This window comes from Macrobrachium rosenbergii, chromosome 48 (genome assembly GCF_040412425.1).
Source record: "Macrobrachium rosenbergii isolate ZJJX-2024 chromosome 48, ASM4041242v1, whole genome shotgun sequence".
In the NCBI taxonomy this organism is placed as follows: domain Eukaryota; kingdom Metazoa; phylum Arthropoda; class Malacostraca; order Decapoda; family Palaemonidae; genus Macrobrachium; species Macrobrachium rosenbergii.
In genome coordinates, this window is record NC_089788.1 from 7960853 (window position 1) to 8012923 (window position 52071).

Genomic DNA, 52071 nt, shown 5'->3' on the forward strand with positions numbered 1-52071 from the left:
ATTCAGCAGAGAGGCAATTATGTAGTACTTTATTGTCTGTGCTGAGTCACAGCCGGCGACAGGGTCGGGTTGGAGAAGGGCACCAGGCTAGCAACTTCATGCACAAAAAACTTTCCGTGAGCATTATCATTACACATATGTTTATCAAAGGCCATTAACTCGTTAAGCAACCTCCAGCATAAAAGCAAAATATTTACAAATAATATCAAAGAAGCTAAGAATAGGGTTCATGTATTCAAAACTTCAGGGCTTTATTCATTCAAGCTACATATAGCCTCCATGACTGATTTTATGATTTTATGAAGTTTAGGCTATCTAGCCAAGCACTGTGGCACATTCAGAACTCAAGACAGTGAAAGGATTAAGTTGGAGTAGTTGGACAACAAGATACAGAGATCCAGATAATAAATAAATAAGAAATTAAGGCTAGCGATTGTACGGCAAGGCTGCGGAAAAGTTGCGGGATTGGATGTATAATAAAATGTTAAAACGTGGGTGCAGCAAGGGGCCGAGGGGACACCATGGACACTCTTCGGTAAAGCCTACAGTGCACCACACGTGATGTGCGCTGACGGCACTATCCCATATGGAGTAAGGCCTCTACGAAACTCTACAGTACTAACGCCTGATAGGACAATCTGTGGTGGGAGAAAAAGCTTAGATATCAGTGAATATAAACTTTTTTTTTTATTTCTTAAGTAACTCGTGTGGAAGAAAGTTTAAGAAGCCGGTAAACTTTATACAGCCTTCGAATTTTTTTCATGTCAAAATCATTCATCTTTTGCCAACTATATAATTATCTGAGTGGGAGTAGTATGCCAAGGTGAAACTATTTCAAAGTTGTAGTTGACCGTTATGGATTATGTAAATGGAAGTGTCCTATTTATTCAAAGTACTTTTGTAAGTCATTCAGCTCGATTTTACCGTTGTCATTGTGACCTACTTTAGTGCCAGCTGCAGGCACTCAGACATGAATGACTGCATGAACTTTCATTAGCACATGAGGTCTGACAAACATCGGTCTAAAGAGTATGGCCTACAGCTTGCAAACATATTAGCCTATATTGGGAGTCTGGTGCGGACTGCAATGGCGCACACTCGGGGCAAATAAACTTTCAAAATGGTGGCAGACACTTTTCCACAGATCGGGTGTTCAAACTGGAAGCGAATTTGGATGGTATTAAGAGACGACACCAATGCTACCAGCGTTGACGACATTTCCCGCTCGACGGCACACAGCTTCACTCGCAAAATGGAATTAGCTCACAGGAATGCGAAGGTAATTTATTCAGATGCCCCCACCCCCAACGACCCCTCTAATGTATCTTACAATGCGTCCAATCTTTGGCGCCTGAAACCTCTTCTTAAAAGCTTTTGCAATCAGATTTTTTGTGCACATTTATCAATTATGATATTAAATCATACTCGACTAAAAAAATGTCATAGTAAAGCAACAGAGTGGGTCGAATGCATTCTCGTTTTTCTCGTAAGAAGTTGAGACTGGTCTATAATTTTTCCCCATATGGTTGGTGATAACAGAACACATCCCAATGGTGCATGGAGCGCCTGGTGTTTAGCATTTGATTTATGTAACTGAAAGGCAAGATTGCAGAAAAGTTCTAGAACTTTCTGATCTTTTTCTATGAAGTAAGACCTCTTGTCATTAAGAGGAACTTTACTCGCTTCAGCGAAAGGAGAGAAACAATATCCGTTCCCTTATATACAGCAGCATAGCAAATATATGCGTGGTGTCAGTCTTAGCCTTTCATGACTGGGATAAATGAAAAATGTCCATCTCTTTGCAAATAAATTTCCAAAGCAAAGTTGATACAGTTGAATTCTTCATTAAGATATCAATCATCCTCTTTGCAGATTGATGACGTGATGAAAAAGATGGAATCTTATACAAAGTTCATCGTAGTGAGAAATCCCATCGAGCGACTAGTTTCAGCTTACCTTGACAAAATCCACTACCTACACGGCACGGCGCCTTTTCAAAAGCAAGTCCTCCCTTTCGTCAAAAAGCAAAGAGAAAGTGCTCAGCTTGCAGACATCACGCTGCAAGAATTTCTGAGCTTTACTTTCACACGTGAAGGCAAGTATAACGAGCATTGGATTTCATACGAAAGTTTGTGCCGCCCTTGCCAAGTCAACTATGACGTCATCCTCAAGCTTGAGTCTATTGACGAAGACGCAGAGAAGCTTCTTAGACGCATCGGGGCCCCGGCAAACTTGCACTACCCTAATCGTGAGAAAACAGTTACGACGTCTCTTGCCGAAAAATACACGAAAAATCTTAGTAGTGAACTTATAGATGGACTCATCAAAGAATTTGGGAGTGATTTCTTGCGTTTTGGGTATGATATGCCAGAGCGCCGAAAATGATGGATTTTAGAACATTGCACACTTCAGAGCTACTCATATGTTTTAAAAGAGTGACAAATATTACGTTCATGTTGATATTACTTATTCTATTACCTCTTTTCACCATGACAATAACGTAACCTCTCTTAGGCACTGAACTACCTTCAAGATATCTCAAATCAACAATCCTATGTAACCACAAAATACTCAAGATTTTTTCTCATAGTCCACAATGAAAATATACGCAAAGGAGGGAGGTGTTTAGCTTAATGCTCCTTTCACTAAAATGCTAATAAATCCATTTTTCTCTACCGCTGAGTCACTTGCGTCTTTGGTCGTTAGTAAAGAGTAAGAAAAATCTATAAAATTCTAACAATGGTATTAAGGTGGAGTCACTGAACAGGCTAAATTCTTCCCAAGATAAAGAAAAACCTAATTCATGGTGTCACCATCTGCTGAAGTACTGTTCATCTCACAACTCATCGTCATGATGAAAGTCAAACTTGGACGAGTATAGGCCTACGTAAACATGTCCATCGATAAGTGATCCCTATCGGATAAATACATGGTCTATGCTAGTCAGATTCGTCAGTCACTGGAAAAGATACTTGAACAGCATAAAAAAAAGATAAATGTATATTTTATGCATCGTATATCTTATACACATGCTATTTTCCATGAAGAGATAATCCAGGTCAGATGTCTTGTGAAAACAACATTTTGACTTGCACACTCCTTCTTTTGTAAAAAAAAAAAATAAAATAAAATAAAAAAAAAGTTTCAGTTGCTCCTTATAGGTGTCAACGGCCTTTATTAACTATTTAAAAAACTATCTGGTTAGTTGGAACTGGTCATGACAATATCCTTTGTATAATTATTTTTTTATTATTTTACGTTTAAACGTCGCATTTCTGTGGATAGTACGCTATCGATGATAGTGGCAAAATAATGTAAATTTTTTAAAGATTACGTGGATGATATACAGTTGGTTCCAGACCATACAAATGTATGTCAAGTTGTGGTTGTTACAGGTTAAGTGGGCCTTGCCCCAGCATGGGCACTTGGTCAAATTAAGACGGTCCACAGAGTTCTTATAGGCGCTCTCTGGACTGAACCTTAATCCTAACAGCACGTTTCCAAGACCACGAGAGACAGGTGGCCTTGATGTTTCCCGCCGGAGTGACTGGCAATCACCATCTAGGTGTTAAAGATCCATGGTGAATGAAGCTATAATCAGATTAAAACGTAAATTTTAAATACATACTCAGATTCAGTGGGAAAGGTGGTCGTTCAGACAGTCATCTGTTTATGATTATTTATGACAGGACAGCAATATATATATATATATATATATATATATATATATATATATATATATATATATATATATATATATATATATATATATAACGAACTCGAGAAGCAGTTTCTAGAGTGAATGCTACTTTGCCACTTTCCCAGTAAGGGATCCACTTCAATCAAAATTCATTTGGCATTATCGAGTTCCGTACTCTCGCTCAACGGACCTGAAACTACTTTGTGAAGAAGTGCTAAAGATTCCATGTCGGATTTGCCTGTCATTTGGCTTTACAAGTTTCCGGCGGGTATAATGTGTATGAGGCCCTTGAGATTGGTAAAGTGTGGTGTCAAAGGGAACTTCGTTCGACCAACAGAGCCGTGAAACTATACATCATAATGTGTATATATATACAGTATATATATATATATATATATATATATATATATATATATATATATATATATATATATATATATATATATAAGTGTCTGTGTGTGTAAAGCTTGATATTGATGAATAAAACGGTAGTAGTGAAGGTCTTGAGTAATTTTAATATCATAATTATTAAGACCACCTTCAGCATGACGGAGCAAATACGGAGTACTGGTACGTTAAAGATGCATATAAATAATTGCGTATTCACGAACAAAATATTAATGTACTGTAACTGTCCCGAATAAAAACCAAATTACTAGCTTACCGTGGCTACAGGGCACAATTACTATACCGCATTCAAATCAACAAGAAATATAAGTCAGTGAGTGGAAAGATCGCGCTCATTACTGAACTTCATTGGCTCTCTATTAAATCAAGATCTGAATATCGGCTTATAAAATGCATTTTGATATACATATATCGCAATGAAGAACGTGAAACCGAAATATTCGAACGAATCAAAGGGAGGAGTTCAAGGAAAAAGTGAAGGAAAAGTCTCTTGAAAAATAGTCATGGGATAGTAGAGCTAGCTGTTCAAGTCAAAATATTCTATGAATGACCTATAAAAGCGGGCACACCATTATCGATAGTAAATTAGAAGCTTTTTATTGATGGAGGATGACTTTCATGCATCATATGTACGAGAAATAACCCCCTGCTGCAGCAACACCGAACTCCTACATGAATTTGGACGATGATGATGGTGATGAAAATAAAATAATAAAGGATTTATGTTTATATTTAATATAATTGCACTCGTATTTAATATAATTTTAATATTTATACTCTAGCTGCATGGATGTTGCGCTTTGATTATTTAAAAAAAATTAATAAACGCCACACGTGTAGGCCTATGGCACCCCGGAAATTATCCTGGCCATGTCCCAGCACTTACCCTTGCTTGCAAACATCCTAAAAGTGTATTCAAGTGTTTAAGACAGAAAGAGGCTTAGTGAAGACATATGAATTATGCATAACCAACAAAGACAAGCACCGCCGGCGGCTAGGCGTCGGTGGTACGTAATGGCCACCGGTGGTACGTATCAGCCGATGCGAGGAACGAAACCATTTAAACACCTAAGGTGGATGGAGTTCCGTGTCCTGATCAGAAAGAGACGTCAGTTTGAGTTCTGCCTTCAAAAATAAGCCATTTTCCGAACATTGAAGGTTAGGAGATGCATGTAATAACGTTTTCTTAGTGTTAATAGGCCTAGGCCCTTTAACGGGTAGCCCTAGGCCTATACTAAGTTAAGGCTAAAGGTCCACTTAGAGACGGTCAGTTCTGAACGTATATATATGGCGGGCTATTGTAATTAGGCCTATAAAATGGCCGAAGTAGCTTATACAAGAGTTTCAGCATAATTCATGAGCTTTGCTTAGGCCTAACTCCATAGATGTAGTTTGTCATAGCATAGGCCAGGCTAGGCTAATTAGGCTTAGGCCTCATGCATAGGCCTATATCAGCCATCCATGTCTCTGCAATAGGCCTAGTGTGCGGTAGTCTGTAATAAGGTAGAACTAAGCATTAGCTGCGCATTGGGTATTTCTTTTAAAATTGATTTTTCCTATAGTATTTTGGGTAGATCTAAGTAGTAGCTCTGCGGCGGCGATTTCCTTCTGACTAGACTTTTTCTACAGTTTTTGGTTGCTAATTATGGATTTACCTTCAATTTTTGTCGCACGAATGTAATTAACCTGTAGTTGGTAATTCCAAGCCGGCTGTCCGCGGTGAGCTAGACTATGTCAGTTGACGTTTCTCTATCTTATTTGACTTGCTTTACAAGAATTTAAAGTAATATTTTGTTGGCCAGCTGTAATTAAACTGTAATTGACCTCTGAAGACTACACGACTTGAATTACCTAACGCGGGGTAGGTCTAAGCCGGCATTCCGCGGCGAGCCCACCACCCCCCTCCGTAGCTAATACGGTAAAATTGAAACCAGTAAACACCCCTACGGTACGTTAGGTTGGTATTTCTAGAGGTGTTTACTGGTTACAATTTTGCTGTATTAGCTATGGAGAGGGGTGGGGGGCTCGCCGGCTTAGAATTACCCTGTAATTAACCCCTGAAGTCCATCCAACAAGGGGGTTTCCATACGCGATCTTCACGAGACAGAGCACGGGTATATACGTCTGTTTCGAACGGTTCATATCCCGTCCAGCAAGTGCAGTAACTTGTTAATGTATGGGTACCACCCCCCCCCCCAGCCAGTACTAAACACGGCGAAGGGACATTCCATTTGGCCGACAACAAACAAATGCACTGCCAGTATCAGAAGCCTTAAAAGTGTAGAAAAAACCAGTTTCCAAGGTAAAAACAGGCACGGAGCTAATACTTAGAATTATCGTACTTTGGTTGCTTATCAAGAATTTACTATTATTTTTTGTCGTTCGACTGTAATTAACCTGCAGTTAACCTCAGAACCTATTGTGTTTTTGTATGCGGGGCATCCGGGAATGCTATCGCACATGCAGTGTTATAGGGGAACTTTTGGTAAAAAGTGGTTTCCTTTTTATGGGGGGTTGGTCTGGGGTGTCCCCCCCCAGCCAAGTAACACTACCTACTAGGTTACGTTAGGTTAGTTGTACATTAGGTTAGTATGGTTCCTTTCATAGTAGATTTCCTTAGCCAATCCTTTCTTGAACATATGGCTCCCTTATGACTGTTTTTGAATGAATAAACAAAAGATAAAAGTACTAAATTTAGGGCTTACTGAAAATGTTGCAGTAATAATGTTTAGCATCTTACGAGACCGAAACACCTTAACCATACTTAAAAGCCTGTGACACAAGGATACACCGTAACTTAACCTAAGTTGAGACATAATGTTCAATGTAACTGGATCAGCAATCAGAGGAGGAAGGTTTGCTCTAGATTTGTAATGTTTAGTATGACATATTTGTTCCCACAGAAATACAAACCCGAGTTTTCTGGATAGAAGTATTTCATTAGGAATCGGGTAACAAGGTAGTTAACTGGTGGTTAAGGGGTGGGGGAACCCCATCATCCACCTGATGTCATCAACCACTTTTTCTTCGGCTGCTGTCTAGTGTGGATGTCTTCTCGTGTTCCCTGCTAGGCTAAGGTTGAACTTTCTTTTTCAATAAAGAATGAATGGAAATCTTTGTACAGTAACATTACAAGGGACGTAACCCCATGTGTGAGTGTCCTCTTGCAGAAGACCCACATCATTTTGGTTTAACCTATATAGGGGTAGGCTTTGCACGCCTGTATTCCTTGTAAGGAGTGTGCAAAGTGGTCACATTTGCAATGGTAAAGGTAGGTTTGTAAAAGAAAGAGGGATAAGAAGTATTTGCCAGCTTCCTTTGGAGGGAAAATACCCCTGGTGACACTGCTGAATTCTTGGTTCCTTTCTTCCCTCCCCTCCCCTCTTGCACTGCTCCCTCCTCTTTCTGCACATACTGCTCTCTCTCTCAGTCCAGGGAGGGTACTTGTGGGAAGGTGTGCAACCCCCACATGTTCTCTTCTAGTGACGATTATGTGCTTGGGCTGGGCTCTTCCTTGGTGAGACCCTGACCCATGTCGAAGTCTTGTAGTACTGTGCTTCTGCTGATACTCTTCTGTTCTAGGTATGTCATCATTAGTAGACTACCTGAGTAAGAAATTACCTTCCTCAATCGCTTAGCTGTGGCTGCTGCTACTGCTACTTCCACTAAGGAAATCAACTTAATTGATTATCCCATAGCAGCTCTACATCCCATGGGAGATGCCTGAGCAGTATCAACTGTGGCGCCTTCAGTGACGATGCCATACCTTGTCTTGACTAGCTCTGTAAGGCACAAGCCATGCCATCAAGCAGCCAGCAAGATACATTCCAGGAGTGAAGAATGTTTTGGCATACCAACTCAGCTGCTAACGGGAGGTAGTAGGGACAAGTAGTCCTTACTCCTTCATGGGGATATGGCTTTTTGAGCTCTCAGAACCACTAGTAATTGACCTGTTTGCCCTACAACCAAATAGGGAGTTCCCAGTGTTCTGTTCTCTGTAGCCTAACTCAGGCTCTGTTTAAGCCCTTGAGGCAGGCCTCACACTGAGATCTCATTCACAAGACAGTCTTCCTTGAAGAAGTGAGGAGGGTAGGAATCACTTTTGTGTTCATTGGTTAGTCAGTTCTGACAAGAGATAGGAGACCCTTTGTTTCCCTCTACCTGGGAACTTACTGGTGATCCAGACGAGGGGCTTCTATGTCTGATGTGAACAATGGTTGCTACCTAATTAGGACCCAGCCTCTTAGGCCAGAATGTGGGTATGTCTTTCTAGTACCAGCACAAGGAGGTGGTGTCTAGGAACACCCTTTTCTTTATAGTTATGTCATGTATGAGATGAGCTTACAACACTCCAACAAGGAGACAGTCTTACAGTTTGAGCTAAAACTCACAAAATCAGCAGCCATGGACTTTCCCTGGCATTCCAGAGGAACTTTTTAGTAATTGGGTGATGAGGGCAGGTGTTTGAAGCATCAGACCACCTTTACGTAATCCTACCTAAGGGCCTTCACCCGCAGGATCCCAGACTCCCTTTCTCTGGGACCTTTTGGTGGCTGCTCTGCAGGTTGTGTAAGCAAGCAGCTCTTTTAGGACAGGCAGTATCTCATGTAAGACTGGAGTTGAATGGTACTGTAGTTGGCATCTATCCACTCTTCCTTCTTCGTCACTCTGTGAGACAGCAGCTTGGCCCGAGTACATGCTGTTTCTGTGGATAAGGTGTGATTCCCTCTGCTCTTCCTCTTAACAATGTTGGGGGAATGGTAGAAGACCGTTATTCTGAACCCATCAGTCATTCTAGCCAGATGTAACTGCCTTCCAACTTATGCAGTTCTTATTGGGGTGGCACATTGTTCTCAAATTTGCCTTTCATTCCCTTTCTTGAGCAATGTTCTAGACACCCTCACTCTGTCTCAGGGCCCTACCACTCTGGCTTCCCTATGCCAAACCGAGTAGGAGATTACAGGAGTCATGGTTCCCCTTTGTAACTTGGATCATAACATCCAGGTTTTTAACTGCAGTCAGTTGACAGAGATTACATGTCACCCTGGGAGTTGGTATCTTAAATACATAGCAATGGTTTATATTTCCTTAGAAACAAGTAACAAATTTTAAAGAAATTTGTGTGGCATGACTGGACAGAGTGCCCATCCTAAAAGGAATGTTTTCCCTTGTATTTAATTTTTCTTAACATCTCAGAAAGGTAACTGAATATTTCAGTATCACATTATGTATCTACAGATGACTGCATATATTGCTTGAAAATGTTGTTTATAGAAAACCATTTTATCTACCATTGTTTACTTCAGGCCAAATTCCTCCCCAGTATGGCAATGCTTGACATGTTGCAAACCTTGTGATGAGTGTGATAAGTATGTGTAGGTAAAACAGTTGACTTTGAACAAAAAAGGTGACCATAACTATTCAATTAGAGCAGATCACAATAGTGCTATATGTCTTCACATACAACAGTATAACCACAGATTCAGTGTTCCTGATGCAACAAAAGTAACTCGTATAGAGAACACTAAACAAAAATTATAAAATATTAATGAATGTTGTTTTAAATACACATTGCACTTAGGTCAGTAAGTTGTTCATGCATGTAAATAAACCTCCTGATGATATTTAACCACTTTGAAGATGGGCATAATTAATTTTACTTTCGACACCCATGCTAATTTATATTTCTTTTGTAAGGAATTTTGTTCTTTGGTAATTAATTGTTGCATTTGTAAGTTTTATTTATCATTTCTTTTTTCACTTCAGCTGTGGCATTTTAGCCAATTGTACATTCTGATAGACCTCAATAAGTTTTGTCAGCAATTTTTGGGGTCTTTACATGCGTATTCTTCAGACATGGGAAATGTGTTAGGGTATTTGATAATCTTGTTTTATCAAGGAAATGTTAAGCCGAAGCCTCATAAAATGTGCTCAGCTAATAATTGTACCCTTTTTAGGTGTTTTCCAATGTGGTGATCACCAAGAAGAGAGTTGCACATATGGAGGAACCTTCCATGAAGTCAGGGTGTGCAACAGCACCTGTGGCAGAGCCTTTTGTAAAGTGTAATCCCATCCTGGCACCTGTGGAGGAGCCTTCCATGAGTTCATTGTGTGTAACAGCACCTGGGGAAAAGTCTTCCATGAAATCAGTGTGTTTAGCACCACCCGTAGAAGAAATATTTATAAAGTCTGAGTGCATACTAACACCTGAGGAGGAGCCCTCCATGACATCTGATTGTGAAACAACATCTGTGGCAGAGCCTATTATAAAGTCTGAGTGCATACCAACACCTCTGGAGGAGTCTCCCACAAAGTCTGAGGGTGTACCATCACCTGTGGCAGAGCCTTTCGTTAAGTCCGAGTGTGAAGAAGAGGCTGAGGAGAAGCCTTCTGTGGAATTTGAGTGTATATCATCATCACCTGTAACAGAGCCCTCCATGAAGTCCGATTGTGCACCAGCACCTGAGGCAGAGCCTTTGGATAATTTAGAAAGCTTACCAGTGGAGGTCCTCCTTGATATCCCAACAACGTATCAACTGATTGAGGGAGGTAATAAAAAAGGTGGTCAACTGCTAGTTGATTCGGTAGGGTATACCTACTCGAAGAAGCGTGTGAGCAGTGTTTCAATCATGTGGTCCTGCAGGACAGGCAAGAAGTGCCAAGCTACTGTCCGACAGCCCATAGGGACACAAGAATTTATTCGCGGGCCAAAGCCACACAACCACTCAAGTATTCCTGGTGCAGCTATCAAGAGTAAGATCCGGGCACAGGTAAGGGCAGCAGCAAGACAAGACTTGTTTTCATACAGCTCAACAATTGTCAGTAAGGTGCTGGAAACTGTGGATTTTACAGACGTTGATACATGTACTGAGCTGCCCAATAGAGGAGCCCTCCTGCGCCAGGCAAATCGCGCCCGGGAGAATCTTCGCCCCAAGCATCCTAGTGATTTAGACTTTACTCTAGATGTCCATGCAATTCCTTATGACTTCTTCCAAAAGGACATCTGGCACAAAGGACAGCGCCACATAATCCTGGCCACACAATTCCAGCTTGATTGCCTCTCTAAGGCAAAGATGTGGTTCCTGGACAGTTCATCTAGAGCTGCACAGGAACCATTCAAGCAGTTGTTTAGCATCCACACGTTTATGAAGAGCGAATCAGTTTTCAGTCAAGTCCCACTTTGCTTTGTATATATGTCAAGAAGAAAGGAAGCTGACTATGAAGTCGTGATAAGAGAAATAATTTCGCTTATTCCTTCCAACCTGGCTGTCAAGGAAGTTGTTCTTGACTTCAAGAAATCAATGTGGTTGGGTGTTCAGAGTACTCTACCAGCAGTCTCAGTCCAAGGTTGCTGGTTCCGCTGGACACAAGCTGTTTTTGAGAGAGTGAAGAAGTACGGGTTGCAAACAGCCTATATCCATCAACCACCCGTGCGAGATTTAATCCGACTACTTATGGCCCTGCCAAATCTTCCTGCCTCACATATTCCTATTGCTTTCAACCAGCTGAAGAAAAAATGCCGCACAGACAACTTGGAATTGAATAGACTTTTCAATTACTTTGAGAATACATGGCTAGTAGAAGAGTCCCGCCTGCCTCATCTTTGGTCAACGTTTTACAAAGCCGTACGCTCATACAACGATGCAGATGGTTGGCTTGACACTCTCTACCAGAATGTCAAGTCAAATACACTCAACATGTATAGGCTTTTCTCAATGCTGCATGATGAAGCAGAGAAATTGCCACGGCAGGTAAACCTTGTAGAACAGGAGGAATTGCAGTCCTACCAGTCAAAACAAACTATGCATAAACAGTTTGCTCTAGAGCAGTTGTGGACCCAGTTTGAAGATGAACATAGAACCATGAGTTTACACAAGTACCTACGTCAGTGTTCAGAGTTATGTGACCATCCTGAAGACACGTGAAGCACTGAATGACATTTCAGAAGAAACAGAAGCTGTGATGCCACCACTTGAAGGAACCTGTTCATGAAGAGCATAGTATGTTCTAGAGCAGTTTTGACCAAGGTGAAAACAGTGGCAAGAGTATTGTACACTGAGGTCCATTTGTTACTGTTGTACAGTAGTCTTTGCCACCACTCTGAAGAGACGTGAAAACTGTTTACAATAAGAATATTGTATCAACTGTACTATGAATATTTCTTAATCGGTATCTACTGTAATTAATATACAGGATGGCTGTATTTGTCAATTCATTCTCTGAACTTGGAAAGAATTTGGGAACAAGCTCTGGAGCTACTTCATATGTTTGGATTTAGAGTAGAGCATAATGAAATTAACTAAGATGTTTTGGACAATCAGATTTAAAATAATGCACAGCCATCATAGAAGCCACATGCTCCTGAGAAATCTTAAAATTTTTTTTATTGTTCTGTTAATATTCTCCCACTATGGTAGTTGTTGCTCTTAGGAAGTACATTTGGTAAGATGGCCAGGAAGTACATTGAGTAGTAAGTGCATTGCACAAAGAACGATAGGAAGTCAGTTTCCTTACTAAGTAAACTTCCCAGATTAGTACTATGTAATATACTTTTTCTTTTATTTTTAGGGCCTGTATTTTATATTATAATTATTGAGAGAAAGAATTAAACAACTACTGTATTCAAGTTGGTCAGAAGAGTCATAAAAGTTTGTTAACTTGAACTTGAAGTCCGTGCAAAAATTAAGCGAGGACCAACCTGAGTTCTCAGTAAAAGCATTGGACAAGCTTTTTTTCCACCCTAACTCTTATTTTTCTCTTTAGTGACTACTCTATTGTTGCTTTGTTTATGTTGTGAGTAATATGAACATAATTTATATCACTGTATTATTATTCATAACAACAACACATTATTGTATAATTGACCTCACAGGGGTATACCAATTACAGCGTGGTGTACATGACACGTGGTAGATAGTACTAAATGTTATTTGCAATTTTTCCCTTCATCTGTTCCCTATGGTTTCTTCTCACATAGCTGCCGAACTTTGTGAACTTGTCTTTGTTCCATTTTCATGTCTCATTCAAGAATAAATACTGCAAATCTCAAGCTTAGATTTAGCAGTGTCATTAGATAATTTCTGTACTATGTAGTAATGATGATAAGTCTGTAAATGTAACAATAATATGATTACATATATGGTAAACTTCAAAGAAGAGAAGAACATTAAAGCAGTCGACACCCCAAAAATTTGTTAAAGTTTGACCTGTGATGCTTTTTTCATTTCTTCTCTTAGATTCAAGGGTAACTCAAACTTGCCCTGCCAGATGAAAATGAAGCGGATGCCATGCTGTATTTTGACCAAAAAATGCAATTTCCTATGAGTATATCAGTGATAGACTATTATCATAAAAAATTTAAATCAGTCTTGTAGAGATAGAGATATCACTTCTGTGTTCTCTTCAGTTATTTATATACAGTAGTGTGTTATGATATTATTATTATTATTGTTATTATTATTATTATTATTATTATTATTATTATTATTATTATTATTATTATTATGGTATTTTTTGCTCAGTCATTGCTTTAGAATATCTAAAGTATCTCCAGTATGCTAAGTGCTCATGTGAAATAGCTGAGGTATGTATGTTGTATATCTAAATTTGGTACTAAAAAGAGCTTTATGTATGGTATTGTAGGTAAATGACCATCTAAATATCAAATCTACATGGAAAATTACTTGTCAGGAAATGGAGCCTTTTGAAAAGTATTTTTATAGAGATACTGTGCAGTATTATATTTTCAGTAAAAATTGTGCAGTTTGTACCATACCATTGTATGAGTATTCATTCATTGAATATATATATAGAGAGAAAGTATACAGTACAGTACAACTATTGATTACTTAAAATATGGGACTCATGCACTATTGCTCCCATGTGCATTCTACTTTGTTTTTTTGGCATTTTTGTGAGCATGGTATCAAGCAAGGTGTACCGACACTGTTGATACACGGTTAATAATACGTGTAGGTTATTGGCAGACACAGGATTACTAGACATGTATGTAAACTGCAATTTTATCAGTTTTGAAGAATGTTATTTTGTATATTTTGCATTACAGAAATACATCCGTTGCAGATGAAAGTAATGTAATTCTCCACAAAAACAAGTATCAAGGTATTTTTAAATCATTTGTAATTCTATTACCTGTTTCTTTTTTTATATTCGTAAAATTAGCCCAGTTGTATAAGATGTTTAATTTTTGAGGTACAGTACACATAACAAGAAGGATTGTATAAAATCATAGTGTGTGATGTTTATTAGTAGTTTAATAAGCATGTAAAAGATTTGTCTTCACAATAATTAATAACAACGTTACAAAAATACCATCCATCCACGCATTTGTAGACTATTTTGTTGGTGTTTGGAGAATAGTTGTATTAGCATTATTATGAGTTAGGTTTCTTTTTTAGCATTATGATGTATGAACTAATACAAAATTCATGTCAATATTTTAGGGTTTGTTAAATTTTACCAATATGTAATATCAGTTTTTGTTTTGGAAGAATCATTATATTGTGATGTGAGAATTGTTTCTCTTTGCTAATTGTGCTTATTTGAAATGTATGTGGTTACTCTGATGGTTGATTGAGAGGTAAGAGACCTTTCATATGGTGGCTTTTTTTTTTTTTTTTTTTTTCATATGATTTTTTCAAATGAGCATGCATTTTCTTGAATACAGTGGATGTGTACATTTATTGTTTATTTTTATATTGAAAAGACTTTTTTTAAGAAAAAAATAGTTGAGAAAAGGGAAAGTCATAAACAAAATGGATCATTAAAAGATTGAAAAGAAATGTACGTGAGAATAGTTCACTGAGAAGCATACACTTTAAACCTTAATTATTACAAGTAATTGTGACACTATCTTCTTTTTCAACATTTCACTTCTTTGATGGTATGGTAGTTTGAGTCTTTCACTGTTCTGTCTCTTATCACTTGCATCAGTTCTCTTGCTGTTGTGTCTGCGTACTCTGTCTATATACTTCTGTCTCCTTTCCATCCTTATTCCATAGTTTTTCCAGCCAAACGTAAACTCCAAAATTTTTTCAGCATATTTCAGATATGGAAGTTGTCTTCTCATAATTGAAAAGTTTTCCATCTTGTCCATTTTTTATGAGAATTCTCTCATTTGTTGTTTTTTTCATCCTTGATATACTTGGAGTAGGCTTGCTCTCATTCTCACTGCATCCAGTCTCTTGCCAATCATCTGTATTTCATGTTTAAAGCAAAATTTATCAGACTTGTATTTTTATCATTTTTTCAGTACGGTACATTACATTCTGATATATTGATAAATTTTCAGTGTCATTAAATATTGTTGTGGCTTTCCCATTCGTACATTTTGATTCCTTATCACCGAGCATATTGAAAGGTTTCTAGCGACAGTACTTAGGTATGGAAACCTTGTCCATGTGTGTAATTTTTGTGTCGTCTATGCTGCATTTAATTTACATCTAATTTGTTTTTAGCCCTATATCATCATACATTGTGTCCTAGCAACATTGAAGATTGTCCTTTATTCTCAGTGATCTTAATTATGTATTGCCTTTAATATCTTACGCAGCTTATCTAATGAATTAGCAATCAGTAAGTGTAAGTTGACGTTTCTAATTTTATGGCCAATCCTATGAGTTTTTACTTTTTGTGTCTAGGTACACTTTCTCTTTATAACTGACTGTTCTAATTTTATTAAAATTCTGATCACTCACACCACTCACATCATGTGCTTCCTTTTGTGGCACCAATTAATATAGACTACCAAAATAACTTGTTTGCTTTCTTCATTATGAATTAAACATACGATGAAAAAACTATGCAAATACACACTGACAATTTTGTTTTATGAATGTGAAATATAGATGATTGGCAAGAGACAGGAAGCATCAGAAACGTGAGCGAGAATAATCCTAGTATGATTCATGGATCTCATGCAGCCTGTCTTAACCACCTTTCACTCTTACCAATTCTCTCTATTCTTTAATTGCCTCTGCTGCCTTCAATTACAAGGTTTCTGTCTTTACCAACTACCCTTGTTCTTCCCAGCATTTTTATTACTTCCTTGATTTTCTGTATCAAAACCTATTTCTTAGCCAATGGAACATAAAAAGATCCTTTTACATTTCTGTTGTTCTGTAATAGCATTAGCATTCTTAGTACAAATAGCAGTTGTTGTACCCTTTTATTCCATGAACCGTAATTCCTTTTCCCCTGCTTAAGTTGTTCCCTTCAGCCGTTCCTTCATTACTTTTAAGATTTGAATATGTTTGTCGGTAGCCTGTGTTTACAGCATTTTTATTACCACAGTTATGAGGGTGTAGTTCTGTTAAAGATTTTGTATACTGTATACGTGTGAGGTGAAGAAGAACACAAAAGTGAGTGGGATGCAGTAGATATTACAGAAGAGAATTATTACAAGTACTATAGAATCATAGAAATTAGAGACATGCAAGAATGAAATGAGTAGCAGAAGGGAATCTATAAGAATACACAAGAGAAAGAATATTATTTTCAAGATTAAACAGGAAAGAAAACAAGAAAAGAATAGAAAGAAGTAAATTGAAGGGAAAAAAAAAAGGGGTATAGGCACTAATCAAGAAAGGCCTGATGAACTTTGAAAAAGAAATTAAAGTGATTTAAAGTTGGTAGGCTGAATTAGCTTTAGGAAAGTGTCATCAAGAAAACCAGTCAACATGGCTTTATGTCACGAAGGTCTTGCTTGAAATAGAGTGAATTTGACAGATAACATCTTGTATGAACTTCCAGAGATTAATCAGAGTAATACATTTAGTACTGCATTTTAATATTTGAGATATTTATCTCCAAGTGGATTTTCATGTTTCTACCAGGCACTATGGCAATGTAAAACAAGAAATTTCTACCATATCATGAATGTGAAGATTATTTTAGAATATGGCTATTTCCACAAATGAGTACTATACTGTATGTCTTTGCCCAGATGAACAAAGTATTCCATAGTGTCTTACTGTACATGGAGCAGTCGCCTTCCAGTCCTGCTGTTGAGCACTGCTGTTGCATCAGAAGTTGGAGTGGATGCCAGCTACTACTGTTCCTCACTTAACTAATGGTAACTAGTTTACTCTGCATTATGACTTAGACTTTTGAGACTTTTAACTTTGGCATTCCTCTTTTCATTTGCTCAGTAATTCAGTCTTATGGACATTTTGATTTGTATAAAGTGAAGGAAAGCAGAATTATGTCTGACATTGTAATGGAAATGTGTTTGGAATTTGTTTTTATCACCAGCAGATATGAATTTGTACTAAGAGATTTCAAGATTTTTTTTCTTTGCCAGGAAATAATCTCATTGAGGTTCAAGTTAATCATGGGACAGTCTCTTGTCAAAACTACAAAGGGAGAAGCTCGAATTAGTACAGGAACGGGAAATGAAGCCAAAGTTGAAATGGAAGAAGTCATCCACAGAGTTGTTACTGTATTTCAGGTGAGAAGTGAGAAGGTTTGATCAATGAAATGTATTGAAGATGTAGGTCTCCCAGTGAAGTTGGAAGGAGGCTTTGCATTCGCCTGTATGTGCATGTGTTAGCAGCGAATTTGGAGAACTAGTGAATAGAACTGAATTAAGCTTGTCAAACATATTCACAGAGTAACAATCAGATTTTTTGGTAAGGACAGTTGTGTTACCCTGGTAATCTTGACTGAGCAGATTTCTCCCAAAAATTAATCATCCCTTGAAGTATATAATGACTATACTGGGTCTGCCAAGTTTCATTAATTCTGTTCACGTGTTTTTGGTTACATTTTGGATTTAGATTAGTTTATTATCAGGTGTTTTTCCATTTTTGATCAAGGGATTTGAAATTGTGAATTTAACAATGCAACATTTTATCTACAATGGTATCTAACAGAGCTTTCTGTCTTAAGTCTAGCTGAAGGTCTAAGCTGGTACCTAGATCATTGTTGTAATAACATCCTTGATGCAAAAATAATTGTACTTTGGGAAAGACAGCAACAACAGCGATTGTATATAACAGGTTTTCCACTCTTTGACAAATCAAGAGTATTCATACCTTAATTCCATAGTAATATTATTCCTGGTGTTTATTTGATGTTGTAAGATTGTTCTGCCATACAAAATTTGTGTAATCTTTCATTTTCCGAGTTTTATCTACTACTGTAAAGTTCTGTTTCTCATATTCTTGATTCTCAAAGAGTTGATAAGCTGTTGTAGTAGAATTATACTGTGATGACTTTGCGCACCCAGATGTTGGTAGCAAGGAAAAGCTCCCTCAAATGAGGATTACGTTTTCAATCTGAGTTTAAATGAGATGAAAGAATCTCTTATGGTAGATTGTTCATTTACTTGAAAGTAATTTTCCATTGTTAACACTATTTCTTTTTCCCTCGTTGACAGGACCTGGAAGAGGCTCTTGAGCAACTCACAGTAGTGGTTCCCTTCAGTCTGTCCTGTTTGAGAGGAGTAAAAACAGGAATTGGTTGTCTAAAGATATTTTGAGTACACAACTACTGTTACACTTTAACCACAAGCATTCTCTAAGCCACTGATAAAAGCATGTAAATATAGTGGTATATATATGGTAAAATAGTTTACTGATATTTTAGTTGAATTTTGATTGGGTGGCTGCAGTTGAGTCCTGTCAAGGGGTGCTGGCCTGAGAAGTAGGGAGTACCCGGTACGGCTGGTATTTCTTGCATGCTGATTGGTTATAGCATCAGCCCAGGGTAGTGTTCCTTTTTGCCCGAATTAAATTACTCATTTTTTTTGTAGTGTTGGAATCTGTGGGTTTGTTGAGCTAATGGGGACCCTGTGGGGATTTTGTTGGAACCAGTGCCAAATCTTAGCTTAGGGGTATGAAGCAGAAAGAAATTGCTTTTGGTATTGAGTGTAGGTTACTCTCAGGCCCTCCAGTATTTTTACCCACGTTGCATCCAAGCACTAAATCCTTTAGTGATCTTTTGTTTATTGGTTCTGGAACTGTTTTGGCAGTCTTGGTGGAAGTAAATAATCTTTTCTAGACATCCTTGTAAAGGCTTACCCTCAAATTTGACAGCTATAATAGTAATCTACATGATGCCTCTTAAAATCACCATTCACACAGGTTCGTTATAATGAGGCCCTTTTATCTTATTACAGTTGTAGGTGATGAGCTTGATTTTATCAATAATTACTGTAGGGGCTGGCTTTTATTTAAATACTGTAATGTTATGGAAGGCCTTTTTGTCTTGTTAGTAGGAGGAGGACATGGTTATCTGAGCCATTGCTGACTAACACCTGCACTGCTCTGTCAATCTCTAAAGGCATAGACTGCCTTCTGGGAAAGTTTGTAGCACCTGAAATCATCGTCAGGCTAGGAAAGGGAAAGAACCATCAACACGTCTCATAAATGAAGTTTTGAAGATGGACAATATTGTGAAGGCTTCCAAGATGGATTGAAGTTCCTTCACATTGGGGAAGGTGTCATCGATGTACTTAACATAAATTTCAGGTGCCAGGAGACAATCGAAGACTCTTCCACAATGCCCACTGTAGCTGCATTCTTTCATTATTTGCTTAAAGAATGCCTGAGGTTAAAGCAAAATGTCACTTGGTTACTAAAACAACCAGTTCCTGTTTTTATCTTACCCGGAAGAAGACTTCTAGCCATCAATGCCTGCTGATCAAGTTATTGTAACTTTCCTGCAGCAAAAATAAAGAAGTCCAGGTATAACAAATTGAAAAATCTTTGTCAAAAGAAAATTATGTAAATTAGTTATTTTAGTGAATTAGCAATAACAGTAGTAGTAATAATACAGTAGTTACTTAGGGGATCTGTGTTTCTACACTTCTTTGTAGCTTCTTTCATAAGTATAATGAATGGTAAAAGGAGACTGTGCTGATTCATGATGGACATAAACATTTGTCAAACTATAAATGCTTGCCCTTTTTCTTCACTCTATTTCTTGTGTCTTGGTATAGTACCATCTCTGACCACTAATCTTTTTAGTACAGTACCCTTTTCGTTTGTATTGTCTGTTTAGTGACTAATCCTCATCGTCTGCAAAATTCCTTTGTATGAACCACAAATATGTTGTAAAACATTTTTGGTTGTTGTATATCTCCAATAGTTTCATCACTGTAACACTGATATATTTGTCACAAAATCAAACTGCCAATTGTAAAATTTACTAGTTCTTCTTCAACTTTTCTCTTTCACCTTCCAAACATTGATTCTGTCCCTCATCACCTACTCTTCTGTATTTTCACTGAATAGTGTGTCACATTTTCCATTTTATATTACTTATTGGTTCCTTTTTGTCATTTTGCATAATTTGTTTAACTCCCCACTGACCGATTTTTCAGCTGCTTACGTCAGATCACCTGTTATTCTTAATGGTTCTGGAAGCTTAGCATTTTTCATCATAAATGCCCTCAACTCTCAGAAAATTATTTTGAAGTTACTGAGTCTTGGTAGAGACAACAGAAGCTATTAAGTATTTTGTTGAGCAACATTGCTAACAGATCCAAGTGAAGGGAACCTTAATTGCCAAAGATTGCTGCAGAAAGTTGTTGTTTGTATTTACCAGGTATAAAACTTTTTAAAAGTATTTTTGTATACTGCTGTAGAAAGTATTTTATATATCATATCAAAATATATAATTTTCTTAAATTTAATTTGTCTAATTTCTCCATCAAAACAAAAACTAACATGCATAAGCAGACGTATATAAATAAAAATCATGTCTATTTAATATGAAATTTATCTGAATGATACAACAAAAAGATCTATATAGATTGACAAAAGGGAATTTTGGATATGTGCATATCTGTGTGACATTACCACTGAATACTATGCAAGTTATCTTTTTTCAACTTGAATGGTTGAAATGTAACATTGGGAAAAAATTTTGTCTGGTTAAAAAGTTCAAGGTTTCGTTTTGAAAATAAGTACATTACTCTCTGGCAACTTTGAAGTTATTAATGATGGTAAATAGCACCATGCTATTAGCTGTTGGAACGTAAGCTACAGCCTATGTGGCATGGAAGGTAAAGGAACCTACCATTTGGTCGAAATTTATCCAATAAGGTGCCCAAAGTTTATGCTAGTGATCGAAACACTCGAGATGCAATATTCTGTCTGTCATGATAATTATCCAGCATGACTGAACTTTAAACCGATTGTCAAGATGACTTCAGTATTTGCTATTTCTGTTAAAATATCAATTTCAAATTTATTGATGTCTTATTTTGCAAGGACAGATAGAATATCACACTCACTGTATTTGGTGTACAAAGAACTTCCAAAACTCATTTATCACTGCTGAATGGTTCATTTAAAGCTTCACTTTGGTGTCATTCTCAATCCAGCCCTACTGTTGACATTTAAGTGTGCTGAAACTACCGTGGTGTGAAACAAGCATATGACAGTGCTACCATCCCAGCAGCTGAAACAAAACAGCATGATTAAAGTGAAACGACTAGTTAACACATTACTTTTCTAAGAAAAAAAAGAATTAAAGTATTTGATAAAAGAGCACAATACTTTTCTAAGAAAAAAAAATTAAAGTACTGTATTTGATAAAAGAGCACAATTAGTGTTAGTGTTCCAAAATATTTAAAATTCCTGCTGATGACTGGATAAATTTCAGAGGACTTGCAATTAAAAAAATATTATTGGCACTCAACAAAGCAAAATCTGAGCTACAAGAAAAGGAAATTAACCTCATGAGAAGGAAATTATTAAAAAAAGCATTTTATTGTGATTATAATGAAGCAATAGAAAACAAAATTGCAGAACACAATGAGTAGGTCTAAGCATCTTGATAGACGAAACCGACATGTGCTGAAGTCACTCGCCTAAAACCATTAAATTTACACAGCAACCTGTTATCTGGTAATGCAAAAAACTGATTCACAAAACTTAACGCTTTAAAGATTTTTTTTTTTTTTTAGAGATATAAGGAAAAATAGTGAGCACCGGGAGAGGGGAAGGCTTCTTGGAATTGATGGAAATATGGACAAAACACTAGTGGCATCTATTTGGTGTCGAGGAACTCAAAAAGAAGATAACTATTTTCATTTCATAACGAGGTAACCAGTGTGTTGAACATGTAGCAACAGAAGTCATAAAGCACTTGAGTTGCAAACAGTTGTGTGTAATCACAAACACAATCACCGTAGACCTAAAATGTTGTATCTAATATCACAGGGAAGTTAAATAGTGGTATTTGGACGATGAATTTTTTTTTAAAAGGACACCTGCGGTGGTGCCCACCCCATAGGGAGGTAGGGCTGTCAGTGCACCTCACGGGTTGCACTATAGGCCTAGGCATTACTAAAGGTTCTTTGCAGCGTCCCTTCGGCCGCCTAGCTGCAACCCCGTTCATTCCTTTTACTGTATCTGCATTCATATTATCTTTCTTCCATCTTGCTATCCAATCTCTTCTAACAAATATTTCATACTGCAACTGCGAGGTTTTCCTCCTGTTACACCTTTCAAACTTTTCTGCTCTCAATTTCCCTTCCAGCGCTGAATGACCTCATAGGTCCCAGCGCTCGGCCTTTGGCCTAAACTCTTTGTTCCATTCCATTCCATTTGTTTGCCGAATACTAATGAGATTCATCACGTATATTCTGAAGTTCGCAATAGGAAAAAAACTTATCCCAGATATTTAGAGGACAAATGGAAACGCTCCTGATTAATCTCTACTCCTCACAAAGTCTGCATCAGCATTCAAAGAAGATTAAATCACCATACACAGTTTTTGGAAACCGCTCGATCAGCCAAGATGTCCGAATAATGTAATGCAAGATGGTTAACAAAATCCAGTCATACGGCATTACTCCATATGAAAAAAGGTTAATCTTTGACACCTCAACATTTGCAAGTTTCATGAACTTTTGTACACTATTATGTCTTCATATCAATTAAACCAAATGGGTGTTGTCAGGGTTGAACTAAAACTTTTTTTTTTCCGGGAGTCAACTTGTTCATGAGTTTAGATGAATAACATCGAGAAATAATTGGCCCAGTTAAAAAACCACACAATCATTACTTTGCTCGTGCAGAAAATTATTTTAGCTGATAAGGATGGAAATACTAAAAAAAAAAAAAGAGGCTGAAGAAATAGCAATTTGACATAACTGGAAACAACACAAGTTTAATAGAACTCGGCTCGCCATCACCCTAAAGTTCATCCAGTCCTTGTAACATTTTTCAAAGCTGATTATCTAAACGCACCAACATTTCAGTTGCATCCTTGTCATTCTCAAACACTTGAGAACGGTGTTAAGAAACTTGTATTGCACCCACAGAAACTCTTTTACTTTTGTGCAGGAAAATAAAAATTTCAGGCTGAATCTCATTTTCTATTCCGACATACATCGAAGTCGCGAAAAAGCATATAAATAGAATGCCATGAAAATTTCTCATAGATGGCAGTGCAAACTTCTAAACATTTCATCTTTCCAATCAGAAATTGACATATTTATTAAAGGTTATATTATGGAATCTTCTCCTTTTGTTCCTTTTCGTTTGAGTCAGTGGTAGAAAAGAACTTGCAACCAAACGAACTTATGTTGTTGTTAGGTAAGTGAATGGAAATAATGATTGCATGTGCTTGCATAAAAGTTTCATCACTGAGTTTACATCATGCTTCGGCAGTTACTTGTAACTACCCTATTGACTTACGTAACGAGACCATTCGAAACTAGAATTTATGCGTGCTTATAAACTACTTATATGGAATCATGTCAATAATAAAAAAAACCGTGTTAAGAGGTATACTTCGCCACCTACAATTATGGCAAGGTTTGTTTACCATTGAATCATGTTGTGCAACCGGTCTCGTCATAACAACCATCATAAACATTTATTTTGTTTTCCAGAGTTTTAGTATTTCTTCCCGCCAGCACAATTTTTATCAGTTTTAGCCATCATTAAAAAAAAGATGTTAATGACACGGACGCAAATTTACGGGGGGTGAAAAATCTTGGCACCTGAACAGGAAAGAACAATATGAACACTACCGAAGTATTCTGAACGATTATTGCCGGTACTCCGTCACCGATACTTTGGTCACTCAGTATATTATGAAAGTTACTGTGGCAAATGTGTGGTAATGTCTTTGACCCTACATATGGTGCAATAGTAATAGAAACCAACGGAATATTCCAGTTGAGCTGAGGAAATACCTGTATCTTATGCTGATGTGTCCTAGTCCTACTGCCCGGCAACACCTCAGTCAGTGTATATAAGGTTTGTGAATGAAGGAGACAGGTTAGTCGTCTTCTGGTGTCAAGAGGTGAACTGTTATCCTAAACGTAATCAACTTCCAGATAACTGATAACGTTCTTGGAGAAGTCTTATCACATGTAAGTGTGTATAAAAATGTTGCAATGTCTAAATTAATTTTGGTTTGTTTAATTTTATTTAGCTTATGTATACGGCAAGCCTGGGATTTCCCAAGGTTTAGGCTATATAACAGGTAGACTAGTTTTAAATCATGCTTTAAAAAAGTCATGTTTAATTAAGCTAGGATATTGCCTAACTACGGGAAAGGTGTTATTTTATTTATAACCATTATTGCAATTTGGACTTGAAAATATTGTTATCCTGCCCATTTAATGTGTAAAATAGTACATTAAACCATTAGGCCATTGAATTTTGGACTTGAAAATGTAGTTTTCATATTTGTTAAGATGTGCTTTGAACGTTTCTGACGTTTGTTTCGTTCGCAAATAACCTAGTCAACCGTGCCCAAGATACCCAAACCTAGGGTATCTGTTTATTGCCCGGGGCTAGTGCATGATATTGAGTGGTTGGTTAGGTCTTTTGCTAATGAAATGGATGTTAGAAATATTCAAAAGTACGCATTAAAAATAAGAAAGTATATTTTCAAGTCAAAATGTGGTTATGGTTTAAAGTAAAAATTTTACCCTTTAGTGTTAATGTTTTTGATGTTTTTAGAGATAGTGGCCCCCCCCCCCATACCCTAAAATTTGGGGGACCACAGTGGAAAAGCAGGGTAGGCTATATTTTGGTTGGGAAAAGCACAGTACAGTAAAATACAAGGACCTGAATGCCATTGATAGTTCTCAGTCAGATTAAGTTTATGGGATGTTTTCAAATATACGCACTAAGGTAAGGACCCTAAGTTGGATTAGGTTAGGTCATTTGCTAACTAAACCAATGTAAGAAACAGTCATAGGACACAGATTTACATTCACATGAAAATTATACTTTCAAGCCCAAAATGCATTTATGGTCTACTGTAAAATTTTACCACGAATGACCACACTTTGCTGGGAGAATTGCGATCTTAAGCCTTGCTAGGGGTTTCGCTTCCCTGGATGGCTAGGAACCCCTAAGGAGCTTAGGGACTTTTCTTTCCTTTATCAAATTAATAATCATGCGTAGAATAATCTACTGGGTAAGCCTTACCAGTTTTTGTTTCTATTTCACTTAAGCAAACAGTATCTCTCTCTCTCTCTCTCTCTCTCTCTCTCTCTCTCTCTCTCTCTCTCTCTCTCTCTCTCTCTCTCTCTCTCTCTCTCTCTCTCTCTCTCTCAATAATACTGTACTGAGGTTGCTATTTGCACAGAAAATCTGTTTAGAGAATGTCATTTAATTCATAGCCTCCCTGACTATTTATTTACAGCTGATGTTTCAATTTATGCATTTTTCAAAAACCCTTGTAGAGGTAAATTGTAATTTATGCTTAAAAATAAGCTAGTAAATGAAGAAAAACATTAATCAAAAGGAAGTTGGTAAAATATAAAGCATACGGTACTAAAATAGGTACCGAGTCTCAGGATTTGCTAGAATGATTTGCCTGTAAATGAGGACCACAAATTAGCTCAAGATAGAGTTGAATAAGTTGGACAGCTACATTGGAGGAGACCATAGGTGAAAGGAAGAAAATTGCAAGGCAGAAAGCAGTGCTGCTTGGTACAAGTGATCATTGCAAAGAACCATTAGTACTGTCAGCACTGTGTTGCATAGGGTGCACTTCGAGCCATAGGCCTACACCCATAGTGGGGAATATGACCTGTTGTGTAAGCCAATAGGATATTCTAAAGGGCTTATCATTCGACTGTAAGGAAATGTTTCAGCTCAGAGATACACATTTGTTATGATTTCATGCAGTATATATATATGGAAGCTAATAAATATAGGGAATAAATTTAGAATGAAGTTTATTTGGTACTTTAGTTGTCAGACCTTTAAGTAACAGAATCCAATAAGTAATGAAAACCATATCATATAGCCTACTTTCAGGATATCCTTCTGTGGATGATAATATCCATATAATTTCTAGGATAGGTTAAACTGCACTGTACATTGACTACTCACTTAGATTTATATGAAATTAATAAAGGAAGAAAAAATGTCTGAGCTGAATGGGTACGTTCAAAGACTGAAACGAGGTGGGATTTCATATGGAACAGAAGTGGATTTTTGATTTTGAAATAATAATGATGTGTGGTTTACCAAAGTTTTACAGTCTAGCATAAAGTGGGAATGGTTGGTTTATTTTATTAGTGGGGTTAGCGAGTCATTACTGTAAGTAAAAGGGACATACACTAATAACCTAGACTAGAGAATGATGGAATGACCTAGTTTTGATAGTTATTTAAAGTTAGATTCCTATAGTTGAAGAAGCCCTTGGCTTTATAACAGCATTAGTCATCTTCATTTTATATTAGACGTGGCATAAAGCTAAGTATTCTAAAAGTCCAGTAATTTACTAGTAGCCTGAATTCTGCAATTAGTAATTGGTACCATGGCATGACACATTCACATATGCAAAAACTGTTGAGTAAAAAATTATAATCCATTGCAACATATTGATCAAGTTCAAGTCAGGTAATTTGACTTTGCCTGTTACAGAAATAGTTAAGTGGATGGTAGGACGCGTTATGAGTTTGTGAATATTTTATGCTATGAATGAGAGTGTATTGACTGATCGATTACATTGTAGTGAGTAAAAGCAATCGTACACCAAACGTTTATAATAGTGGATTGAATGACAAAATTCAGAACTGTACCAGGATGTATGTTAGTCAGTTAATTTGTGTAAATGCTCTTAAATTTGGGCGTTTTATAAAGTTTTGCTGGTGCAGGTTTTAAAAAATGTTTGAAAAATCAATAATCAATTGTGAATGATCATGGATTCTTTCATATAAGTCAGATTTAGAATTATAGGACCTTTCACACACAGACTATGGATACAGTATTGACATTTGTCTAGCAATCTCCACTTAATATTAAGTTTTGTTTACAAATTATTTCAGGTGCAGCACATATCAGAAAAATGGTCGTAAGAAACTGGATGCAACATCACCCAGCCTTTGTAGCTGGCACTCTTCTAGGAGGAGCTTGTGCTGGGGCAGTATTTTATCATCGAAAAGCCATAGGAAAGATGGTTCGTTCTTGGAGGCTGTTGCGATCTGTTTTGACAACAAATAGGAGCATCTATGTCATCACCTCGAAGGAAGCTTGGAATGACGTTGAACCACTTCTGCTAAGGTACCAATTATGCAAATGATTTTTTATGATGAAGATGAAAGGCAGTTCAGCAGAAGTTCACAGTGTAGTTTTTTTTTTAGTGGTCTTAATAATTCTGTATTTTCTTGTTTATACAGTACTGTATTAAGATGGACTGGATAGTTTTAGATTTTTATTTGGTCTTTCATCATAACCTGACAAAATTACTTTACGTTTTATGTTAGCTATTCATTGTCAGTACTAAAAGGAATTTATATCTACAACTGAGACCTCATACATGCAAAACCATCTTCCTAAGGAATAATGTATTTTGCTGCCTTCCTGTTTAGGTTGAATGAAATTCTGTGATTTTCAGTGTGTTGTTTTGAAAGGACTTTAGTACAACGAAGTAATAACAGTGATGATAATACTGTACAGTACTGTACTGTACTTGAATACATGTATGTAGTTTATTTTTTTTTATTGGTTTGAGACCTTAGTCAGGATTCTTTATCTTTTTAAATTATTTACTGTTCTTACATTTTTATTCCAGGGAAGCTCAGCGTGAAGGTGCTGTAGGGTTTGATTGTGAGTGGGTCCATATTCGAGGGAGGCGTCGTCCTGTTGCACTGTTGCAAGTGGCTACATGTTCCGGCCTATGTGTGTTGGTGCGATTGTCTCACTTGAAATCCAGTATTCCAGACTCTCTAAAGGTAACAAGTAAATGCCAGTTTTCTAAAGTATGTCAGGATTATGTAGAGTTAGTATTTATTTAATTAAATTCTAAGTAGACACTAGAATTATTTTTCTCAGCCTGAAATTTTTGATATAGTGAATAGGCCATTGGTAAATACACATGGCTAACCAGTTGGTGACTTGGAAGTTCCTAAAAAAATGTGATTTTGTCTCATCAGTTTGTTGTTGAACAACAAGTCTATGAAATGCAACATTTCTGATATTTGTTGTTTAATCTTTGGTTTATGTTCTTGTCTGTAGAGCGTGTGCAAAAACTCTTTCTAGGTACTTTACTACTTTGTGTATGCATTGATTGACACAATAAATAATGCTTAAAATCCATAGCAGCAGCATTTTTGTCCCTTGCTGCACCATTTCTTTATTTTATTTTATTTTTTTCAATTTGGAGTGCTGTACATCTTTTTGTAGAATCTATCTTTCTTAAGTGGTAGATCTTTTTTGTCATTTGTGGATATTATATCATCTTAGGTTATGACTGTAGTTTCGTTACACAGTGTGGTGACCTTATATCCTGAACAATCCAAATACAGTCCCCTGTTTATATATATTTATATATTCATTTACTGTTCTGTGGGAGCTTATTCAACAAGTTAATGGATTTTTTTTATTTTTTGGTAAAACTGTGAGTGTGTGAGTAATGATAATATTATGGTATTTCTAAGTTCTAACCATCATGCTTAAGCTTCATCCTGCTCCAACATTTGCATTTCATTCAGTGAATCCATTGGACCAGCTTTACTGAAATAAAAAAATTTGCCATGATAATCTGATGACATTACGTAAAAACAATGATAATGATAAGACAGACCGTCCTCTTTGTAGATATGACATTGTATACCTGTAAATGTTTGACTCCACTCTGATGTACTGTGGGGCTGAATTGATATACTGTGGTATTGGCCTGGTAAATGACAGGTCAGCATTTCAGATCCTCAGAGGAGGTTGGTTTTATCTTGTTTTCAGGCAAGATTGCCTGCTTATGATGATGATGATAATTTTCTTAATAAATAAATGCTGTACTGTTAAATTTTCCACCACCATTTTCCTTACTCCTGCTTTAGTGGACAGTAATCTGTATTTATGAGACCCTTATATTCTGACTGCATTAATCATGTTACTTTCCAATAAAAAAATAATTAGATCTTGCAATGGTAATATTTGCCTGTTGTTTTTCCTAGGCCTTTTTGGAAAATGAAGCTATCCTGAAAGTTGGTGTTGGACCCTTAGAAGATAGCAATTATCTAAGTGCAGATTACAATTTAATGGTAAGTATTAACTCTGTTTAGTATGTGTGCTGTTGAGTTGTAAGTGGTTGTTTAAGCTTCCAGTGTTTTTATTAAGACCCAGTTTCTTTTTCAAGTATATCGTCAGATAAGAGTAGAATACCAGAATGTACTTAACTTTTGAGTATCCTGGATAGTTTTTAACTTTCTTATGGGTTAGTATTCATATGTAGAGTGCTTTGGTGAGAAAGAGATGTGCTTCAAATTTATTTGGAAAGAACTAGATTCATTTTTTTGATTACCAGTATTATAAATTCAGGTGTTACCCATGGTCCAAAGCCAGACATAAATTTTTGGAAACCAGTTGCTAGTGTTATGGATGGTTAAAATGTGTTACTAATATTTATTCTGAATCAACACATACTGTATCACTTATTGTAGAATTTGTCTTCATATAGTGAACCTGTCAGTGTGGAAACACAATATGGAGGTCTGTAATGATGTTTGCAGTCAGTACTATTTGTAGAGTTGATACATGATTCATCACAACTAGTAGTAAAGGAATATGCTGTATGTAATGAATAAATTTCCTAGTGATCATATCGCACTTGCTTTATACCAATACTAACGTCTTTCAGAGCAGTATGTGATTGAATACCTTCTAGATCACTTAGAATATGCAAAAAACTAAAACTTGGTTAGTATATTTTGAAATTTGAAGAGTGGGATAGGGATGGGAAAGATTGTTAATGCTGTTGTAACAAATAGTATATTTTGAAATTTGAAAAGTGAGATGGGGAAGGGAAAGATTGTTAATGCTGTTGTAACAATCCTGGAGGTTTTAGGATCAATCTCCCTATGAAGTTGAGATGGCATCCACAAAGACTCTTCATATCTTAACACATTAGGAAATTTTACTACTTGCCTTGACACTTTATGCTGCTGTCCAAGTTCCGTCGACTCCTTTCTTATGAGTGGCTGTCTGTGATTCTCAAGTAGCTTGGCAAAATCCTTTTTGTCCACCTTGTCAAACCAAACCTCATGTGACAATCTCACAATTTCTCTTAGAATTCTGTGTACAGAAGGGAACCTGCTAAGTTATGGATACATTTGCCGTTAAAAGCTAGACTTGGTTCCAAACATCAGTGGTGTAGTCAGTCATGACCGTTAAGTTTTTTCGGTATTACTCTGACTGTTTTCTCAGGTTTGTTAGTTCCTCCAGCACTCTGTGATTGTCCTCTCAGATTTTTGAGGTACTCAAATACTCCCTGACTCACCTCTCAGGTTTAGAGTTAAGAACTAGATCAAACTTTCTTTCATGCTGTCTGTTTGAGAGAAACATTTAAGATGTAAAAAACACTTGAAACACTAAATTTAAACAATGTCATTACACTCAAAGAGAAATGTACTCTTAGTCACTTCACTTTGCTGTTATTCAAACTTCACTTGAAAATACTTGTGACATCCAAATATCCAAAACTTGTCAGTAAGATGTTTATCTCGTCACAAAAGAGACTGGAATGTGGCAAAACAGGTAACATCATCTCCGATCACCGGATACAGATTGATACCATACTGGAGATAACACAAGTAGCTTGTGCATTAGACATACAAAACATTGTGTGTGGCATTTGAGCATTATTCCCAGTGGGGAAATGCTTCTGCTTCTGGTGTGCTTGGAAAGCCCTTGGTTTTCAGGAATTGTGATAACAGAGATTGTTGTAGGGAATGTAAGATCATTTCATTTTTAATGTTCATTTTTGTGGAGTGAGTATTTAGACAGAAAATGATTAATCAAACAATAGCATTGACTCCCAGGGACCATTTGTGTCTGTGACAATCTTAGTGGGTGAGTGCTGTCCTCTGCTGCTTTTGTTGCTCTTGGGATCATTCCAGGGTGTTTTTGAAATTCAGTATCACAGATGGGTCTTAACACAGAGAGAGAGAGAGAGAGAGAAGACTAGAGTTAGTAAGCTAGGCTTGCATAAATCAAATTAGATAAAGGCCATCACTGTAAGAAAAAATCTATAGGATGAAGACTTGTGATAGTAGCTTCCACTCACCCCTAGTGCATACCGACACCATTATGGTGCTCGATCCGGGGGTAGTAACCCCGGCATTATGGATAGCTTTTTTCTCTGGTATATTTAGCAATAGTTATACCTAGAAATGTGTGCTATTGGAACCATTTCACTGGGTGTCACAGGTCTTCCCCCAGAAATAGATTTTTCCTTTGTCAAAATCCCTTTTATGAGGAACAGGCCCGTAGGCAAAGATTTTGTCTGCTGTATAGCAATACAGACACTGTATTTGAATATTGGGAGGTAAGAAGCTTTAATAGGAAGGACTGAAAGATCATGGAAAAGACTGTTAAGTATTTTTTTTATTTTAATTTCTCCACTCAAAACTAGGGTGTTGTATTTGCCAATGTGCTTTATATGCCTGCAAATACAGTGATTTTTTTTTTAGAACAAATTAGGTATAAAGCAAGTTGTAACTTTCCAGCCCTGATAATTTCTCTCACCTGACAGATTGGACCTGCACAGTAGCAGACTGCTGCTAGAGGCTGTGGGGTCCTTCCTGCACAGGTTCTTACTGACTGACTGCAATTTTTTTTTTTTTTTTTTTTTTCTAAAACATTAATTTTGTCCAGAAAACGTTTCATTTGATTGTGGAAATTCTAAAAAAGAATTTTTGAAAGCAGATTTTTGTTTATAGTTCGGTAAAGAAGCTTGCATAGAAGTATTTATCTTTGTGCTGATTCTGAGTCAGAAGGTTTTTTACTTTATTTTTATTCGTTTATTTTTTTTGACTAGGTAAGAGGCTGTGTAGATCTACGTCATTTGTTGCTGCGTTGTCAAGAGTTGGATCAAGCAGATTCTGATGAAGCTAGTGTCAAGTCTACAGGAGGTATGGGTTTAAATGCTTTGGCAGAGAGGTATTTAGGACGCACCTTGGATAAGGACTGGAGAGTGAGAGCAAGCGACTGGGAAGCTGATACCTTAACCAAACGTCAGGTAAGCAGTAGGGAACAGATTTCTCAAATCTTTTGGGAAGTAAAATGGGATGGATAGTTACAGGCTTGTGTGTAATTTCATCATTGCATTTTGACATTTTCAATTAAAGTATCTTTTTTTTTCCAAGAATAGAGGACAAATTTAAAAATATTCAGCATCTGACAATACATGGCATTAATATTTTTACCATGATTTATGAATCTGCAGTGAACAGGAAGTCAGAAAATAATGATTTCGTATAAATATTCCAACAACTTAGGTTCTTATCTTTATACAACTTGTACTTCAGAATACAGTGCAGGATAGTTTTTATGAGAATTGCAGATTGCAGTTGGAGGACTCTAAAGTCATCTATGATTCTCCAAAACTATTGCCATGCCTTTTGGATGTGTGTGCTGCTGGATAAACTTGAACCGGTTTCTTTAAAGATATAATTCTCTCTCTTATTACTTATTTTCTGGACTTGGCACCCAGCTGTTTATAGAGGGGTTTAAACATCAGTTCCTTGTATTATTTATTGTGTTATTGTAAACTTAATCTTATGCCTTATCCCAGTGCAGTGAATCATCCCCAAGGAAAGGTAGCATTTTCTTAGACATTATTAAAAACTGTCAAAAGCATGTATATCACAATTATTATAATTATATATTTAGAAGATGAACCCTATTAATATGGAGCAGGCCCACAGGTGTCATTGACTTGAAATTCAGACCTCCAAAGTGTATGGTGTTCATTTGAAAAAAGTAACAGTAGGTAATAAAAAAGACAGAGAAATGAGATCACATTATCATCATGTACAGTTTCAAACAGGAGAACATATTCTTTCATTAAAGTTGATGACTCCTAAATGGGCTTTACTTGTATATATCAGCAATATGCTTGTGATGAAACATTTCTCACAAAACAAAATGTATTTTTCTTACAAATTATCAAGTACACAACAAGTGGCCTTCTCCCAACCCCACTGACCCAACAACCAATTTTTCAAACTAACAAGAAGTGAGGCAATTAGCTGCTTTAGGACCTGAGTAGGCCTAAAGCACTTGTGGATATATTTTGTCTGTCGAACAGGAGACTATTGTGGGACATTTAAAGACTGTGTAAGCAATGAATTTGTGTAAAAAAAATATATATATTGTTTAATTTATTAATAAGTATATATGATACTAAAAACTCATTGCAGTTTGCAGATCTTCAAGGTTTTCAGTTAACAAACTGTCAATTTGTAGGGCTATGAAAAACTTGAATAACTGTATCTTCAAGAAATTTCTCACGTATTTTTTTATCAACAGTTGTAATGTTGCTCTTCATCACAAAATGTGTGAATTTTAATTTACTTTTACAGGAAAATTATGCTGCTGAAGATGCTTTAGTAGGCATTCATATTCTGATGATGATGGTTGAAAAATTGTGGACCCCCGTTTCTCCAGTAGTCTCTCTTTTACCTGGACCTTTGTGGAATCAACATTTGAGTAAACAGATCCTTCAGATTTGTCGTGACTACTGTGATATTAAGTTTTCTTCTAAAAAGGACCAAGATTCGGGTAAGAACTGTCATTTCAGTTTTAATCTTAGTATTACTGTATCAAGTTCAAAGGAGTGTACTACACCACTTAATTCCTCAGTCAGTACCGAGTATTCACACGTGACTGTTCTCTTAATCATTGGAAACAGCACTTCGACCATTCCAACTGAGGCACTGATTGCCTGAAAAATGGCCTTTAGTAGAATTCTCCCTTGATTTTGCTCAGGCACAGATTATAGAAGCATGAAGCTAACATTTGTGCAAGTCGGAATATAGTTACTAGTTTTATGATAACCTATTGCGAATCATGTTTTCTTCATTTTTGTAAATAAGGTATGTATGGTGCACAACAGGAGAAACTGACATTGCATATTATCGTAGATACAAAACCCTAATTTTGCGTAATCCAGTACACATGAATTTTTTTGTTTAAAGGAACAGAAAGCAAAACCCATATTGAAGGAGAAAGATCCTGCTGTTTCAGTTATAAACAGGCAAAGAGAGACAGGAGCCTGTAGGTTGAGGTGAACGCACATCTTACAGGATAAGTGTTCAAAGAGTCACTGTACTCATCCTCATAGACTGAACACCCCAGTGTCATAAGGTTACTAAATCAGACTAAGATGTGATGGAAAATTTGGAGTATGGCTTTTCATACTCAAAATTAAATAAGGTACCTCTTCCTTTCTCTCTTAAGAAAGTGGCAAAGTATATAAATCCCATAATGATGTTTAATATTCAATTCTCTCTCTCTCTCTCTCTCTCTCTCTCTCTCTCTCTCTCTCTCTCTCTCTCTCTCTCTCTCTCTCTCTCTCACATATCAACTGTCCAACTCTCTTTAAAGGGTTACACTGCAGTATGCTTTGTGTGTTACATTGTAGGGGGTACTTAAAGATCTGTGTATCATCCATTTGGCCCCGGATACCTTGCTTCCATTTAGATACCTTTCCTTATTCTGATATCTTACTGTTTGGTTGATGTCCAACTTCTTTAACTCTACATGCACCAGTTTTCCACACATTTAAGAACAAGTCTTTTGGGCAAAACCTTTGAGATTGGAAATATGACTCACTGGTCTTGTTAAACTAATTTATAATAATTCTCTCTCTCTCTCTCTCTCTCTCTCTCTCTCTCTCTCTCTCTCTCTCTCTCTCTCTCTCTCTCTCTCTCTCTCTCTCTCTCTCTCTCTCTCTCTCCTTAAGTCAAGGATACATAAATCTCCAAGCAATATTCAGTGTTATTTGAGGCATTTGGAATATTAAACTAATATAAAAAAAAATTGATGTGTAACACACACCAAAATTTGGTTAAGTGCATGATGTATACCTTGTAAGGTAAAGAAAATACCTTTTTTAGCATGAAAATTGGCAATTTATTGCTGTTCAAAGTTTGTTAATCTGTAAGCTTTTCTCCACTTTTTGAAAACGGTGCTTGTCACAATTCAGCTTCTGGGCTCTTCATTTATTAATTGCACATTCATATAGAACATGCCAGTTCCACCAACATGCAAAGAAAATATCTATGCAAGAAAATGAAGACTAAGCGAAGTGAAGAGCAATATTTTAAATGCAGATGAAAGTAAAGGTATTAAGCTAAAGCATGAAACAAATAATTATTCACTAACACAAGGACCACTCTTGAAGATCTAAGGACTCATGGAGGGTGGTCCTCATTCAGAAAAGCTATGCCATGTAGTGGTGATGGCCTTCACATTGCCCAAGAAGTGTATGATCAAGATCATCCTGAGGTTAATCTTGGGATATGAGAACACTTGCTGACTGCCTGAGCAGAATGCGTCTGATTCTTCAGTGGGATGGTACCACAGCGCAGACATGCACAAAGCAGTATGATAGCTACAGAACACTATTGATGGTGGTTCTGTTCTCAGTATCCCTAAGCCACAAGCTGCATCTGTTTTGCTCCATGCCACCAGACCCAACCACTTGGGGTACAGATATCCTGTTTCTTGTATGGAACAGACCAGTTTAGGTCTCCCTCCCTTTAGTTGGATAAGTCATATGCAGGAGAGGTTGACAGATTGAAGAACACAACTCATTGGTCTAGTTGAGTTGTTAATAGTACTGATAATGATATGGACATTACATTTCTCAGCAGTGTCCTCATTTGTAATAAAATCTCCCCACATGCTCCAGCCACAAGTCTTTATTTTATTCCTGCATCTCGTCAAAAAGTCATTTTTCTTTGGAATTTTTTTTGTTTGCTATATAAAGAGACATACATCTTATATACATAAATTTTTGCTCTTTACTGATGGGTTACTCTTTTCCTCCAGTAGTCAGCAGTTGTCTTTGATGTTACCCAAGCTATTGTTTGTGTTTTAAGCTGCCAAAATAAATATTTGACCTTGGCAAAGGTGTTCCGCACCACCATAATATAATCCTCCTCAGTCTCTTCAAGATAGTTCTATTGTAAAATCTTACTTCATGTAAACTTTGCTGTCAGAAGCATTTTCCATAATGCTATCTTGTGGATTTAATATCTAGCATTGCATTAATCCTACACCTCACCCATGTGGCTGCCCTATCAGGTTCAGTTGGAGAATTTTATATTATAAAAGTTTTGTAGCTTTATTGATGGACCTACAGGAGGGCCTCTAAATATAAATCAGAATGTTGAATACAGTATATAATTATTATTATTATTATTATTATTATTATTATTATTGTAAGCAAAATGGCAGTTTCAGCAGCATTTATTTTATATAGTAAACGCTCAATATGTCTTATTAATTGTTTTTCTTGCGCTGGAATGGTTGCAAGCAATTGACCAACATTCATATCCGGTGGTTTAGTGATGTGTAGGAAGTAGTTCTCGTTGAATGTCGAGGAGGTCGAGAGCTCAATGGTCTGATTACAGTAATTGTCACGATAATTTACAGCTTAAACTAAATCTCTTCCCTAGTTACTACGACTTCCCACTCTAGTCGACATTCAACGAGAGCTACCTCCTACACATCACTAAACCACCGGATGTGAATATTGGTCAATTGCTTGCAACCATTCCAGTGCAAGAAAAACAATTAATAAGACGAACTGAGCGTTTACTATATAAAATAAGTGCTGTTAAAACTGCCATTTTGTTTAACAAAACCTGTATTAAAGAAGGTCTTTTTCCTAATATTATTATTATTATTATTATTATTATTATTATTATTATTATTATTATTATTATTATTACAGGCAGTCCCTGGTTATCGGCAGTCTGGTTTTACGGGGCTTGTCTAGTGACGAAAATTGGCAATTTTTGGCGCCGAAAATCACTGATTTCCGCTTATTGGAGCCTGTAATTGGGTATTGGGGCCGATACATACCTAACAGAGGTGCCGATAACCGAAAATCACAAATTTTCGGCACTTTTCGGCGCTGATAAGCCCTGAAAATCGCCAATTTTCAGTTATCATCACACCGTCAGAATGGAACCCCCGCCAGTAACTGGGGACTGCCTGTATTATTATTATTATTATTATTATTATTATTATTATTATTATTATTATTATTATTATTATTATTATTATTATTATTATTATTATTATTATTTTAAGTTGTTTGAGAAGGGCACCAAGTCACAGAGAGCTTTTGTGAATTAGTTTTTCCTTGCGGAAAAGGGAAGAATCATGAAATAAGCTGGGTTAAAAATTTATACTTACTGCCATGCAAGGTACACTGTAACCCTGATGGGAATGCTGATAATATTAATTTGTTCTGTCTTTTCCTTCGTCAGTTGATATATGATACATATTTTTTGCAAGATTTATCCATTTACTTATTAAGATTACAAAACAGGAAGAAGATTGAACATTTTTTATCATACACATTCATCTTCACAAATTGATTAACTCTGGATGGTCATGTTGTGTATATGAGGAATTTTGTCTCGTGCAGGTACTGCCCCAAATCCTAAACAACATCCAGCATCTAAGATTAAGGCAGCAATTGGACGCAATGGTATACGCAAGGGCCCATTATATCACAATTGTCAGCTGTGGGCTCCAGATAATAAACCTCTTTGTACTATTGACCCTAAAAAAGCCCGATGGTATGTAGAGAAAAGTTTAGGGGATTTAGTTAGTGAAGACCCTTTGATTGTACGTCTGAAGTTTGAACCAGCTGGTCGCCCACAAATGGAAATGCAGGACGGACAGTTCTACCTACAGGAACGTCAAAATATATGCGTAGTTTGTGGAAAAGGAGAAACCTTTATTAGAAAAAATGTTGTTCCCAGAGAATATCGCAAATATTTCCCTGATACTTTGAAAGCGCACCAGAATCACGATGTTGTTTTGCTATGTTCTGGTTGCCATAGACTAAATAACATGCGTGATCAGCAACTTCGTTTCAAGCTAGCAGAAGAATTTGATGCTCCAATTGGTACAGAGCAGGATGTTAAGTGCACTTTTGACAAGTCCCTAAAATCAGTTAGGTATGCTGCTGGTGCTTTACTAAGAAGTCGAGATGAGATTCCAGAGAAGAGAATTGTGGAATTGGAAAACATCATCAAGAACTTTTATAACATTGAGGAAATTACTCAGGAACATTTGGAGAAAGCTTACAACATGGATGTCAAGATATGGAATGATGATTATCAAGCTCATGGATACAAGGTGTTCAAAGCATATGAAAAGATTGGACTGGTGAAGCTGGAACAGAGATGGAGAGAATTTTTCTTGAGCTCCATGGAACCAAAATTCATGCCCAACTGTTGGTCTGTTACCCATAATGTTTTTAAGATGCGCCTGAAGATGAGTCGTTTACCTCTAGATCATCCAGACAGAGAAAAATACAGAATAGTGTTGGTAGGCACAGAAGGAACTATAGACGTTCCATACAATCCTGATTTAAGTAGAGAATCTACACCAGTTAGTGCAATTTCAGACAATTTAGTAAGTGACATTAAGGAAGATTCAGCATTGAGTAGAGATGCATCAGGTGAAACTGACGAAGTATTGAATGGAGATGCATCAAGTGAAACTGATGAAGACGACAATAAACAGTAATTGTATACCTGGCAAAGTAGTATGTTATCTTTAAACTGTTAGTTGAAATGATGAGTGATCATTTATAAACATACTTTTCTTATAGAAAATTGATGAGCCATTATACAGTATTCAAGGTTTTCTTGAATCTGAATTTGCAGCATAGTATAAGGACTTGTTGCAGTTTTTAATTTTCTGAAGGTCATGTTAATTTTGACTGATACTTGCAATATTTGCAAAGATTCAAGAGAGCCTTCAGTAGAATTTTCTCTTGATAATTGTTATTGTTAATATTATTGCAAGTATGTTTTCTAAAAGTATTAATGTAACCTGCTTAAAGGTTGCCATCTCAATGACAAGTCAGTGACAGCATCACAGATAAAGTTGAAATTAAAGAGGTCACTGGTGCTTCTAACAGGTATTAAATAGTTAACAGACAGAGTATTTTTAAGGGTATTTTATAATTATTAGTACTTATGACAGTATGCAGTATCAAGGAGTATTAAGAATTCGTATTTCCTCCTAAAATTAAACCTTCATCCATATTTTACAGTGTCTTTTCCATTGGGACTCATTTTAGTGAGGTAAGGGTAACTGGAGAATATTAACAAGTTATCAAATTAGAAAGTTGGATTTCTTAAAAACCCTCTTTGATCTGTTGTAGTTTTACAGTGTTTTAATGCTGTCAGTATGCAGACCTTGGGGTTTTTAAAATTGTACACACTTTGAAGGGGTTTGTTAATCAGATCTTTTCTTTAAAATGCACAGTGTTGACAAAACTGAAAATTATCGTTGACAGAGTTCTCTACTGTAGATAGTTTTAGAAATTATATTTTTTAGTGATACACTGTTGATGTACGTATGTAAATAAGATGCCATCCACCTTTATACATGACTGTTGTTGTAGTCAGCATGGATGTGTTATATGATTATAAAGTTTTTTAGCACAAAGGTTAATATTTATATTTGTTATTTTACAGTTTGATATTTTATACTGACTGTGTTTCTTATTAACCTACAGAATTAGTGATTGCTTTTGAAGGTCTTTTTAAAAGTCTATGATCATTATTATTATCATGAAAATAATTTAACCAGACCACTTAAGTCAGTCCCCTTAACCCTCACGTGGCTGGGCCATGTGTTTGTTCTTTAAAAAGTAAAATATTGTCCATCAAATTACAACTAACGTAAGCCATAATACTGAAATTGGGTGAATTTAAAATGTAAATGAAAGAATTTTGTTGAAGAAATTTATGACTAAGACTAAATTCAGTTTTGGCTAGAATTAGGGTAGTTACACAAAGTATGACATTAGATTACTAAATCTCATTCAATTTTAAATTTTTGTCATTATTGCAGAAGTCTGCTTGTTATTCATTATATTCAGTAGTGATACCAGATAACATTTTATGGGAATTTCTGATTTCTTGTGTCATAGCAGAGGTAGTATTGGTTACATTACATAGTCTTTCATTTCTATTTAATCCCTACATGAGTTTAGATCTAGCGCAGTTCAGCATTAATACCAGTTGTCACATGAAACAGATTAACATGGGATGGTCAGTGTTTTAAAGGATATACAGAGAGTGAAGGATCTTCAGTGCTCGGTATGTATAAGAATTTACAGAGAAGTCCCAAATAGAGGGGCACCCTTTCACAATGTACTCACTAAATATCTTGATAAAAGGATACTGCACCCAGTGCAACTTTGGCCTTCAGCTATTAATTCTCATCAAGATTCTGTGATCTCTTTGTGACTAGCTGTCCGATTTCTTTACCTTTCCTAAGTTTCACTTTTATTTAAAAGCACAGTCTTCTGGAGAGCCTTATGAGTGTTTAGAAGTATGACTTGGTGGTCTTGTTAAATTAATTTATAGCAATGATGGTGAAGAGGTGTAGGATCATTATTCATATTAAAACAAAGCGCAGACATTATCAGTTGTCAGGCTGCCATGATAAGAGCAGCAAAAAAACTTTAATAGATTGTAGGTTGCTGCACCACTAGTAAAGAGTTTCCCAATTACTGAACAGAGAACAAATTTATGATGCATGTATTAGGTCTAACCATACCTATGCAATAAGAAATATAATTTTTTGGTGGTGGAAGGCAGTCGAGCAAGCAACTAAATGCCCTCCTCTTACCCAGGCCATAAAGAAGCAATAGACCTGACTGTTAAGAATGGAAGGTTAATAGGAAAATCAGAATCCACCAAAGAATACTAGCATTACAGTTGAGAGAATGGAACAATAAGTGAACATGCATTCAGAGCATTATTGATTTCTGTAGAAGTGTGGGGATATATTGTCTGGTGGTTGTTACAAGAAATAGTATCAAGGGAGGTGGTAAGGTTGTTATTAATTGAAAAAATTGCTAAAGTTTGTCCTGTTGAGGAGGACTGGAGCTGAAACCCTCCAAATACAAGAGCAGTACTCCAGAGCCAGAGGAATAAAGTTAGCATTATCATTAACAACTGAGTATAGACACTTTTGTAGGCACTGAATTGGATAAGTTTTAGGATACTTTTTGAGAAAAGCTCGCAAGGCCAGATTTGCAGAGGTAAGTTACAGGAAGTATGGAGGGCTAAGTCTCAAGCAAATCATGGAAAGGTAGAGGTAGACTAGAGAAGATCATTGATAAGAAGGTGGAAAACATGAAACAGAACTACGAGGAAAACTATTAGAGGGAATGTTACACTTCAACTTTAACCTCCAGAAAATGGTCAGACGAAAACTTTAAATAAGTTCACGAAGACGAGCAAGACATTACCGTTGTTAAAATTTTTGCCGATAGAATGTGATTTCATATTCAGTCAAGTGCCTTAAAGATATTGCCTGCCAGGATTTAAACCATAGTTGGCACTTTATGGAGGAGAGGCAATGATAGAAGTAACGTAAGTATCAAGATTCATGAATGGAGCCTTGCCAACAAGGAAGTATACTAAGAGAGGCAGTGGTGAGAGGCTAAATTGACTGATTGATTATGAAATTTAGGTCTTGAAGACCAAGTGCTGGAACCCACCAGGATTATTCAGAGCCATAATGAAGATGAAATATATGAAATAATGATATAATTGATAATGAATAGGTGAGTGATGACATACTAGTAAAATTCAGTGTTAAAATATGAATGTAAAAATGAATATTAGAACCAACAAAAAATAAGTATAAAACTTTTATATTCAAAATATATACTTAGTATATAAAATAAATGGCTAAAATTTTTATTAAATATTCTGAAATCATATCATTAAAATAACAAGATTGTTTTGGATAACCCATAGGGTTATCTACCTCAACATCAAAAACATTGCTGTGTAGGCTTGAGATGGTATGGGACTATGAGGGAAAAGGGAGAGGCAGTCCTCTAGAAATTTCTGTTAATGTGGAAGTGGCAGGCACCAGGAAGTGGAAGGACAAAGAAGGCCCTGAGAAAAAGGCATAGGTGAGGATTTAGATTATAATGGAATTCAGGCTGAAGGTTCTCAAGTACAGCACAAGAAAGTGAAGAGAATGTTATCTTTCCTTGTAAAGGAAATATTTTGGTGTATGGTTTTTTAAAAGTGTTTGCTTGGTCTTTTTGATATCTGAATTCACAATTTCACAGCAGTCCACTGCCTAACATTCAGTGTGCTTGCCTTAATCACAGCACCTTGGTTGATTGATTGATTATGAAATTTAGGTCTTGAAGACCAAGCACCGGAACCCATCAGGAATATTCAGTGCCGTAATGAAGGTAAATATATAAATTAATGATATGATTGATAATGAATAGGTGAATGATGACATACTAGTAAAATTCAATGCTAAACTCTACAACCTGTTTTTGCTGTCTTTTTCACTGTCCCAATTCTTCAGTGGATAAGTGAATATATAATTATACCCCATAATAGGTAGCTCATCTTCATAGATGGCAAGTTCTTTCCAATTGCTTCTTAAAAAGGGTGTAAGTGATTGTTGTATTTTTATTTCATTAAAGAATGGCAATACCCCTCAGCAGTTAGCACTAATTCCAGTTTTTCCTTGTTTTCCAGTTATATTTTTATTTATTATATATTTTTTTTTATATTTCTTGAAACTGGCTATACACCTTGATCCATTAACTGAAGGAGTAAAGTTGTGTTGGGGGCAAATACATAATTTTCACATCTGGATAGAAATTATAAGCACAGTGGGTGGCCAGGGGCATTATCCAAGATTAAAAGAATCCTGAAAGAAATCCCATTCTCGTGGCAGTACAGCTTGACTTAGGGAACAAAGCAGTGGAAAAACCAGTCTTTGAATATAGCAAGAGTCACCCAGGCTTTGTTATGGGACATCCAGATTATGGGTAGAGAGCACTTTGTGATATTTTTGAGTGCCTGTGGATTTGCAGCATGGTACACTAGAGTAGTTTCAGCTTGAGTCTATGTGTTCCTCCTATGTGTTACCACCCTATATCCTAGCAACATTTCCTCTTTGACAAATGTATGTTTTCTCCGGAATTTTTTTCCAGAAAAGGCCTGTCTCATCAATATTAAACACTTGCGGAGGGGTATAACCTTCCTTATCAGATATTTCCTTGAGCATCTTGGGAAATTTTTCGGCTGCTGCCTCACCACTACAGACACGTGATGCAAGTTAGATTTTTTCAGATGATGAAACCATCCGTGACTTGCAGCAAATGTTTCATCTGCAGCTCTTTCACCAGCCTTAGCTTTTAAGTCATCGAAAAGGCTCCCGAATTAGCATGAGGCTAAGTGGTACAGACCTTTGTCTCTAGTGTTCTATCCAGATACCCAGAAGTTTTTCTATTTCTTCTACCAGCTTCCCCTTTCTCTTGCTTATAATTGTTGACTGCATAGGCACAGCACTTTTAACATTTTACATACTGTGATTTGTTCTGTTCTTAAAGACTGTGCCAACATTTGAGTGATTCATCTTATACTGGTGTGCTACCTCCATTTTTTCACCAATAATTTTTTTTATAATTGCCACCTTAGTTTCCATTGAGATAGCTTGCCACTTTTTACCACTGCCACTATCTTCACTGGCTTTATGCTTGCCATTAGCCATGATAGATAAAGGATGGCCTAAATATTTCACAATGAAATTTCATGAATAGCTTGAAGAAAATAGAGCATCTTACCACTAGCATAGGTACAAGATTCTTGGGTGGGTGGGTTATCGTGGTTGCAGCAGAAATTGTAACTAAGCAGAATAGGCACTCGGTACAAAGTTTTAATTTTTGGGTGGCAAAGAGGACTCCAAACACAATTTTAATTTACGATCATGTTTTTTCATATATGAATGTTGATAACTTGAATGTTCATAAATAGGGTAGTATCATCACATTTTGCACCATATGTTTCTCACTATGATTTTTTTATTCATCACATCACTGAAATGGCCCCAGTGACCAGTTCTTGATCTAAATACCCTGCATTCATCCATCCCAAACTCTTTCCACACACACTGAACAGTATTACATTTATTCATTCTAGGTGAATTAGGTAAATGTAGACAGAAACCTTGTACAGGTACTCACAAGACATGTTTGGAATACCATTTACTGTACATGGATTACACCATTGATGCCCTGTATTGTATTGGCCAGTAAACCTCATCAGATGCATATTGTTGACCACGAAAATTAAATATTGAGCGAGCTACTCCATGGTAATTTTCATACTAAGAACTATGGACATGTCAGTTTCCTTTCATATTGCCCATCGTCTTGAAAAAAAGAAAAAAACCTTTATTGTGAAGGCCCTAACATAACCTTTCGAATATTGAGCACTAAACAGGCTTGTTTTAGTTCAGGGAGCATAGAAAAGAACTGAAGTCCACTGTGGCAAAATAAGGATAATCATGCCTCTTCCTATCTGAATTCTTTAGGTTGTTGCATGCCGCAACAACATATCTAGCCTTTGGGCTGCTTTTATAGCCTATGATCCCTTTTATATGTAAATTATCAGGAGGATCACACAAAGTGTGTGTACATTTCCAAATTCAGTGCAGTTTTGGTGATTGCTTGTGTTACAATGTAGATTGATATACACCATGAGAGTATTTTATGGATTACAAGTGTAATGGAACTTTAGTCAAAGTACACTAGAAGAACAAAGGCACTGTATACTTTACTTGTACAGTATTTTAATCATGGTAAGTTTTATTCTCACTTTTGATTTGAAAATACGTTTTCTTCTTCAAAAGTATACTGTATTATGTATGAACTAGATTTTGTAATTTATGAATGACAACTAGGTAATTATGGGTCAGTCTTTTTCTCATGGATACCAAACAAAATTTTTGGATGAGACTCAGTTTAAGATAGTTTTACCTTTTTCCACCTTTATATCCTTTTACTTCATCTTTATTTTCTGGATTTCTTTATCTTGCTGTCCAACCACTCTAACTCCCTCTTAGGTGCTGAATGGTCGAAAGTGCTCCAGTGCTTGGCTTGACAACTTAAATTTCATAAGACAAACATTCAGATTTGAGTTTTGATGTAGACTTTTGGTGTCAGTTAAGGGGACATCATTTACACAATATTTTTTTTAAATGAAGTTGTCAGATATGTATTGATTTTAATATTGTACTATAGCTCATTTTGTAAAAAACAAAATGAAAATAGGTAAAAATATAATTTGTTAATGATGCTTGCCAGTTTCTGTTTAAAGTTTTACTTCATACAGGTCCATCAATGAAAAACAAACAAAGCACCTTGAAACAAAAAGCAAATACCAGAGCATACTCAATACGAAAAGAACCATTATATCACCACTGTCAGCTCTGGGCACCAGATGACATGCCATTATGTATGATTGACCCTAAAAAAGCTCGCTGGTATGTAACAAAAGGTTTAGGTGATCTGGTTAGTGAAGATCCTTTGATAGTTCGACTGAACTTTGAACCAGCTGGACGTCCCTTAATGGAAACCCAAGAAGGAAAATTTCGTTTACAAGAGCGTGAGAATATTTGCGTCGTGTGTGGAAAAGATGAATCTTATATTAGAAAAAATATTGTGCCACATGAGTATCGTAAATTTTTTCCAAACATTTTGAAATCTCATGAAAACCATGATATAGTATTGCTGTGTGTTGAATGCCATAGACTGAGTAATGTTTTGGATAATACCTTACGAACTCAGTTGGCTGAAGAATTCAGTGCTCCCATTGGTTTTGAAAACGGTGCTAAAGCTACTATTGACAATTCCCGTAAATCTGTCAAACATGCAGCAAGTGCACTTGTAAAGTGTCGAAACAAAATGCCTGAAAAGAGAGTCATAGAATTGGAAAATATTCTCAAGGAATACTTTCAGGTTGAAGATATTGCTGTGGAGCATCTTGAAGTGGCCAGCAACTTGGATGTGAAGATATGGAATAAGGATTATCAGGCACATAGTCAAGTTGTCTTTGAGGCTTATAAAAAAGTGGGATTAGTCAAACTAGAGCAGCGATGGCGAGAACATTTCCTCAACTCGATGAAACCAAGGCATATGCCTGACTGTTGGTCTGTCACTCATAATGCTATTAAAGTTCGTCATAAAATGAGTTCCTTGCCATATGACCATCCAGACAGAGAACTGTACAAAGTAGTCCTAGTAGGAACAGATGGTTTTATTGATGTTCCTTACAGTCCAACAGATAGTAGGGAAAACTCCCCCAGTAATGGAACACAAAGCGAAGTATTTACTATGCTGCCTACTCTAGATGATAAGACCATGATTAATGGTACAATATAGGTTTGTTACCCTACCCTCTCTTAGTTTCCCATTCATATACTAAGTGAAATAATTTTGGTACTTGATATATTTTTGTTAAGCATCATTGATAATCTCAACTTTAGCTCATTTTCTGAATGTAGCTTAGACATATGAACAGTCACTCAATTTTCAACTCTGTGAACAAAATATATTTGATCATTTTTCTTGATTTATTTGTGTTACAGGAAAAAATGGTTGTATCAAGTACTTAATTAATGAAGCATTAGTCTATATAGTAAAGGATTTAAGTTTTTTGGTTCTGCTATTTGAATATTGTTGGGTCTTCTCTCTGCCAGCTTCTATACCTTCCCTTTGAAATGGAATTGTGTGGTTATGTGGAAACTGATGTTTAAAGTTGTAATCCCCCAGCCAGACTAGGAAGGTGGCAACATTACCCACGGTCTTTTTTAGTTTTCAAGCCTTAGCGATAATTTATTTTTCACTTTCTAATACATTAAAAACCTTGACCAGTCCTCATTTCCAATTAAAGAATCAATATGGGTTGAGGTTGGATCCTGCCTGAACTTAGTTTTCATTTTGTTATCTCAAAAGGTTTTAAAGTCATTTGAATTTATTTTTTATTTGACTGGAAGGATCCAAATGGAGAATTAAGGGCATGCCAGAGGTCAAAGGTTATGGACTAATATTTATATATAACAACAAAGTAAACCTTCATTCTGGATGGGTTCCCTCCCTTCCTCCAAGGGGCTCCAAGAGGGCCCTACAGGGGGAGAAGCAGTATTGCTGCCTTTAAAAAAGGCAGCTTCCCTGCGAGACCCATCTTAATATACATCCTACCCTTAATGCCTTAAGGGTTATCTGTCTATCGAGATCAGACAGCACTGACGTCAGGGTTTAACAGTGTTTCCCCTTGCTCAGCCATGTCAGGTACTCTAGTTTGCAATGTGGTGAGGTATGCTGTCCACTTACATCCTCCATCAGCATATCAAGAGCAGAATTTTCCATAGTCCACATCATTTAAGGGTCTTCATCTTAAAATGACAAATTTTTTAATCAATTTGTATTTTTCATAGCTAACAAACCTGTTGTCTTAACTTATGGATAATTCGTCTAGCGCCAGCTGGAAACCAGTAAAAATAAACAAGGAATTGGTGGCAACGAGGTAAGCTGATAGGCCTAGGTGGCAACCATCAAGTTCCTCCACACATGCATCAAAGGAATGATGCCTCAGTTTCTTCCATCCCAGGAAACTTGATTGAGGGGTGGCTAGAGGTGGACCATATGAGTTAAGACCAGAGGTTTGTTAGCTATGAAAAGTACAAATTGATTAATAAATGTCATTTGTTCATGTGTGTAACAAACCTGGGTCTTAACTTATGGGTAGACTCACTTTTGGAGGGAGGAAAGAAGGTCTGGAAACTTCCTGGCTTATAGAAGCCTATGGAAGGGAACCAAAGCCTCTGACATAATAAATTAGTGATTATTTAACAGTCAGACTTCTGGGATTCCATGCAATGTTATGAGATAGTGTGGGAGGAAGTTAAAGAACTATATCTGTGGATAACAAACCTTTGTAGGAGGAAGTTAAAGAACTATATCTGTGGATAACAAACCTTCGTAGCCACCAACACTTTGTTATCAATCCTGTCTCCCCTTGCTAGAGAGAGGAGGGACTTGCATTTGCCAAAGTTTTATATTCATGTAGGAATAAACAAAACTTAAACCAAAAGGCTGCGGTCTCACCTGTATCAGACAAGATCCAGCACATGATGGAATGATTTCTTCGCCCACTGGGTAGAGAAGAAAAGAAAGGAAACTGAAAGAGACCAGCCATCCAATTCATTCTTACTTTCACACCATCATCTTAAGTAAGATACAAACTGTCCCGCTAAGGGCACTGGATGAGTTAAACAACCTGTTGAGTAGCCACCACCAGACCCAAGGAAAAAGTGTCCAAGGACCTGTGGGCAACATCCCACAGACAGAAGAAAGTGAAGGTGGTCTGACGAAACCATGTGCCAACCTTCAAAATCCTTTGAATAGGCAAGTTCTTTCTAAATGCCAAAGCAGGGCCTATCCCCCTAACATCACAAGCTCTTGCATGCACTGTATTAGGACTGGAGCATGAAGTCGAACCATAGGCTTGTCTGATAGTCTTACACATCCAAAAGGAGATCTTATTCTTGGACACTTCTTTCTTGTTCCAGCCAGCGATAAGAAAAAGTCTTTGGCACCCCAGTCGGAGATGGTGAGTCCTTTTCAGGTAGCAGCGTAGTGCTCTGACGGGGCAAAGAAGCAATTCGTCCAGATCGTTATCAACAAAGTCATTAAGAGACAGAATTGAGAACGAATCAAATCTGTCATCATGACGAGGGGTTTTGGGTCTTAGCCACAAATTCTGGGACAAATTCAAAGGCTGTATACGTCCAATCCCTCGTATGCTTGACGTCATAGGAAAGGCCACAGTTCACCAACTCGTTTCAAGGAGGCCAGAGCCAGCAGGAAAACCGTCTTGAGAGTTGGGTACCAAAGTCAGGTCCCAATTAGGCAAAATGGAGAGAAGGTATAGACCTCCAGATTGTCCCAGGAGTGTTGCAGGGCATCCTACACCACTGCAAATGGATCTGGAACCACAGAAGACCTCTAGTTTTCTGTTGAATTTCGTTGTGAACAGGTCTATTGAGGGTCTTCCCCACAGATGAAAGAGTGTTCGCAGTGTCCTGCTGCAGAAACCACTCTGTTCCTATGACCTGACTCCGACGACTCAGATTGTCCGCCACTACACTCTTAGGATATACCTGGCAGAGAGATCCACTGAATAATCTAATGCCCATTGATAAAGGAGCACCTTCAGGGAGTGTAGTTGGTGTGACACCAACCCCCTCTGCTTGTTTACATAGGCCACCACCTTGGTGTTGCCTGACATGAGTACCACAAAGTGCTCCATCACCCTCTCCTGAAACTGCTGAAGTGCTACGAGGGCAGCCTTGAGCTCCAGAGCGTTGATGTGAAGCTGCCTCTCTTGTGGAGTCCACGCTCCGGATGTTACAAAACCTCCTAAATGTGCTTCCCAACCCTCGCATGGGGCATCTGAGAACAGGAGGATCTCCGGAGGAGGAGAATGAAGAGGAACCCTTACAGCCAAGTTCCTGTCGTCCAACCACCACGACAGGTCCTCTCTTACTTCCTTGATAGAATGAAAGAAAAATTAAACTTGTTGCATAGATAAAAACAGCCAGACCACAATTTGTGAGTGAGGTCAGCAGCTGAGGTGTAAGGCTTCAATGTGTAGCAGCACCTAAGCACTGGAATGTTGCTTCTCAGCTGCCATACCCAAGCTCTCCAATGATGGAAACTGGTCTAGAATCAAGGAGACAGATGTCCATAGCACCTATTTTGAGAGGTACTTGTCTCATCAAGGCACAACCATAGCTTTACAGATGAAGTTTCTCTCTTGGAGTCATCAGTTGGAAAAATGTATTTAGATCTGTAGAGGCTTTATATTCCAAGGAAAAATCCTCTGCCTCTGGAGTCAGGAACAAACCCAGCGTAAATGACTGTGTGTGTTCTCTTATCACCCTTAAGGTTTGTCATTGTCGTAAAACCTTCACTAAAGGATTCAGAACCAACAAGAAGTGTGACCAGTCCATAGCAGCTCCATCATTCCTCCAACAAAAGCAGTATAGTAGCATGCTCTACTTTCTTTCGTTTCATCCTTTGTCTCGTCAGTGGATAAAAGACAGTAAGGTGGATTTTTACTCCTTGCAATCCCTCATAGTGTCCAGTTGTTAAGAGCAAGTTTGGTAATATTTAGTTCGCCCTTAAAGTGGCCTATATGCATGGTTTAGTGTCATTAAGGTCAAAGGGAAGATGCTTTATACTAAAACACTCACCCATCCTCTCTTCAGAAGGTTGTCTTCTAACCAGGATGCTTTTCTAGATCCAACATGTGGTGACTAGAATGATGTCTAGTTTACCTCGATGATGTTCTCCATAGACAATGCATCAACATGCTAGCCCATAGTCAGAGCCCAGCATACAATCCTGACAGTTCTGCCTTCTTTCTGGTAGTCTAAGCACCAGAAATTAACAGATACCTTTGGCATGTTCTTTTCCTTCTACATTCATCAAATGGACTCCAAGCACTTCAGCAGACACAGTCCCATCTTGAGAATGGTGGACAGCAGAAGGCGGAGCCCTTGTTATTAGACTGGAAGGGAGTGAGACCAGTATCTCCCTTTGTCTATACATCAGTAGTCAGCAAATTTTGGAAGTAAAGCTGCAGCTTTGAGAACTTCCAGGTTTTGTATCTTAGAGTTTCTTTTATGACTCAGAGGCTAGCATTCAGAGTTGCAGAATGACTTGCCTGGTTTTCTGTGACTGCTTGTTTAAAATGTTGAATGCAACATGAAGTTGAAGACTAAGCATCTAAGCTATTTTTTCAATTAATATTCTGTATGCTGTACCTTTTCAGGATGGAGATGGTGGTGTCAGTGCAACGAGATGGGAACTGAGGCTTGGCCCTAATTGGTCCAGTCTTGGGTACTGTATTTGACTGAGAGAAGACTCCAGAAATTATAAATTCCTCCAATCAATAACACATCAGATCAGTAGTCTGCAAAATACTTGACTGACTGACTTATATTAAAACAACCCTGGTCCTCTTAGCCAAGTGCAGCTCATGTTTTGAACTCTGAATATCTGGAATAAGTCAAACTTTGTACAGTATTTCAAAATACACCAATTAAATTGAATCTGCAACAAGGAAGCACAGTTGTTCACTAATCTCGTGCAATTCTACTGGTCAGGGAACGTCGGTTCTGAGTCAGGCACGTGAGTTGTTGATATATACTGTTCTGAAGATTTTCTTCTAGTAATGATTACTATTTGGCATAAAGATTACTACAGACCATCTCCTGAATTGGTGGGAAACAGCTGGAAACAGCCCAATTGTAGCCATGTAGATATTTAGTATGCCTTGATGATGGCAAATCCAAATTTATGCTTTGCAACCCCACCAGAACTTTTCCTCTTGGGGATTTTTTTTTTTTTACCTCCTGGACACACCCAATCAAGGCCATCATGCTTACAAAGACAATTGATGAAGTTCTTGAATGTAATGGGACAGGCAATGGCATATCTTACTCCTCCAAGAATTCAGTTAACTCTTGACATGAAGATTTAAAACTACGATTACCTACTTAACTCTTGACATGATTTAAAACTATGATTACCTACTTCTTGTCAGTAATAGCATGTTTTTGGACCAAGGC

General features: G+C 37.0%; 3 protein-coding genes across 8 annotated transcripts; all 3 read left to right on the forward strand.

Annotated features, from left to right (window-relative positions):
* Positions 1-884: 884 nt before the first annotated feature.
* LOC136831220 (carbohydrate sulfotransferase 11-like) lies at positions 885-3180 on the forward strand. Its single transcript, XM_067091237.1, has 2 exons — positions 885-1279; positions 1873-3180. Exons 1-2 carry the CDS (start codon positions 1121-1123, stop codon positions 2383-2385), a joined length of 672 nt encoding a protein of 223 aa, XP_066947338.1. The 5' UTR covers positions 885-1120; the 3' UTR covers positions 2386-3180.
* Positions 3181-4391: 1211 nt separating this feature from the next.
* Positions 4392-20760, forward strand: LOC136831221 (uncharacterized). Of its 3 annotated transcripts, XM_067091239.1 has the most exons (5): positions 4392-5266; positions 10066-14230; positions 17073-17201; positions 17430-17576; positions 18507-20760. In XM_067091239.1, exon 2 carries the CDS (start codon positions 10108-10110, stop codon positions 12031-12033), a length of 1926 nt encoding a protein of 641 aa, XP_066947340.1. In that variant the 5' UTR covers positions 4392-5266; positions 10066-10107; the 3' UTR covers positions 12034-14230; positions 17073-17201; positions 17430-17576; positions 18507-20760. The 3 variants fall into 3 exon arrangements, 2 of the variants coding, with proteins under 2 accessions (XP_066947340.1, XP_066947339.1); XM_067091238.1 differs by having other exon boundaries at positions 10066-17201; XR_010850798.1 differs by having other exon boundaries at positions 4926-5266; positions 14175-17201.
* Positions 20761-23905: 3145 nt separating this feature from the next.
* On the forward strand, positions 23906-47001 carry Exd2 (Exonuclease 3'-5' domain-containing 2). 4 transcript variants are annotated; one of them, XM_067091241.1, is made up of 7 exons: positions 23906-24464; positions 27387-27621; positions 28133-28292; positions 29514-29600; positions 32375-32575; positions 33921-34119; positions 38003-40091. In XM_067091241.1, the coding sequence occupies exons 2-7, from the start codon at positions 27407-27409 to the stop codon at positions 39112-39114; spliced, it is 1974 nt and encodes a 657-aa protein (XP_066947342.1). In that variant the 5' UTR covers positions 23906-24464; positions 27387-27406; the 3' UTR covers positions 39115-40091. The 4 variants fall into 4 exon arrangements, with proteins under 4 accessions (XP_066947342.1, XP_066947343.1, XP_066947345.1 ...); XM_067091242.1 differs by having other exon boundaries at positions 24085-24348; XM_067091244.1 differs by lacking the exon at positions 38003-40091 and adding an exon at positions 45768-47001 and having other exon boundaries at positions 24115-24464.
* Positions 47002-52071: the final 5070 nt, after the last annotated feature.

Excerpts from the sequence above, each read along its gene's own strand:
- LOC136831221 (XM_067091238.1), top strand. The coding sequence starts at position 10,108 with ATGGAGGAACCTTCCATGAAGTCAGGGTGTGCAACAGCACCTGTGGCA.
- Exd2 (XM_067091241.1), top strand. The coding sequence starts at position 27,407 with ATGGTCGTAAGAAACTGGATGCAACATCACCCAGCCTTTGTAGCTGGC. Across the intron at positions 27,622-28,132 it reads GTTGAACCACTTCTGCTAAG|GGAAGCTCAGCGTGAAGGTG; the intron begins GTACCAATTATG and ends TTTTTATTCCAG. Across the intron at positions 34,120-38,002 it reads TAAAAAGGACCAAGATTCGG|GTACTGCCCCAAATCCTAAA; the intron begins GTAAGAACTGTC and ends TGTCTCGTGCAG.
- LOC136831220 (XM_067091237.1), top strand. The coding sequence starts at position 1,121 with ATGGTGGCAGACACTTTTCCACAGATCGGGTGTTCAAACTGGAAGCGA. Across the intron at positions 1,280-1,872 it reads TAGCTCACAGGAATGCGAAG|ATTGATGACGTGATGAAAAA; the intron begins GTAATTTATTCA and ends TCCTCTTTGCAG.